Here is a 72089-nt window from a genome sequence, read left to right on the forward strand (position 1 = left end):
AGGTAAATAGATTCGATGATGTTTTACAAACATGTGTTGTCAATTGTTTTAGAATCTTGATAATTTATAATCATTCATGCTCTACACTAATATGACATTGGTAGTTTAGATTGTGGATTTGCCGTACTCGAGGCTAAGCACAATTGGACAATTTCAAATTTATCAATACTACTTAGGCCGATTTGAATTTTCGAACCAATTTTAGTCAGCCGAGCTACTTACAAATCATATATATACAAATAATATATATTTATATTTGCAAGAATATGTCGCCCGAAATACAGGGTGCGATAAAAAAGTCAAACTTCATCATGTTTACATTTTTTTAAATTCTATTGAATGAAAGTAAAAAATGTCGGAAATAGCATCAAATTTTAGAATTGTTCGAATTAGTCACCTTTGGCACGAATTATAGCCTTTAAACGGCAAATGAAACCGTTACACTCTGCCCGAATGTTGATCTGCGGCATTTTGGCCCATTCCCCGCGAAGGGCTTGCTTGAGGTGATCGACACTTTGGTATTTTTTAGTGTCAATCTTGCATTCCAAAATACTCCAGACACAATAGTCCAACGGATTGGTATCCGGAGATTTTGGTGGCCATTGTGCGCTGGAAATGAAGCGAGGAACCTGATTTTGTAACCATTCTTGGGTGGCGCGTGGTGAGTGCGATGGTGCTGAGTCCTGTTGGAATGTCCAAGGTTTGCGTCCAAAATGTTTTCGTGCCCAAGCCTTTTATACACCCTCCAAAATATTTTCGTTGTAATATTCGACATTAATCTGATGGCACTGTCGATTATTATGAGCGGAGAGGAACCATCGGATGTTATGGCGGCCCACACCATCACCATGGCCGACTTGAGGCTTGAGTTCTGGTGGCCAACCGAAGGTGTACATTCGGCAGTTCACCACTTTCAGCAAAGCGAAGCAACTCTTTAGCTCTTTTGAGTCTATTTTCTTTTTGTTGCGGTGTAAGTTCTTGCACTTTTTGGAATTTCAATGGCTTTACCCCGAGCTCATTTTTCAATATTTTCCGAATGGAATATTGCGATATTTTCAGCTCACGAACCCTTTTTCGGCCACTGCGACGTGGGTTTCGATCAAGTCGCTTCTTTACTTTTCGAACCATTTTTGCTGATGGTGCTGTTTTCTTCAATCCATTTCATTGACGTCGGGTAGGCTACCAGTATCACGGCAACGAGCGATGGTACGAGACACAAAAGATCTATCCACATTTAAATGCTGGAGTGCTCTAACGATAGCCACTTGTGGTTTTCCAGCCAAATATAAAGAAATCACACTATCACGTTTGAATTCCATCACGAATAACTTTTTTTTCTGGAAAATTCTCACCAAAATGCTTTCGTACGCTTGTAAACAATATAATGAGCTGTCACTGGAATAATTTTAACAGCTTTCGGACAGCATGACAGCAGGCCGAAGTTGGTTGCAGTTTTTCATCTCACCCTGTTGTTCTAAAATGTTCTTAATATTGTACTCTATGTTTCCAATTTCAGGATTATAGTTCTAATCCTGAAATTGGAAACATAGTTTTGTATGAGAGTATTTTTGGTACTGTCCCTATTGTACTAAATGTGAAGGAATTAAGCAAGATTTCTAAGATTTTGCATGAGGGTCATTGATGGTGTTAAGTGTGAGATAAAGAGGAATTTTTGGAATTTTGTACTTAAGAGGTATGAAATGAACCAAAATGCACTAAATGGCACGTACGGTAAAAACTAGAGCTTTAAAATCTTTTTTGGAAATTTGTACACGAAAAGTACTAAAAGTTACTAAATTGACATTGAGCATTTGGAAAGAGTTAGAATTTTTAAATTTTTGCACGAGAGTAACTTTTGCCGCTAAGTGGTGAAATAAAGTACTAAATATTGTACTAATAGAACAATGTTTATGAAATTTGGAATATAATATTGGATACTACCCGAAAGAATCTCTTTACGCTATGTAGTAAAATAAGGTCTTAAATGTTATACTAGGCACTAAAAAGGTACCAATCGTAATAAATGCTTAGATGTCGAATAGAATTCAACAGCTTTGCGTTTAAGGGTGTGATAGCAAGATATTCGAAATTTGGCACTTAAAGTATAAAAGGGCACTAAATAGTACGAGGAAAGGCGAAAAGATGTTATGGCAAAATAGTACTAAAAGGCACAATATTCACACTGTGCAAACAGTGAGGGCTGATTGTTTGAAATTGAAATTCTTCAGCTAAGGGAGATTCACAATTCCAGCAAACGAAAAGTACTACAGATACGAAAGAGTACGACATTGGGCCGTTAATACAAGCTAGGACTTTAAAAGTTTGCATGATTACATTCCTACTTGAAGGTATAAGAAATACAAAAAGGTACAAAATGGTACAACTTTGAACGACAGATAAAAGATAAAACAAGTAAAATAGTATCAGTCGGTTTTGCCGACACTTGTATACCCTCAGCTTTGAATTATGATTATTTAAACTGTTGACCATTTATGAAGGAGGTTCCGAAGCAATTCGTATCTGACCTTAAGACTGATATAAATATTAAAACGAACCAGATTTGGAATACATCGACTACTTGCTATACTTTATATGAGATATGAGCAAATTTTTGGAAAATGTGGAAATATGCGTGAGCTAACGGATATAGCGGACGGAAGTATTCCATTTTCATACTTCATCCAAAAAAATGCAGCTAAAATATTGGTATCTGCAAAATTTGAAGGAAATCGAACATTCATATCCAATTTTATGCGAAATCAAAAATTCCGATAAATTACATATTCATATCAGATTTCTATTAAAGAGAAATATTTATATATAGGAAGTTGTAAAGAATCGCCGATTTGTTTCGCAAATTACGACAGATATAAGTATCGGAAATTGTGACCCTTTGTGGGTGAGATACCAGAAGGGGTGGCAAAAATATATCATCTTACCTTTATGGAAATATAGACATGGTACATACCATGTCTGAATGGAATCGGATGTTAATGTCGAGTTTTATAAGCTTCATGGACATGGACCAGAAGGATTGAACCGATATACCCCATATTCACAGCATTTTGATCATTCAAAATGTTGACCCTTTTTGGGGGAGTTACCAGAAGCAACGGTCCGATCTCTACCATTTTTATAACAGATCTTGTATTTATGAAAATATTAAAATGTGTCAAGTTTGAATGGAAAAGGATGTTAATTTCATATTTTATGAGCTTCATGGATATTCAAAATGTTGACACTTTGTGGTGGAGGTACCAGAAGGAGTAGACCGATATATTTCATCTTCACATTTGACCATGGATTGGTAAAAATATTGTGTGTAATTTAAAGACATTTGGACACTTACATCACATTTTAAAATAATTATAACTATTCAAAATTATGACCCTTTGTGGGGGAGGTATTTGATGGAGTGGGCCGATATTGTCCATTTTGGCACCTGATCCAGCACTGATGCAAATATTAGGATTCGCAAAATTGGAGCAAAATCGGATTATCCTTTCTCTTTCTGTGCAGAAAATTGTTTTCTTTTAGAATTCTGGCATTTTGTTGGTGAGGTACCAGAAGGAGTGGACCGATATTGCCCATCACCAAACTCGATCTATGTTTGTCAAAAATACATCATCGCTAAATCGACTCTAAACGTCCTGAAACGGATTTGGTCAAAAGTGACTTAGGGTCTTAATCCGTTATTTCGACTAGTATCAAGTCAAGAAAGGCATGTGGCTAGAGAGGGTATAAATCATTTGATACGACCAAAACGTGCCTCATCGAAATAACGGTTTTAGACCCTAGGTCTCTTTGGACCAAATCCGTTTTAGGGCATTTGGCGTTGATTTAGCGGTGTCCGTCTGTCTGTCCGGCTGGTTGGTTGGTGTTCACGATAACTCTCGAAGGAAGTGTCCGATTTAATGCAAAATTGGTACATCGTAATATTTTTGTCAAATTTAGATCGAGTTCGGAGATGTGCAATATCGATCCACTCCGATAATCCGATTTTGCTACAACTTTGCAAATCCTAATATTTGCATCAGTGCTACAGAAGGTGCGAGCGAAGATGGAATGTATCGGTCCACTCCTTTCCATCAATACAAGATCTGTTATAAAGATGGAAGAGATCGGACTATTCCTTCTGGTATCTCTCCCATAAAGGGTCAAAATTTTGAATAAAATTCGAAATAAGCATCCGGTTCTCTTTAAATTACACACATCGCAATATAGAGTAAGATAAAAAACTGCAACAAAGTCAAAGTCGAATTATGTCCTTTAAACGGCAAATGAAACCGTCACGCGCTGCATGAAACGCTTGCTTCCGGTGATTGACACTTTGGTATTTTTTAGTGCCAACCTTGCTTTCCAAAATACTCCAGCCACAATAGTCCAACGGATTGGTAAAAGAGATTTTGGTGACCATTGTGCGCTGGAAATGAAGCGAGGGACGTCATTTTGTAACCATTTTTATGGGTGGCGCGTGCTGAGTGCGATGGTGCTGTTGGAATATCCAAGGTCTGCGACCAAAATGTTTGCGTGCCCAAGGCTCTAGAATATTATGGCAATAATATTCGGCATTTATGCTGATGCCACGGTCGATTAATACGAGCGGAGAGCGGCCATTGGCTGTTATGGGGGCCCACACCATCCCATGACCGGCGCTTGAAGTTGCATATTTTCAGCTATCCTCTTTGGCAAGTAAACGCGATCATATTGTTTGTTTACAAACTGCTGGACAACGAATATTTTATCAATGGTGAAAACAAAATTAGGTAGTTCACCACTTTTGGCCTCGTCCAAGCGCAGCAACTCTTTGTTGCGATATAAGTTCTTGCACTTTTTGGAATTTCGATGGCTCGGGGTAAGCTCATTTTTCAATATTTGCCGAATGGAATATTACCATATATTCAGCTCACGAGGTATTTTTCGACGACTGCGACGCGGGTTTCGATCAAGTCGCTTCTTTACTTTTCGAACCATTTCTGCTAATATTGCTGTAGCCCTTGTTGGGCTACGCTACCAGTATCACGGCAACGCGGTAACGAGCGATGGTACGAGACACAAAAGATTTATTCACATTTAAATACTGGAGTGCTCTAACGATAGTCACTTGTGGCTTTCCAGCCAAATATAAAGAAATCACACTATCACGCTTGAATTCCATCACGAATAACTTTTTTTCTGCAAAATGCTCACCAAAATGCTTTTGTACGCTTGTAAACAATATAATGAACTGTCACTGGAATAATTTTTACAACTGTCGGAACAGTGGTTTAGAAATGACAGCTGTCTGAAGTTGGTTGCAGTTTTTTCATGTCAGCCTGTAATACCTATATTTGATTTCACGCTTCCATGTTTGATTCCACATTCCCATTGAACGCTATTTTCCCCCGATTGCCATAAAATTTTCCCCATGTCGCAGAGTACATTCAATTCGACCACTTCCAATTCATTTACCTTTTCTAATTAATCTTGCATGTTGGAAATGAATGTGATGTGAATGTTCCAATTAAGCACAATTAATCGGAACCAACAACGATCAAACATCAACAGCCATATAAATAATCATGTTCGGACTGTATTTGAAATATGAAAATGTTTTCAATATTTATTATCGCCTATCTCCTCCTGTTGGCATTCGGAAATGCCGCTCGATATGAATTCATATTTGACAATGAGGAAATTTTCGAAAGCTGCCCTGGAATACCGGGGAACAATGGTGTGCACGACTTGTTCGATCTCAGTGACATGATATTTGAGTTGAGTGAAGGACGGTTGGAAGTCAGTGGGAACTCAACATCGGTATGGGAGGGGGTTGAGCCAACGGATCGTATACAAGTAAGTAGGAAAGGCATTACAAGTTATTAAATTTTATTTTTATGTAATAATATTCTCCCAAATAGGGACGCGGAGACCTTTATAAGTTTCAACGTGGAGCATGGCAGGTGACACCGCTGACATTTGCGGTAAATGATTTTTGTAGTGTGCAATATAGCAATAGCTCAGCTTGGTATCAAATGTGGACCAAACGAATAGCTCCGGAAGATCGTAAATGCATAAATGTTTATGGGGTGAGTCTCAAATTGGGTGATTGCATATGTATTGGTGTAAGCACCAAATTTTTTTTCTCTTTGCCAGCACGTCTACCATTACATGCACCTTCCGGTGGATACTGTCTTCGAATATCCCGTCAATATAGAAGGTCGCCATAAACTTGTTGTCAATTTGAGGGCATTCGATGAGTCGAATAAGGAACGACCGAAAATAATTTGCACTCAGATAGTCGGTGAAGTAATTAAAGTCAAATAGGTTTTCAGGTAAACCTGTGGCATACAACTGATTTACAAATAAAGAAAATGAATTGCAATTTAAACCGTGAATCGATGAAATTACAGGAAATTGGAGGAAACGCCGAGTAGTTCATGAAATTGGAGCTAAAAACATGAGAACCATGTTCATGTGTTTTAAAAGTCTAGATCAGGAGTTATGCCAATTTTAACATTTTTGGGACATATTAGAGATAAGACTACTTAGAATCCATATAAAGTCTTCGACAAATTTACTGACATAAGTCTTTCAAATTTTCTCTTCTCCGAGTCAATAAAGGAGACTCTTTGGTCCTTTTCTTTAAAAAGCTGAAAATGGCGCATACGCCAAATAATTGCTTTCTCCATCAATCAAGAAATCTGGGCTTCGACTAGATTACAGCATTTTCTATAAGAACAGGAAAATTCCAGCAGATTACGAAAGTAGAGCTAAGATAAAGGAAATATCCGTATCGGTGTTTTGAAAGTTTACACCGCAAAGTAACCTATTCCATTTTTTCCCTACACAATAAAATTAAGTTTATCATTCCGTTTGTAACACCTCGAAATATACAGCGAAATATAAAACCAGTAAAGAAAGTCCTAAAGTCGGGCGGGGCCGATTTTTTGATACCCTACACCACTTTGTTAATTTAGTAGAGCTCCACATAACAATAAAAAGTTTTTATGGGAGAATGCAATCATACACGCCATGATTATAACTAAAATTTAAAGTTCAAAGGACTAAATATGCCGAAGCATTTGTATCTTTTAAATTCGTACATGTATTGCACATTTGGTGCAAAATTAATTTGAAATCAGATAAAGATATATATGGGAGCTATATCCAAATCTGAGCCGATCTCGATAAAATTTAGCAAATGTATTTCTGAGCTGCATTTGATATATTTGCCCAAATATTGTTGTTACAGAGTGCATATTACGGCTGCGGAGGACAAAAATAACAAATCGGATGAACAATATATATGGGAGCTATAGCTATATCTGAACCGATTTCGATCAAATTTGGCATATTTATTTTAAGGCCTAATTTAGTACTATTCGGGCTGATATTACACGTTTGGTGCAAAATAAAAGGTAAATCGGACAAAGTTATATATGGGAGGTATATCTAAATTTTGACCGATTATCTCCAATTTCAATAGGGTTCGTCCTTGGGCCAACCAAATGGTATGTGCAAAATTTCATCTCAATCGGATAATAAATGCGACCTGCATTTTGTTCACAAGAATACATGGGCAGACGGACGGACTGACATGCATGAATCAACTCAGAAAGTGATTCTATGGAGATCCTCAAAAGTAACTATGGATCTATCTCGCTCCTTCTTCATGTTACAAACAAATGCACAAAGACATAATACCCTTACCACTACGTGGTGTAGGGTATAAAAACTGCAACAAATTTTTTAATTTTATTGGATGAAAGCTAAAAAAAAGTCGGAAATAGCATCAAGCGCTTGCTTGAGGTGATCGACACTTTGGTACTTTTTAGTGCCAACCTTGCTTTCAAAAATACTTCAACACAATAATCCAACGGATTGGTATCCAGCGATTTTGGTAGCCATTGTGCGCTTGAAATGAAGCGAGGAACCTCATTTTGTAACCATTCTTGGGTGACGCGTGCTGAGTGCGATGGTGCTGAATCCGGTCGAAATGTCCAAGGTCAGCGGCCAAAATGTTTGCCTTCCCAAGGCTTAATACACCCTCCAGAATATTTTCGCGATAATATTCGGCATTTATTCTGATGCCACGGTCGGTTAATCGGAGAAAACCAAATTCGGCAGTTCACCACTTTCGGCCAAGCGAAGCAACTCTTTAGCTCCTTTGAGTCCATTTTCTTTCTGTTTGCGGTGTAAGTTCTGGCACTTTTTGGAATTTCAATGGCTTTATCCCGAGCTCATTTTTCAATATTTGCCGAATGGAATATTGAGATATGTTCAGCTCACGAGGCATTTTTCGGTCACTGCGACGCGGGTTTCGATCAAGTCGCTTCGTTTACTTTTCGAACCATTTCTGCTGATGTTGCCGTTTTCTTCCGTTCAATTCCTTGACGTCTGGCTACGCTACCAGTATCACGGTAACGAGCGGTGATACGAGACACAAAAAATTTATTCACATTTAAATGCTGGAGTGCTCTAACGATAGCCACTTCCAGCCAAAGATAAAGAAATCACACTATCACGCTTGAATTCTATGACGAATAAGTTTTTTTTCTGGAAAATTCTCACCAAAATGCTTTTGTGCGCTTGTAAACAACATAATGAGCTGTCACTGGAATAATGTTAACAGCTGTCGGGCGATAGGCTTGGAAATGACAGCAGTCTGAAGTTGGTTGCAGTTTTTTCATCTCACCCTGTATATACCTAAAATGAACGGAAATTTTAATCCAACATATTCAAAAAATTGTGGAAGAGGGGCGAAACGCCGATACACGTGTCTTCTATTCTTGCACTATTTTCATAATCTGCTGAGGTTTTCCTGTAGTTATTATTTATTTATTTTTTTTAACAGTGTTGTTCATCCCGTAGTGAGTTGTCCATTTTTGAAATATTTGACCTTAGAATAAACCTTTGCTGCGTATAAGTAATGTCAATACTTATACGACTCCCTAAATAAATATAAATATTCATTTCAATTCAATCTTCTAAACATTTGGAAAATAAAATTTTTCATTAACTATTCATCAACTCTTAATATCAAATTTAGTCTAGAAAACTTAATTATTTCATCACCTGAAAGGAAAAATATTTGCACGTTGTTCCATTCCTGTGGCCATCTACAACGCACATCAATGCATCTCCATCTCTATCATCGTCGTCGTTGTATCGGCATCAATATGGGATTCCATTATCGTCTCTTCCGTTGCTTGCTGCTGCGTCTTCTCTTGATGCAGTAAGGTAATTAAATTCTCATATTGTAAATCGTTTGAATTCTGCATTGTTTGAATTTCATGTCATTTCCAGATATCACACACAAAAATACATTCACACACACAACACGTGCACAGTAGCATAATATGGATGCATGTATCTAGCAAGGTATTTAGGCATTCTCTTTTGCTTTCGTGGTATAGGTGTGTTCAATACATATTCAGGTATGTGTGTATTGTATATGTGTATATTGATTTGGTTCTCACCTTATAATCAGTATATTTTATGTTGTGTGAACAATACAGTAGCTCTAATAATTATGTATCCAACAAAAATTCGGAACCCATATGTGAGCCAAATAACCCGTTATAAAGCAGTGGAAACAGATCATCCTTTGCATTACCTGTGGAATTAAAATAATTTGTTATTCACCAAAAAAGAAAAGCAAATAACTTATTTCCTTCAACATGTCCGTATGTAAATCCTAGAAACCAACAGTGACCTTAATATCACATTTCAGAAATTTCGAATAATTTTTGTAATTATTTGCAAAATTGCATATCTAAACTAACAGTTGTCGCAATATAAAATGGCATGGTTTCAGTTCCATTTAGTACAATTTTAGTACATATATCCAAACCAGCTCCTTCTCTTAACCACAGACACCAAAAATGGCATATATATCAAATTTAAGTATTCCAGCTCAGTCTCTTCAACCAATATCAAATATAATACTATTTAGTAATTTTCGTACTATTTTATTACACATTTCCAAAATCACCTCCATATCTCAATATCAGATACTAACAGAAAACACGTTATCAAATTTCAATTCCAGCTCTATCCCTTCGCCCAATACCCATTTTAGTACATTTCTAATAAATATATGACGCGTTTCCAAGACACAAGTCAAATATTAAACAGTAACCTAAATATCAAATTTGGGATTTTATTTCTATCTCTTCACACAATACCAAATTTAGTACTTTTCTTACAGTTGTAATGCACACTTCCGTAACAACCTCCATACGGCCAGGCTACACATGAACAGCGACCCTAACACAAATTTCAGATTTCAAGTACTATCTTTTTACCCAATACCAAATTGTACTATTTAGTACTTTTCGTGCACATGTAGTACACATTTCCAAAACCCACATTTTGTACACATTCCCAAAATCACCTTCATATATCAAACTTTCCATACTTTGTTTCAAGTTTTTAGCTCTACCCCTTCATAATAATAGCATATGGTACCATTTTAAAAGTTTAGAACACTTCACAAGCTTAACCCTTTGGTGACTGCCATCCATCATTGACTCTAATTCCTCTAGCCTAGCAGAAATCTAGCCGATTCTATTTATCCAGTACAAAGTATTCAAATTTAATAAGTTTTAGTACTTTTCGTAACCTTTTAGCACGTATTTCCAAAAAAAATCAGCCTTATCACTCGCTAACGCAACAAGACTGACCCTAGAACAAATTTCAAGATTTTAGCTTCATGGGCGTTGATTCTCTGTCAGTCAGCTTCTATTCTGTTCAAAACTGTAACCCTGTATTAAAATCTACATCTGTACCTGTGGAGTGAGTACAAAGTAGAAATATTTTTTCTTCACGCATTTCATCCTCTAAATATTTTGTGAACATTTGCAAGAACTATAGGCTTTCATTCCAAATTTCGTAAGTATTACAAAGAAGCATGGCCGGACGAGAACTAAATCGACTCAGCTCGACGAGATTGTGTGTGACATAATATGGTGGGTCTGGGACTAATATTTCGAGTTGTTGCAAACTTTTTTGGCCCAAGCAAATATAACACATTTTACACATGGTGTTAAATGGATACTAAGAAAACTGAGCGAAAATTTAAGAATAACATACCGGAAAATCTTAGAATTCCCATATATCTCACAAAGAAAACAACAATTACATATGGAACATATGGAACTTAAGCATGAGTAAATTTTTAAATTCATATTTAGTAATTTAAAGCATACTTTTAGGTGCTCTCCACATTATAACCTATAACAAGTCAACAATCAGTTTTGTTCGTCCGGTCCGAACTTATATCTATAAGTGCTGAGATCTAGAGTTCGAGTTCGATATTCTTCGATACTTTTTATACCCTCCGTTAATTCCGTTTGTGACACCTCGAAATATACATTTTAGACCCCCACAAATTCTATATCGATTTAGCGATGTCAGTCCGTCTATTCGTCTGTGGAAATCACTCTAGCTTCCGAACGAAATGAAGTAGGTTGATAAAATTTTGCTCAAATGTGTATTATGGCTGCAGGACTTTTGTAATTGAAAATGGGTGATGTAGGTCCACGTTTTGGTATAGCCCCCATATGACGGTACCTCACTTTTGTCGGTATTTTGGTGATTTAGGCGACATTATTCACCGGAATTCTTTCAAATTTGGTATTTGAAGTTCGTAATGTTTACTACAGCCTATGACAGAAAATTTTCTGTGCAGGTCGACGTTTTCGTATAGCCCTCATATAACGGTACCTCCCTATTTTCGGTTTTTTTTTTTTCAAAATTTAAGCGACATTTTTAACCGGAAATGTTTCAAATTTGGTATTTGAAGTTCGTAGTAGATACTACAGCCTGAGACAGAAAATTAATATTCGGTATTTTGATGATTATAGCTACATTATTCACCGCCATTGTTTCAAATTAGGTATTTGAAGTTCATAATGGATACTACAGCCTATATCAGAAAATTGTCTGTGCAAGTCCATGTTTTGGTATAGCCAACATATAATGGTATATCTTTGTATTCTGTATTTTGATAATTATAGCTACATTGTTCGCCGAATTTTTTTCAAGTTTCGCATTTGAATATTGTAATGGCTTATGACAAAAGTCGTCATATAGACCATAATGCAAACGCCACATTCGGCATTTTTAAGATTTTAACAGAATTTTTAACGAATTTTATTTTTTGAAAAGTGTCAAATTCGCTCCAAATAGTGGAGGGTAGTAAAAGTTCTGCTCGGCCGAACTTACAGCTTTTTTACTTGTTTTAACAGGCAAGAGAATTAATAAGCAAACGACAAAATTCCGTTTAAAAACATGACTAAAACCCTTTAAAAAACAAAAATCTGTTAGTACCTTTTTGGGCCTAAAAACGAGCTCCTAAATATTCAAATTTTAAAAACTAGAAATTTTTTAGACCTAAAATACATTCCGGTAACATTTTTCCGTTAGTTAGCTAGAGTAAATTTCGCAGAACGACGGACACGGCTAGATCGGCCTTTTAAGCTGATCAAAAATGCTGATTCCATTCAGGTTTTAAATGAACGAATAAAAGAGGGGGGAGATAAAAATGTTTATAAGTGCGGTGTAAGATTTAGAAATTTCCAGAATCAGAAATACTCGAAAATGTAACTACTGACCGTTACATTGATGCTGATATTCAAGATATCGCATATATAGCAAAGTATATAATATCTCATATATCAAAGAAGGGGACATTAGTTAGGCCGCTCTTAACTCAAGTACAGCTGGACAGACTTTGACAATGTTAATAAAAATGTGAATATTTTTCAGAAATATTTTGTGATATTTCTTATCGCTTGAGATTTGTTCAATATGACTTTCAATATTGAATTGGACGGACAGAACTTTAAATACCATCCACCATTAAGTAAAGAACACATTTTTGAAAAAAAAAACACTGTCTGGAAAAATAAACAAAATATATGTGAGATCAGTTGGAGAATCTATCAAAGTTCTAAAAACATTCCGTGGAAAAATGTAGCTGGGTCATTTAAATACCAAAATTCAGTGTTAATGTTATATGGGAACGAGACTTAAATCGTCAAAATATGAAAAAAGGTAGACTTATACAGACTATGTTCTGCCACCAAAGGTAGAACCTGTTACAAACTCCTTATATAAAATGTAGTTAAATTCCGTGGAAAATTTGACTAAAATCATAAAAATGCCGATGAAATGTGGACTGTAACTTGATATCAACAGACAGTATGACGGACATCGTCAAATCGATTTAGAATGTTATGCTGATCATGAATATACAGGGTGTGGTGAAAAAACTGCAACCAACTTCAGACTGCTGTCATTTCTAAGCCAATCGTCCGACAGCTGTTAAAATTATTCCAGTGACAGCTCATTATATTGTTTACAAGCGTACAAAATCATTTTGGTGAGAATTTTCCAGAAAAAAAGTTATTCGTGATGGAATTTAAGCGTGATAGTGTGATTTCTTTATATTTGGCTGGAAAACCACTAGTGGCTATCGTTAGAGCATTCCAGCATTTAAATATGAATAAATCTTTTGTGTCTCTTACCATCGCTCCGCTCGTTACCGTGAACTGGTAGCGTAGCCCGACGTCAAGGAAGTGAACGGAAAAAAACGGCAACATCAGCAGAAATGGTTCGAAAAGTAAAGAAGCGATGTGATCGAAACCCGCGTCGCAGTGGCCGAAAAATAGATCGTGAGCTGAACATATCGCAATATCCCATTCGGCAAATATTGAAAAATGAGCTTGGGGTAAAGCCATTGAAATGCCAAAAAGTGCAAGAACTTACACTGCAACAGAAAGAAAATAAACTCAAAAGAGCTAAGGAGTTGCATCGCTTGGCCGAAAGTGGTGAACTGCCGAATTTGTTTTTTTTTTTTTTCGATGAGAAAACATTCGTTGTCCAGCAGTTTGTAAACATTCATTTACAGCCCACAATGGCCACAAAAATCTCCGGATACCAATCCGTTAGTCTATTGTGTCTGGAGTATTATGGAAAGTAAGGTTGGCACTAAAATAAACCAAAGTGTCGATCACCTCAAGCAAGCGCTTCGCTGGGAATGGGCCAAAATACCGCAGAGCAACATTCGGGAAGCGTGTGACGGTTTCGTTGGCCGTTTGAAGGCCATAATTCGTGCCAAAGGTGATCAATTCGAACAAATCTAAACTTATTCTAAAATTTGATGCTATTTTCACATTTTTTGCTTTCATTCAATAAAATTAAAAAAAAAATGTAAAAATTATGGCGTTTGACTTTGTTGGAGGTATCGATATATGGGAGCTATACGAAGACGTGGACCTGCATACACAATTTTTTCGCACGCTGTATTGCCCATTAAGAACTTCAAATTCGAAATTTGAAATAATTTCGGTGGATAATGTCGCTAAAATTGTCAAAATACCCAATACGAACTAAACCTGCCTACTCACAAAATACACAAGAGCGCAAAAATGCTAGCCTTCTATCTTAATTCGTTCGAAATATAGCGTTATTACAACAGACACACTTTGCATTTAAGGCTGATACAGAAAATATATATTTTGAGTATTTCCACAGAATTGTGGTAAGGTATACAAATCACTTGACGTATATCTCTAACATAATGTGTAAACAATGATTTAATAGAGAAAAAGCATCATGCCTAACTTCTGTACGTATGACGTCCGCCATAACGTATACGCTCTCGAGTACCCTATCAATCGTCCGGGGTCTGTATACTTTTACCCTCCACTGTATTTCGCTTGCTTTGCCCGAAATGTTTGCAGAATTTACTTGAGCATACTTGTCGTCGCTTTTATATTTGTCACATAATATTTTGCCCAATAAACCCAATACCCGAACGCACACAAAACGTTCACACCTAGCGTTGTATTGTGTTGTATGTTTTGAACGTAGTACATCATTGGCAAACACATCCACACACTCACACCCTGACTCTTCCCCCCTTCCCTCCCCTCCACTCCGTTCCATTGTATTTACACAGTTGTTGTGTGATGTCTTTTATGAATTTGATTGACAGAACTAATTTAGCATCACAGTCAAATGCTATTTTCTCCAATGGGATTTTTTCTTTGTGTTGTTGTAGTTGTTGCTACTGTTGTTGTGGGCATTGCTTCTGGTACTGGCTGACTGCCTGCTGTAGTTGTTACTGCTACTCCATAGGTTTGGTTATTGAATGTTATTGAATTGAATTTCATGCAGAAATTTGTAAATTAACACATATTGTCGAACAGAGGTTTTTGTGTGTGTGTGTGTATGTGTGTATTCCTGTGGGGTTTCATTCAAGTGTCAGAAAAATATGCGGTTAATAAATAATCAAAATTTCGAAAATTGTATATTTAACAATAATGGACATATGTTCGAAAGAAAAACACACACACACGACACATCTGTTTGCCTAAAATCAATTGTTTAGTTTTGTTTTACAGCCATGGTTTGATGGGAAGAGTAGTAGGTTTATGTGCAAGCTAATGGGAATAGTGTGGTTGCGAACCAATGCGATCAATTGTTGAATGTTGGTGAGAATTTGAATAATTCACCACTTGTAGGGATACCAGGCATTATGTAGTTCTCTACTTCGGACGCAAAATCTATGAATTTGAAATTCAAAAAAAGATCAAAAAACCTTATAAAATATGTTGTTCTTTTAAAACCAAACTATCAATCGGTTTACCGAGAGATACATACCCTCAGCATATGAACATTTATATATAGCTTGTACAAGAATGAGGGATCCTTTATATCTGCATCTGATAACTAGATTATTAACCAAAGATTATTTTTGTGGAGTGCATATTACGCATGTGAGGGACTTAAAACCACAAATCGAATGAAACATATATGTGGGAGCTATAGCTATATCGGAAACGATCATTCAGGTCATTTGGACTGATATTGGAAATTTGGTGATATTAGCCGAAATCGGTTGAAGATATATATGCGAGCTATATTTGGAGAGACGGACGGACGGACAGACTGGCATGCATATATCGACTCAGAAAGTGATTCTATGAATATCCTCATAAGTAATTATGGGTCTATCTCGCTTCCTTCTCCTTGTTACAAACAAATGCACAAAGACATAATACCCTTACCACTGTGTGGTGCAGGGTATAAACAATTCTCAGTCTTTTTCAATAATTACTAGAAAAATTAAAAAGTATCAGTCGGTTTTGCCAACACATACATATATTCGATTATTTATATATATTTTGACTTCTGTTATGATTATTCAAATGTTTGACCCCATCTACATATATACTTTCTGGGGTCTTAAATATTCGTGGTTTTATAAACGGAATGATAAACTTAATATACCCTCCATACTCTGGAGGAGGATATTTTTTTGAACACAATCTATGAATGTCGATTACTCTTCGTACATTCTTACATTCATATTTACCGGCGTTGAAAACATAAAGATTGACCTTAGGTTTTTTTAAACGAAAGTACACTCTCCTTATCGCCTTTATTCATTACTTGGTAAGATAAAAATAAAATATTATATCTTACATATTTTCATTACCTTGGCTTGCCTGGTAATGCAAGAAATATACGGTTGTCACTATTTTAGGCCACTTGTTTCGCAGAGGGTACGTAGTTAGTTTTACTAGAAATTCTGAAAGTGCCACATACAGGGTGAGATGAAAAACTGCAACCAACTTCAGACTGCTGTCATTTCTAAGCCACTCGTCTGACAGCTTTTAAATTTATTCCAGTGACAGCTCATTATATTGTTTACAAGCGTACGAAAGCATATTGGTGAGAATTTTCCAGAAAAAGTTATTCGCAATGGAATTCAAGAGTGATAATGTGATTTCTTTATATTTGGCTGGAAACCACAAGTGGCTATCGTTATAGCACTCCAGCATTGATCGAAACCCGCGTCGACGAATAATGACTCGTGAGCTGAACATATCGCAATATTCCATTCGGCAAATATTAAAACATGACTCAAAAGAGCTAAAGAGTTTCTTCGCTTGGCCGAATGTGATGAACCGCCGAATTTGGTTTTCTCCGATGAGAAAACAATCGTTGTCCAGCAGTTTGTAAACAAACAAAATGATCTTGTTTACTTGCCAAAGGGGTCAGCTGAAAATGTGCACCTTCGGTTGGCCACCAGAACTCAAGCGCCGGCCATGGTGATGGTGTGGGCCGCCATAACAGCCGATGGTCGCTCTCCGCTCGTTTTAATCGACCATGGCAGTAGAATAAATGCCGAATATTATCGCGAAAATATTCTACAGGGTGTATTAAAGCTTTGGGCACGCAAACATTTTGGCCGCAGACTTTGGACACTAAAACAAGACTCAGCACCATCGCACACAGAACGCGTGGCGCGTGCATGAATGGTTACAAAGTGAGATTCCTTGCTTCATTCCCAGCGCACAATGAGCACAAAAATCTCCGGATACCAATTCGTTGGACTATTGTGTCTGGAGTTCTTTGGAAACCAAGGTTGGCACTAAAAAATACCAAAGTGTCGATCATACCGCAGAGCAACATTCGGGCAGCGTGTGACGGTTTCCTTTCCGTTTACGTTCGAAGGCCATAATTCGAGCCAAAGTTGACCAATTCAAACAAATCTAAACTTATTCTACAATTTGATGTTTTTTCCGACATTTTTTGCTTTCATTCAATAAAATTAAAAAAAATAAAAAAAACAAATAAAAATTATGGCTTTTGACTTTGTTGCAGTATGTTTAGAGTTTTATTTTACGAACCCTGTTGTACAACAATGATAATTGATACGGGCCATCAGATACTGCTCGAAAAAACATCTGCCAAATTTTATCGAGATTGGTTCAGATTTTTATACATATCTCCGATATATATCTTTATATGATTTTATGATTATTGCTCACCATAAATGTAATATCGGCCCAAATTGAATAGATTTTTTCATACTCAACCGAACTTTACTATTGCTGAAACTCGGTCCGGTATATCTATTGCTCCAATAAATATTTGTTTTGATATAATCCGAAGTCATATACACCTTTTGATCTTTCCTTACTGTTATATTTTCGACGAATTTGGAACATTTTCCGAGTTTTCTTCAAATTTTCTTAAAAATTTACTCTGCGAATCTGAGTATGAGGAATTCCAAGTGGATTTGATGGTATTCGATTTTTACATCAAACCCCCCAAGAAAGATTCGGCTGTTCAGGCCGAAAACTTTGGATTACTTCAAGAATCATTGGTTTAAAAAATCGGTTATATCGTTCCATTTTTTGGTATAGTCAAAAAGAAAAACACCGATATCAAGTATTTTCTGAATTACCCCCTGATAAATATGACCATCTTTTTCCACTAACAAATAAAGATTGTTTTTTTTATAAAAACTACAATAATGGAATTAAGCCTAACTATTTTGCAATAACAAAATACTACGATATCCCGAACAAACCTGGAAACATTCATGGCTGAATATGATACGTTCAGCCTAAAATGAAATTTTATGTTACTTTCATTTTTGTAGCAACATTGATGCAAATCTATGTATATGATTTCTAAAAATGTTGAAATGGGGGGAACTTGCTTTTTCTACTTAGGTTACCTTACGATAAAAGCTTTTAGCTCTACTTTTATAATTCACTGAATTTTCCTGTTATTTTTGAAAACAATATTTTTATACCAAATAGAAACATTTTCTATGTATAATTTTAAATTTTTTTATATCTTTGAATAACTTCGAGTTTTTATATAATTGGAGACACTGAATGTAAAAATTATTATTTTTTAATATTTTGAATGATCCTGTGTTGACAGAAATACTGGAATGTGCAAAGTTTGAAGAATATCAGTGACTCAATCCACATTTTATAAGAGTAAATATATTCAATTGTTCCACCCTTTGCGGGAGAGGCATCAGAAGGAGTAGGCCGATATGGTCCAAATATCAATTTAGGTCAGTAAAAATAACGATAAGAATTTGTAACATTTTGCGGAGGTACCGAAAGGAGAAGGAGTTTACGGATATTACCAATATTTAAATGTGATCTATATTTGAAAATATATAAAAATGTTCTAAAAAAAGTTGGGTACTCGACAGGAACTGTGCCGATGGACATTTTGGTAAAGCTGGCAAGCAATCGAGGGCAATATAGAGAGTATCAATACTTTTTTTAAGGGGAGTATATTAGAGGAGGAACGTTAATTCACGTGCCTTTTATACCTTTATGTGTTTTGTTATATAGCCGTAACCGTATCAAAAAATAAGACTGAATGGGGTAATTAGGAGGTACGGTACGTTAGTCCACAGCAATCAATCTAGGTACAATACAAAGGTGGACTCTACCTTGATATCCTGCTATTTATAAATAACATTTAGTTCCGAAAAATGCAATTTAATTCTTTTAAATACAATGCTTGAAACATGCCCATTCTTTAAAAATACCATTGATCTGGCAACATGCATATTTTCATAATTCTCTGGACAATTGCGAACGTTTCGCTCAGAGTAGCTTTAAAAGCAATTATTATGGCATATGTATGTATGGCCACATGAGTTTTCTTATCTCTTACAGCACCTATCGACTGACTAACTGAGTCACTCAATCAGTCAATGCCTTCTCCAATGCACAACAGGTCGCTACTAGCGCTAGCTGCTTAGCTATAGCTGTGGCAAACAACAAACACAATTACGCTCTTCTGACGCTCTGAGTGAGTGACTGACTAAACCCCCCCCACTGAACGCGATTCGCAATGTTATGAAAATACTACAACTAATATCGGCAATCGCAACAGAGCGCTTTTAGATAGTCTTCTTTCTGTCTGTCGGTCGGTTGGTTGGTCTCCCGAAAATAAAAAAACAAGAAAAACCAACAAACCGCCACAGCTCGTCAGTTAGTAAGCGCGAGAGAGTCGTATTGAACGGCTGCCAGCTGTTCATCTGGAAACTCGTAAACTGAATGTGACCAAACCGGGCACCATCATACGTGTTGTTGTTGGTGTTTGTTGTAGTGAACGAAAGAAACGAAACACAAATAAACATTAAATAAAAATAGTAATTAATTAATAATAACTATAAAACGAAACACAAGTAACGCAAAGGCTTTGCAGAAAGCGAAAAAAAAACGGAAAAACGCCAAAACAAAAATAAATTGTTAATTAAGAAATTCTAAAGGTATGCTGTGAGAGTGGGGCTTATAGCCCAAAAGAAAATGCCTCCAAAAAATATTGTAAAATAATATCACTAAAATACCTAACTATATAATAATAGAACAACAAATGGTTTGTAGTGAATAAAAACCACCAACAACAATTGATTGATTAGAAAAAAAATCCGAAGAGAGTGAGGTCGGACGTTTTGATTTTATTTTATTTTTTTTTTCACACATATAAATTGCTATGTACATACCTACGTACATACATATCTGTAGTTATTTTTATAATGTTGTTGCTATATTTGTTTGTCCCCCTTGAAGTGTTCGCCTGAATTGCAATAAAATACCCAATCTAACCTAGTCCGAGTATGAATGTTGGGGGGACGATGGTGCTGTAAAGCTCTATCTCGTGTGGAAGTAGTATTTAATTCATTATCTTGTCTAGCACTGGCATACATACGTACATTCAAACATACATAAAGCAACGTCATTCTCAAGTTATTGTTCGTCAGATGTTCTAATCAATTGATAATATCTGAAAAATATTCTTCTTTACTTGGTGTTTGGACACTAACACCATCTGTAGTACCTTCAACTCTAAGCCCTCCACCCACCATCATCGGAGACATCATCAGACGACGATTTGTTTACATTGCAATGCATTTAAAGAGCATCGGCAGCAATGAGTGCTACTGTTTTTTTAATGGCAACAAGTGGTTCTTCGGTGGTGACAGTGTTGCCATTGTCGAAAGATATAAAATTGGTCTTGAATGCCTTTGAAATAGAAAACTTAAAAATGCTAATTATTGTATAAATAATAAATGTAGTACTAGAATCCTGAAATTTTAAATGAACTTATGTGACGAAGTGTAGGATTGGGATATGGAGGAAGTTGTCGAAACTTGTACTAAGGTGCACGAAAAGTACTAAGTAGTAGTACAATTTCGATTTGGGTGGACCGATAGTGCTGAAATTTGAATTTTGGAAATTCGTACTTATGTATACTAAATGGTACTAAATTTGGTACAATTTAAATTTTGGGAGAATTAGTAGTGTCGAAATACTGACATTTGAAAATAAGATATCTATTGGAACGTATGATGTAGGTAATTATGAAAATTGGTGATTAAGAGTACTAAATGTACTAAATTTGGTACAATTTGAATAAAGGTGGAACATTAAAGCTGGTATCCTGAAAATTGGAAATAAGATTATTGTCGGAATGTAGAATTGGGATATACAGGGTGAGACAAAAAAACTGCAACAAAGTCAAACGACATAATTTTTGCATTTTTTTAATTTTATTGAATGAAAACAAAAAATGTCGGAAATAATATCAAATTTTAGAATAAGTTTAGATTTGTTCGAATTGGTCACCTTTGGCACGAATTATGGCCTTAAAATGGACAATGAAACCGTCACACGCTGTCCGAATGTTGCTCTGCGTTAATTGGCGAAGCGCTTACTTGAGGTGATCGACACTTTGGTATTTTTTAGTGCCAACCTTGTTTTCCAAAATACTCCAGACATAATAGTCTAACGGATTGGTATCCGGAGTTTTTGGTGGCCATTGTTCGCTTGGAGGTGAATCTCATTTTGGTAACCATTCTTGGGTGGCGCGTGCTGAGTGCGATGGTGCTGAGTCCTGCTGGAATGTCCAAGGTCTGCGGCCAAAATGTTTGCGTGCCCAAGGCCTTAATAGACACTCCAGAATATTTTCGCGATAATATTCGGCATTTATTCTGATGCCACGGTCGATTAATACGAGCGGGGAGTGACCATCGGCTGTTATGGCGGCCCACACCACCACCATGGCCGGCGCTTGAATTCTGGTGGTCAACCGAAGGTGCACATTTTCAGCTGACCTCATTGGCAAGTAAACACCATCAATTTGTTTGTTGGACAATTTGCTGCTGGAATACGAATGTTTTCTCATCGGGGAAAACCAAATTCGGCAGTTCACCACTTTCGGCCCGGCGAAGCAACTCTTTAGCTCTTTTGAGTCTATTTTCTTTCTGTTGCGGTGTAAGTTCTTGCACTTTTTGGAATTTCAATGGCTTTACACCGAACTCATTTTTCAATATTTGCCGAATGGAATGTTGCGACATGTTCAGCTCACGAGCCATTTTTCGGCCACTGCGACGCGGGTCTCGATCAAGTCGCTCCGTTTACTTTTCGAACCATTTCTGCTGATGTTGCTGTTTTCTTCCGTTCACTTCCTTGACATCGGGCTACGCTACCAGTATCACGGTAACGAGCGATGGTACAAGACACAAACGATTTATACACATTTAAATGCTGGAGTGCTCTAACAATAGCCAGTTGTGGTTTTCCAGTCAAATATAAAGAAATCACATTACCACGCTTGAATTCCATCACGAATAATTTTTTTTCTGGAAAATTCTCAACAAAATGCTTTTGTACACTTGTAAACAATATAATGAGCTGTCACTGGAATAATTTTAACGGCTGTCGGATGAGTGGCTTAGAAATGACAGCAGTCTGAAGTTGGTTGCAGTTTGTTCATTTCATTTGAAATTGGGATTACTGTGGGTGTGTAAGATTGGAGTATGTAGGTAGTTTTAGAAATTCGTACTTATGTGTGCTAAATGTTACAAAATTTGGTACAAATTGGAATTGTGATGAACCGATGGAGGTAGAATTCGGAAATTTTGAATGAGAGTCTCTGATGGATGTACCAAAGTTTTATTAGAAATTCAAACTTTAAATTTAGGAAATACTCTAAAATGGTACTAACCTTCTTAAACGGTACCATTTGGTATCATGTGAATGGATAGGGGTAAAAAAATTAAATTTGGTATGAAAATCAAGGTTGGAAAGTAGGTTTATATATATGAAGATGGTCTTGGAAATATGTGCTAAGTGTGCGAACTGTACTAAATTAGGAACAGTTTGGTTTAGGGTGATCGGGTGAAGCCGATTTTTTTTAATGTTTAATTGGGTTACCTGTAGGTGGTAGGTGTGTACTACAAGGGCACGAAAAGTACTAAATAGTGTTAGTTGAAGGAACAGAGCTGAAATCCGCAAATTTGATATGGATGTACAATTTAGTATTGGGTGAATAGATAGTGCTTGAAATCTGAAATTTGATGTTTGTGTCGCTGTTCATGTGCAGCCTGGACATTGAGGTCTCTATTGATATTTGGAACTGAGATATGAAGGTGGTTTTGGAAATGTGTACCGTAATTGTTCGAAAGGTACTAAATGGTACAATATTTGGTATTGAGTAAAGCGATAGAGATAAATTTCTGAAATTTGATATTTAGATTACCGATGGTATTTAGTTTTGAGATTTGGCAGTGGTTTGGAAATGAGACCTATATTTGTACGAAAAGTACTAAAAGGTACTAAATTTGATATTGGGTGAAGAAATATAGCTGAAATCCTGATATTTGGTATATGGGATTAAAATATGAAGTTGATTTTAGAAATGTGTACTATAGTTGTTCGAAAAGTACTAAGTGGTACTAAATTGGATATTGGGTGAAGTGATGGAGAATGGAATCCCTAAATTTCATATTGAAGGTATTTGGGATAGAGCTGGAATTGCAAAATTTGAGATTGAGATCCCTGTTGATATCTGGGATTAAGATATGGAGGTTTTTTGGAAACTTGTACCATAATTGTACAAAAAGTACTAAATAGTACAAAATTTGATATTGGGTGAGGAAATAGGGTTGGACGCCTCGAATTTAATCTTGACGTCTCTACCTGGAATCTGGTATTGAGATTTGGAGGTGATTTTGGAAAAGTGTACTATTATAAAGTACTAAATGGTACTAAATTTGGTATTATGCGAGGGAAAAGGGCTGGAATTCTCAAATTTAATGTTGAGATCTCTGTTGGTATCTAGAATGGAGATATGGAGGTTGTTTTGCAAATGCGTACTATAATTGTTTGAAAAGTACTAAATAGTACTAAAGTTGGTATTGGGTGAAAGAAATAGATGTTGAGGTCACTATTTGTCTCTAGGGTTTACATATAGAGACGTTGAAATAGTTTTGGACAGGAAAATTGGATGTGGGTCCATTGTGCAATGGTTTTACTAACATCCTCCTCTGTAAACTTCAAAATGACAGTATTTAAAGACTTTTTGGCGTCAAAGGTAAACATTTTCTTACTTTTCTTTCCGAAAAAGCACATAATTGAATAATAAATAAAACCTTGAAAGTCCGGAAATTTAGGACGATGCATGAAGTTTGATCAAAAAATGCTGGTCAAACTGAACAAATCGTGCATTTTGAGTACTAAAAAAGCGTAAGAAGAACATTTGGAACGAATTTTATAGTGAACTACTTAACATTCAATCAGAGAATTAAATCTACCTCCAGATTTAAAATAAGCTTAGTTCTCATTGGATAAAAATGTTTAATATAAAATTCGAAACCCCCAGATAGTAGATCCGTACGATTTTTGGGGATTTTGAAGGTTCAAAACGGCTGAACTTATTTCCAATGTAACTCGTATGTGGTTCTATATTGTTTCTGATTTAAACTTTTTTCTGGAGTCATGAAAATGAATTAAATAAAAATATCCTCAGGAAGACACAATATCTGCTGAGCCTAAAGTAATATACTCTAGAGACCACTGAAATATTGGTCCTAGAAAAACTTATATTTCTTCTTACATCGATTGGTGCAGGATGCGGAGGAGACTGAGGAGCCATTTCACTTTCCACGTCAAGCTCTCGGCTCTATATTTAGTAGACGAGGAATTCTGTCTACGGTACCGATTTATTTTGAACCTCGCTTCCACAACACCCCTTCACCTCTACCCCATCTACACTGCAATTATGTTTAACGTATGGATTTGTTGCCGGATTCTGCTGAATCATTGATTAAAGTTCCAAAGTTCATAATTGTTTTCCTCTTCCCCTAGAACTTGGCACCGTTACCCCAAAAAAAAAAAAAATCAGCTCACGTTTGAGTGGATTGGGCGCTTCTTATCAATTTCAATTTAATAAACGAAAAAAAAGATGAATTATTTTGTGTTCATGTGTGTTTGTTCTGCCTTTCTTTCATGTTTGACTTTGGCGCTTTAAATGGAATTATGTACATATAGTCAGGGTTTTATTGAAAAATTAACCACAAAGGCAAAAAAAAAAAGACATTTGAGAAATTGTTTACAAAGATGACAATGAAATTGAAATCAAACCTGAATTAGATTGTCTTGATTAGTCGTCTTCTTCTCGAAAGTTATTCATTAATAAATAAATCTATGGTATTCTCGTTGTATTCGGTGTACTGGAAATTTACCAAGATAATAGATGGTATGATGTATAATACAGTTAGTGTGTTTGTATGTTTGGGTAGTATGCACCCACTTCGAGATCAGATGATTTACTCGGGCTTAAGAGTCACGTAGACAGTTGCGGCCTCACTACAGCAACCGATTCAAGTATCTTGATGATGTCGCAGAAATATGCTTGGATTGCGCTGTAAAAGCTATGTAAGCTTCCAGGAATAAACCAAGTTTATTTTTCGTCGAAGGCGCGTAAAGAAAAAAACAGAAATTAAGTTCTCCGTGGTTCTCTCGTTTCGTCCATGTTTCTATACAAGGGATCAATTCCAATGTATGTCTTCCTTTTGGGTAGTTTTCCAATTTTCTTGTATTTTTTCGCTTAATATGGGTATAGCTTCAATCTTTGTTTGCTGCAGCTCTTGGTTTCTATGAATACATGGGAGGTATTGCCGATGATCGTAAACATATGTCCTCTCCTCACATTGATGGATTATTGGTGGTATTTTAGATAATACCGACAGTCCTGTGGTCATATTAGTGAGTAATGGCAATAGAAGCTGCGTACAACATTTGCACATAAGCAACCGTTATTATCAATCATCTAACCAGTTGTCCTGGATGTTTCAAATTGGGCATTCGTCGTATGAGTTTGCTTGTCGATAAAATCTTTTCGGCAATTCCTTTAACATGGGTTTCAAAAGACAGTTTGGAGTCCAAAAATGCTCCTAGATATTTCAGACTTTGCTTAAATTCGGTAAATTCAAATTTAGCAGATCGTCGTAATTGGCCATAGAAATTGGCCAAGAATAGAGCCTTGAGGCACGCCTGATGATATTTGGACTCCTAAAATGGTATCAAACAGCAGAATTCTATCTTCTAGGTAACTGATATTTAGTCGGGAGTTTGCCTGCCCTCTTAGGAAGGCTGGGGTATTTCCTCTGTTAAGGACTATTAGTCCCAGTGATGCAATCATCTCACTAACAGCTACTCCTCTTCTATCCGTTGTTCTTGACCACCACTCCGATGACTTACTACTAAAATCGCCTGCAATAAGTACTGGTGTGTCATTACTTCTAACGTGTTGTACAAGTTTATCTATTTTATTAAGGAATTCCGTTACTTCTATATATGCGGAGAATAGCAGCTGTATATTCGAATGCCGTTCCTGTGAACAACAACGAAACTTTCTTCACTTTCCTCTACTTTTGAAATATTCAGGAGCGGGTTTCTCATGTACACAGATGCTGTGCCCTGCTTATCTTGGTAGCAATTCTTTGATTCACATTTTCGGTATTGTTCGCTGATAAGAACAATGTCGATAATGTTTTCGTCCGCGTTTCGTTTCCATAAAGTCCTGGGCTTGCGTCCTCTGCCCAGGTTTATTTAGAGTATCTTAGGTGACATATATGCAGGTAATGACTGTACCCATAATGGTGTATGTCACGTTGACCAGCCTCTAGACATATAACATATCGTGGTTGGCTTGTGCATATATTCGATTTATGTCCGTTTATTCCACACCTCCAGCACATTTGACTTCTGCCTTTTCCTTCGCAGAATCCGGTCAATTAACCTTGTTGTAGGCATCTGAAGCATCGTTTGGGATAAATCTATCTTCGGACTCGACATATTAATAGTCCCATTTTGATTTTACTGAGTTTTAAAGCCTTTGCAGCTATAAGCCTGGAACTTGAACTATCGAACCATCGCAATTAGTTGCACATCTTGTTTCCAGTATGCTTGGGATAATTTCATTGTCCTCCGTTGTTTCCCTATAAATCACGGATTTCCAGCAGAAATATTTCTTTTTGGCTTTCAACATTGATGTCTTCTCCCAGCGATGTCTTGATTTCGTATTCAAGTTTCTTTCCGTCCTTTGTTTTGAGGATTTTTTATGCCAACTCCAATTTTTTCTGGTTTTATAGAGGCTTTCATTTTTCTGAGAATAGTTGCATAACTGCAGTTTCCAAGCTTTCCCTTTGGTCTAACTGCGCTTTTTCTACGATAAACCTTATCGTGGGTATTGTTTCGCCTTCTCGTCACTATGACCATTGTGGTGCACTTTCTAAAGTTATTTCCATTTCGAGTCCGGAAGTTCGCAGCTTTTTGTTTGACCTATTCTTTGCTGGGGATAAGGATGCAGTTCTTTTTTGGTTGCAACTGAGGGTTATTTTCTCGAACTCGATTTACACTTGTTTATCCACATATTTCGTGAAATTGTTTCCTATGAAATCTCCCACGACTCCGTTTAATGCTATTGCTTTTCTGTTTTCACGCAGCTGCTGGTATAGTGCTACTGCCTGCATGAGGTTATTCCGTATGGTCTTATGAATATTCTTAGATTCGCTTATTATGTAATTCATCGCGCTTTGTTTGTTGCCAAGTCTGACGAAGACAGTCTCTTCCTCATGTTTGGGGCGGGTAATATAGTTTTCGCCATATTCTCCATTTTTATCAACCATGCTGATGTTTCTTTGCAAAATGTTGGAAATTGTAGCCATTGTTTGGGTGGTGTTCTTATCGTAACTCTTGTGGGTTTGAATGGGTTATTTAATCTGATATCTTCTGGTGCGTTATTATTGTTCATGCTTCGCTAGATCCTAACTCAAAGCCGTTAACTCAGATTGTTGCATAATACTGTTTGCGGTATCATGGTTGGCTATGCATGCAGGGAGGGCATGCGAGGGTTGACGAAGAATCCTTATGAGTTTCCATCACCATTAGGTTGTGGCTCTGGACGCCACAACCGTACGAACGAGAACAAAATCAACTGGACCTTTACCACCGACCTATAGATTCGTCACCATGAATCTGAAAGTGTTCTTTTAGACTTCCCAAATTTTTATAGGATGGGGACAGTTGCCCAGAATCCGTTCAATTCACTTACTCGGGTTTCAGAATACTGCAACCGTCAGGCCAAGAGTCAATGTGTTACGTATCGATCTTAAGGCCTAAAAGGACAAAAGATGAGAGTTGCTGTCGCCCCTACTGGGGTCTGACGCAGACCAGCAAGCCGCCCACCATCTTGGTCAGACGCTGCTGGATTTATTTGCTAGGTAAATGCCTGCCCACTGGGGTCCGCGGTGTCGTTAAGCCCGTTTTCTCTTATGAGAGTACTTTTCGGTTAGTATAAGTATTAATATAAGTATAGGTATAAGTATAAGTATAAAAGTATAGGTATGAATAAAATTAAAGCGTTCGAATATAACGCCCATCTTTCGCATTGCCTTAATTCATAGACACAAAAATTACTTTCTTCCAAAATGCTAACTGTGTTACTTAGACAATGTGGGAGAGTATTTCTTTCTATGACATGGCCAGAATAATAAGTATTTAACTAACACACACCGCGACATAGATATTTTACCAAATAAGTAGTTGTTTATGTTTTCTTTTTGGTGTTATAGGCGTAAAGGGCTGACTATGTTATGGAAAGCAAAGTTTTTGGATGTGCGTTTGAATATGATATGTCTGGAATTTGAAATGAGGTGTTACGACGATTTTTTGAAAATACAACACTAAGCAACAATATTTAGAGCTGGTAGGAACTACAGGGAGAGATAAAAAATTGGAAGTCAAACGCAATAATTTTTAATTTTTTTTTTTTTTTTTTTTTTTTTTTGTAAATTTTATTGAATGAAAGCAAAAAATGTCGGAAATAGCATTAAATTTTAGAATAAGTTTAGATTTTTTCGAATTGGTCAACTTTGGCGCGAATTATGGCCTTCAAACGGCCATTGAAACCGTCACACGCTGCCCGAATGTTGCTCTGCGGTATTTAGGCCCATTCCCGGCTAAGCGCTTGCTTGAAGTGATCGACACTTTTGTATTTTTAGTGCTAACCTTGCTTTCCAAAATACTCCAGACACCATAGTCCAACGGATTGGTATCCGGAGATTTTGGTGGCCATTGTGCGCTGGAAATGAAGCGAGGAACCTCATTATGTAACCATTCTTGGGAGGCGCGTGCTGAGTGCGATGGTGCTGAGTCCTGTTGGAATGTCGAAGGTCTGCAGCCAAAATGTTTGCGCGCCCAAGGCTTTCATACGCCCTCCAGAATTTTTCGCGATAATATTTGGCATTTATTCTGATGACACGGTCGATTAATACAAGCGGAGAGCGACCATCGGCTGTTATGGCGGCCCATACCATCACCATGACCTGCGCCTGAGTTCTGATGGCCAACCGAATGTGCACATTTTCAGCTGATCTCTTTGGCTTACTTGCCAACACGATCATTGTGTATGTTTACGAACTGCTGGACAACGAATGTTTTCTCATCGCAGAAAACCAAATTCGGCAGTTCACCACTATCGGCCAAGTGAAGCAACTCTTTAGCTCTTTTGAGTCTATTTTGTTTCTGTTGCGGTGTAAGTTCTTGCACTTTTTGGAATTTCAATGGCTTTACCCCGAGCTCATTTTTCAATATTTTACGAATGGAATATTGCGTTATGTCCAGCTCACGAACCATTTTTCGGCCACTGCGACGCGGGTATCAATCAAGTCGCTCTTTTACTTTTCGAATCATTTCTGCTGATGTTGCTGATGTTGCTGTTTTCTTCCGTCCACTTCCTTGACGTCGGGCTACGCTAGCAGTATCACTGTAACGAGCGATGTTACGAGACACAAAAGATTTATTCACATTTAATTGCTGGAGGTCTCTAACTATAGCTTTTGTGGTTTTCCAGCCAAATATAAAGAAATCACACTATCACGCTTGAATTCCATCACGAATAACTTTTTTTCAGGAAAATTCGCACCAAAATGCTTTTGTACGCTTGTTAACAATAGAATGAGCTGTAAATGGAATAATATTAACAGCTGTCGGACGAGTGGCTTGGAAATGACAGCAGTCTGAAGTTGGTTGCTGTTTTTTCATCTCACCCTGTATTTGTTAAAAAAACACACTCAAATACCAAAATTAAGAAGTATCATTATATAATAGTGGACCCAAAATTTAGAATTACCGTTATATATTAGCATAATAGGGGTAATATAAAAGTCTGAGCAAAGCATTCTATCGATCTGAAATTTTGCTCAGACTTTTATATTACCCCTATTATGCTTGGTATTAAAAATGGGACATATTGGTCCACGTTTCGGTAAGGCCCCTATAGCGTTGCTTCCTGATTTTCGGTATTTTGAATGTTTCGACCACAATTCTAAAACAAATCATGTGTAACTTGACATTTAGAGTTCTGAACAGGTATAATCACTTCATGCGTAAGCTTTTGAAGATTGCTCCAGTAATGGGTATACGCCCCGTATTACTGTACCTCCTAAGTTTCGGTATTTTGAAGGTTTCGGCCAAAATTTCAAACCCAATCATTAGTAACTTGACAATTTGAGCTCTGAGCTGACCAAATCTCTCCCAGCTACATTTTGCACTACATTTTGTGTGCGACGTAGACAGAAATAAGTTTCAACACTGCCTAAATTAAGGAATTTCAATGAAAATCCCATTCTATACAAAGGTGATAAGAAGTAAGAAAATGCATTTGTTTCATTTATTGAACACCTTATTAACAAGATCCCTTTATCACCTTCGATCAGGCACAGTTTAATGTGTCCAACAAATGGCAAATAATTTAACATACCATTTGATGGAACAACTGCAAACAAATAAATAATTGATTTGAGCATGTCTCTCGTCATTCCCAATTTGCAATTAAACATTTATACATATTATGCAATATTATTCTGGCAGACGACTTTCCCATTAAAGGGGTCATTGAATCCATCGATTTTACCCAGCGAATGTATTCGCCTGTTTCCATTTATATATTCACCCAATTAAGTTTACTCATTATCTTGACAATATAAAATGTATTAACTGATGATAGCACCGTCATGCCGATCACTCTCTCTTGCATTATCAACAACTAGACTTTGACTGATGATAATGAGGATGATTCTAAATAATACGCATAGAATTAATCGACTATAAATGGGACAAGAACAATAAAAAACCAGGAAAACAGTTTTTGCAATACTATATTAAATTCAAATTAGTCATAATTTATTATGACAGATGATACACATCTTTGCAGTAGCTTTTGCAATTCAAATCGGAAAATATAGACATCTTGAGAGGGACTTGAAGTAATTACAATATCATTACGTACATATATTTTATTACAACGATTTACTGGCAGATGCAATAGTTAATATGGGCATTACTTAAGAGTAAACACAGAGATGTGAATCGTTAAACAACTACAGTACCTTAAAATCGCCCAGTGAGAAATAAGATCCAATATAAATATGTCATAATGAGCAATAAGATATTGGGTATTCAACCATTCATGTTCATGGCATTCTTTCCATTGCAAAATTATAGAAGTACAGGGTTGCCCATATTCCACGGACCTTTGGGCCCATTCCAAACAACGAGGCTTGTCCGCAGGCAACATTCTTTGCGTCAATTGAATTTTGTACGGGAACAAATGCAAATCAATGCGAATAATCCGTTGTAAAGTGGACCGAGCCATGCCCAACTGCTGAGAACGGCGTTTTTGGGATATTCTTGGGGACCTCTCAACACTGGCTCGTACGACAGCGATATTCTCGGCCGATCGCCTTGGTCGACTTTTATATGGCCTCTTCGGATTAGAAAGAGCCTTACCAATCAAAAATTTTTCGTTTAAACGCTTAATGGTGTTCTTAGAAGGCGCACTTCTCACATTTTTTTTTTTCACAATTGACTTCTTCTTTTGAATGTAAATTTCAACTATTTCAGAGCGCTCGCGTGGCGTGTATTGGTTCATGGTAAAAATCTGCTTGGACTGACGCTTCAAACGCGGTATGTCATTAAGCGATGAGACATCTCTGTCAAAAGTTATGGCGTTGCAGGTGGGTCCGTCGAATATGGACAACCCTGTATATAATGTATACTGCCCCCCACCCCCTGTTATTCCGTTTTCAGCACTTCGAAATTCACCTCCTGATTTTCAAACCAAATCCCCTGTAATTCGATACAACAAATCAAGTTTTAAAATGGTGGAGGAATGAACACATTTTGGACCTGAAATAAATTCGACTCGAAATGTTGGATTCGCGGAAAAATAAACACATACATGTATACACTGAAGTGGCAGCTGCTGTCTGAAACTGAAACTGAGATGTTGCTATTTCGGGTCAATCCGTTGTTGTAGAACTCAGTGCCATGCGATTGATCTGCCACCAATGGATAGTCCGGGCTATTGACTTAACAAAAAAGTCGACTTTTCGATTTTATCCGGTCAGCTACAAAATTTATTTTTATACCATCCAGTATACATAGTATGGGGGGTATGACATTTCATTCCATTTTTAACTCATCGAAATAATAATTTTAGACCTAACAAAGTATATAACAGGGTAAGATGAAAAAATTGCAACCAACTTAAGACTGCTGTCATTCCTAAGCCACTCGTCCGACAGCTGTTGAAATTATTCCAGTGACAGTTCATTATATTGTTTACAAGCGTACAAAAGCATTTTGGTGATAATTTTCCAGAAAAAAAGTCATTCGTGATGGAATTCAAGCGTGAAAGTGTGATTTCTTTATATTTGGCTGAAAACCACAAGTAGCTATCGTTATAGACCTCCAGCATTCAAATGTGAATAAATCTTTTGTGTCTCGCTCGTTACCGTGATACTGGTAGCGTAGCCCGACGTCAAGGAAGTGGACGGAAGAAAGCAGCAACATCAGCAGAATTGGTTCGAAAAGTAAAGAAATTAATTAAAATTGCATATTCATTTGAGGTAATTTTTCAAACGATACCATTTTGTAGTGGTTAGGGCTTTCCTAGTTTTCCTCATTTGTTCGATATTTTGTTTGGAAAGCTGGGATAGAAATATTGAGTGCCTTGTATGTAATACCAGCATCGAATTATAATTTCCGGCTTAAAGAAAAGTCGAACGAAGAGACGATCGAAAACAACTCTCTTTTTAAGCTCTCAGCCTTAAGTGTCTTTAAAAACAGTCCTCCGAAAAAATTCACTCGTGTTCGAGTAAAGTGTGAAACTCGCTCGAAAAAGAGGGGGCACTCCTGGGAGTAGAAACAAGTAACAAAAAACCACAAGTAGCTATCGTTATAGACCTCCAGCATTCAAATATGAATAAATCTTTTGTGTCTCGCTCGTTGCCGTGATACTGGTAGCGTAGCCCGACGTCAAGGAAGTGGACGGAAGAAAGCAGCAACATCAGCAGAAATGGTTCGAAAAGTAAAGAAGCAACTTGATCGAAACCCGCGTCGCAGTGGCCGAAAAATGGGTCGTGAGCTGAACATATCGCAATATTCCATTCGGCAAATATTGAAAAATGAGCTCGGGGTAAAGCCATTGAAATTCCGAAAAGTGCAAGAACTTCCAACGCAACAAAAAGAAAATAGACTCAAAAGAGCTAAAGAGTTGCTTCGTCGTTGCTTGGCCGAAAGTGGTGAACCGCCGAATTTGGTTTTCTCCGATGAGAAAACATTCGTTGTCCAGCAGTTTATAAACAAACAAAATGATCCGCTCGTGTTAACTTGCCAAAGAGGTCAGCTGAAAATGTGCACCTTCGGCTGGCCACCAGAACTCAAGCGCCGGCCATGGTGATGGTGTGGGCCGCCATAAAAGGCGATGGCAAATAATATTCATTGACAATTTTTGACTTGTTGTAGGGGATGTACTTAAAAGAGTAGCTGATACTGCCCATGTCCGAACTGGATCTAAGTTTGATAATAGTATTACGACGCACCAAGTTTGGACCAAATCGGATACACCAGCTTCGAGAGTTAGGGCATCGCTAGATCGACTCCAAATGGCGTGAAACAGATTTGGTCCAAAGAGACCTAGGGTATAAAACCGCTATTTCGATGAGGCACGATGGTATAATGACAATTATAGTACACATTTCTATCCCCTCGCCCAATACCAAATTTATCGCTTTTCGAAAAATTATAGTACAAGTTTCCAAAACCACTTCCATATTTCAATTTCAGATAACAACAGAGAGCTCAATATCAAATTTGAGGATTCCAGCCCTATTCCTTTACCCAATTTTGTACTTTTCTTAAAAATATAGAGCGCATTTCCAAACCACCGGTAAATCTCAAACCATTAGTAATCTAAAGAACAAATTTCAAAATTTTATCTCTATTCCTTCACCCATTTCCAAATATAGTACCATTCAGTACTTTTTATACGATTATAGTACACATTTTCGAAACCACCTCCATATGCCCAGGTTAACGTGAACATCGACCGCTAATACCAAATTTTAGATTTCAAGCACTTTTTGTTCACCCAATACCAAATTGTACCAATTTATGTACTATATGGTACTTTTTTTGCACTTGTGGTAAAAATTTTCAAAACCACCTCTGTTTCAAATATGGTACCATTTTCAAATGTCAAACTTACTTTGCAACCTTGAGTCTCATATCGAATTTCACAAAATACCAAAAGGTACCTTTTTCGAAGTTTCTTACCATTTTTGAACTTTTCGTAACCGTAAAGTTTGAATTTCCAAAAACCATTTTGTATATGTATCCTGCACTCCATCAGTGACTCTCATTCAAAATTTTAGAATTCTATCTTATACCGTTTGTCCAATACAAATGTAATTCAATTTAGTATTCAATTTTTAGTACATTTTAGTACTTATTGTATATTTTAGTATGAATTTCCAAAAACCCAGCCTTATCACACGCCTACGCAAGAAGACTGACACTCGTGCAAAATTCCAGCTTCAGGCGTTTCTTTTATGATATACATCTGTCGGTAGAACCGCCTGATACTTTTTAAATTACTTTTCGTTTACTTTTTCCTCTACACAACATTTAAATCTCGGAATAAATCGTGTATCAAATTTTAAAGGTTTTTAAGAAAATTGCCTCGAAGTATATATTTTAGAAGTAACAAGTTAAATAGCAGTAAGTTCGGCCGGGCCGAACTTTTAATACCCTCCACCATTTTCAACGAATTTGGAAATTTTTAAAAAATAAAATCCTTAAAAAATTCTGTTAAAATTTTAAAAATACCGAACATAGCCGTTATATTGGGGTCTATACGACGTGGACATACATATGCATTTTTTGTCATAAGCCATTAAGCAAATTCGAAACTTGAATTAACGGCGAATAATGTAGCTAAAATCATCAAAATATCGTATAAAAGGAGGTGTCGTTAAATTGGAGCTGTGCGAAGACCTGGACCAGCATAGACAATTTTCTGCCACAGGCTGTAGCATCTATTACGAACTTCACATACCACATCTCAAACAACTTCAGTGGGTATTGTACCTAAAATCGTCAAAATACCGAATATAGGGAGGTACTGATATATGGGGCCTATACGAAGACCTGGACCCGCACAGACAATTTTCTGTCACAGACTGTAGTTCCTATAACGAACTTCAAATACCAATTTTGAAACAATTCCGGTGAATAATGTCGCTAAAATCATCAAAATACCGAATATAGGGAGGTACCGTTATATGGGGGCTATATGAAGACGTGGACCTCCACAGACAATTTTCTGTCTTAGGGTGTAGTATCCATTTTGAACTTCAAATACCAAATTTGAAACAATTCCCGTGAATAATGACGCTACAATCATCGAAAACCCGAATATCGGGAGGTACCGTTATATCGGGGCTAAACGAAGACGTGGATCTGCACAGACAATTTTCCGTCTTAGGGTGTAGTATCCATTTTGAACTTCAAATACCAAATTTGAAACAATTCCCGTGAATAATATCGCTAAAATCATCAAAATATCGAATATAGGGAGGTACCGTTATATGGGGGCTATATGAAAACGTGAACCTACATGGCCCATTTACGAACTTAACCTGCCTACTGGAAAAATAAACATGTGTGCAAAATTTTAGCCATCTATCTCAATTCATTCGAAAGATAGCGTGATTACAACAGACAGACAGACAGACGGACAGACGGACAGACAGACAGACAGACGGACATCGCTAAATCGACTTAGAATTTTACGCTGATCAATAATATATATACTTTGTTGGGTCTGATATGAGTATTTCGAGGAGTTACAAACGGAATGACAAAGTTAATATACCCTCCATAGTATGGTGGAGGGTATAACAAGTTAAAAAGCTGTAAGTTCGGCCGGGCCGAACTTTTAATACCCTCCACCATTTGGTACAAATTTGGCAATTTCCAAAAAATAAAACCCGTTAAAAATTCTGTTAAAATCTTAAAAATACCGAATGCTTATACGACGACGTGGGCCTGCATAGGCAACTTTTGTCATAAATTATTACAATATTTAAATGCGAAACTTGAAGAAAAATCTGTTTATAATGTAGCTAAAATCAAAATACCGAATATGGGGGGTACCGTTATATGGGGGCTATACGAAGACGTGGACCTGCACAGACAATTTTCTGGCATGGGCTGAAGTATCCATTACGAACTTCACATACGAAATTTGAAACAATCCCTGTAAATAACGTCGCTAAAATCATTAAAATACCGAATATCGGGGGGTACCGTTATATGGGGGCTATATGAAGACGTGGACCTACATGGCTCATTTTTTGATTTAGGATGTAGTATCCATTACGAACTTCAAATACCAAATTTGAAACGATTCCGGTAAACAATGTCGCTAAAATCATGGAAAAACCGAATATCGGGGGGTACCGTTATATGGGGGCTACAGGAAGACGTGGACCTACACAGATAATTTTCTGTCTTAGGCTGTAGCATCCATTACAAACTTCAAATGCCAAATTTGAAATAATTCCGGTGAATAATGTCGCTAAAATCATCAAAATACCGAATATCGGGAGGTACCGTTATATGGGGGCTATATGATTACTTGGACCTACATGGCCCATTTACGAACTTAACCTGCCTACTGGTAAAAAATACATGTGTGCAAAATTTTAGCCTTCTATCTCAATTTGTTCGAAAGATAGCGTGATTACAACAGACAGACAGACAGACAGACGGATAGACAGACAGACAGACAGACACACAGACAGACAGACGGACATGGTTAAATCGTCTTAGAATTTTACGCTGATCAAGAATATATATACTTTGTTGGGTCTGACATGAATATTTCGAGGAGTTACAAACGGAATGACAAAATTAATATACCCTCCATAGTATGGTGGAGGGTATAAAAATATCTACACCCACCACCTTAATGTAATCCAGCCCATATTTAGATTGAGTTCAAAAGCATAAACTGGAAAAATTCAATAAACAATGTTAAGGTCGACCTACAAACGAAACCTCCTGCCCACAACGGTGTTTTGATACGAAAAAAAATAATCTCTTGATAATACCGTTAACTCAAATTGATAGCGATTAGGGTGACATTATCGCATAGCATTATTTTTAGAGTGTTTGTTGCTTCATTCGCTGTTCCGATTCCCCCTATTGGAATTTCTAATTATTGATTAAATTCGTATCGTTTGCGATAGTCTAATAATTATCGTTGCAAATGCAAATCGACTTACTATATTTAATGGAAAGAAGGCAAACAAAGTGATGGGGTGATAAAAGTTATAGGAAAATAAAATAAGAAGATGGACATGTGTACTTAAGGCTGTTATACACATTATGTTAGAGTCACATGTAAAGCTACTTTTCTACATTCATGTTAAACATTTTACAACATAGTTTTAGGCGCTTCACACAATTAGCATATAAATATCTTTAATATTTTTCGCCCGACTATAGAATTTTTGGAAAACTTTTATTTAAAAATCGGCTAAGTTTTTATCACTAATTTTTTTCCTAACGAAATTATATCTCTTTTTATTTCCAAAAATTATCACACCACCCTCCTCCTTCAGCACAATATGTTAGCCCGTATTGTTACAAATGTCCCAAACACATGTAAACGCTGATGATGATAATGATGACGACGATGATGCATTCATTCATTCATGTACAAGGTATCAGGTAGGCTAGCTGGCTGGCTGGCAAGTTGGCGGCCAGTGACGTGCGTGTTGCCTCAAAACTTAATGTTAATGTATGCACGCGCAATTACGAATTATCATTTGACAACTTTGTACGACCAAAAACAACAAAACATTACAACAGCAATTAACCATGTAATCAAGTTCATGTCCAATATCATTTGCACACCGACAAGCGATCGATTTTGAATAAATAATTCCGATGAATAAAATGTTCGAAATTAATTAAAATTGCATATTCATTTGAGGTAATTTTTCAAGCGATACCATTTTGTAGTGGTTAGGGCTTTCCTAGTTTTCCTTATTTATTCGATATTTTGGTAGGATAGTCTAGCCTGATATCCATGAAATATTGAGTGTTTTGTAATACCGGCATCGAATTATAATTTCCGGCTTAAAAAAAAGTCGAACGAAGAGACGATCGAGAACAACTCTCTTTTTAAGCTCTCAGCCTTATGTCCTCCGAAAAAAAACTCACTCGAGTTCGAGTAAAGTGTGAAACTCTCTCGCAAAAAGAGGGGCACTCCTGGGAGTAAAAACAAGTAAAAAAACTATAAATTCGGCCGGTCAGAACTTTGAATACCCTCCACCAATTGGAACGAATTTGGCAAATTTCAAAAAAAAATCCGTTAAAAATTCTGTCAAAATCTTAAAAATGCCGAATGTACCCATTATATTATAGTCTATACGACGCACTGGACCTGTATAGGCTACTTTTGTCATAAGCAATTACAATATTCATATGTGAAACTTGAAAAAATCGGTAAATAATTTAGCTAAAATCATCAAAATATCGAATATCGGGAGGTACCGTTATATGGGGGCGTGGACCTGCACGGACAATTTTCTGTCGTAGGCTGTAGTATCCATTACGAACTTCAAATGCCAAATTTAAAACAATTCCGGTGTATAATGGCGCTAAAATCATCAAAATACCGATTATCGTGAGGTACCGTTATATGGGGGCTAAACGAAGTTATATGGGGGCGTGTACCTGCACAGATAATTTTCTGTCTTAGGGTGTAGTATCCATATCGAACTTCATATACCAAATTTGAAACAATTCCGGTGAATAATGTCGCTAAACTCATCAAAATACCGAATATCGGAAGGTGCCGTTATGTGGGGCTATACGAATGCGTGGACCTTCACACACAATTTTCTGCCTTAGGCTGTAGTATCCATTACGAACTTCAAATACTAAATTTTAAACAATTCCGGTGAATAATGTCGCTAAAATCATCAAAATACCAAATATCGGGAGGTGAGGTTATATAAGTTCGCACACACAAATCAGCAAACAAAATGTTGTTTCCATTCGATTTCACTTTTAGAGCAGAATTCTTACTCAATTTCGAGCGATTTTAATTCCACTCTAATTTTTCAAACAGTAGTGACCTGGGAGTGCTTCCCCACACAAAACAAAAGAGTGAAGAGTAATCTCGCGAGCAAGTATCGCTCCCGAGTGAAAACGAGCAAATCGATGCTCTGATTTAGAGTATATATTCACAATACATTTTTCGATCTATTGTCTTTTGCGAATACTACTTAGAGTAGTATTTGCAAAGAAATAATTAAATTAATTTTGAATTTCCCGATTATTGATCTAAAAACTTTTTATACAGATAACGGTATCTATATACATATAGATACCCCATTTATACAACCCAATGCCTTTAAAAACCCACTGGAACAGATGTCATGCCATCCACAAATGATTTGCTTTTCATTCATTTATATTATCAGTTGTTAACATAATTATTTTTTTTTTTTTGTTTTTTTTTACGCATTCGTTTTGTGTGTCGGCGTGTAAAAATATCAATATGGAAGCCCGCGTTCTCATAGACAATGACTGATTATTGGAGTAATTTTCCAGTCCAAAGTTTAACAGTGCTAAGTAAATCGTGTTTAGTTGCAGGTCTCTGAATCATGGGCATTAACAGCGTACATGTATATGTGTAAATATGTATATACGTACATGTATGGAAACATATTATGATAATGTGTAAAAATTGATAATAGCCCTATAAAAATTTACAACCGACTTTATCGGGATTGACCGTCAACAGGAAAATATTGTTGGAAAATGGCGCTATAAAAAATTGTGAATAAAAGCGGTGGCTTTTTGATTATTCCGTCGGGCTCTCCGCAAAATTTCAGAATTTTTGAAACACTTTTAATTAATAAATTAGTTTTGCGAAACAGATGTATACCGTCACAGCCTCATATGCACACCCTACCCAACGCAACATGACTGACCCTCGTGCAAAATTTCAAGATTCTAGCTTCACCCGTTTCGTTTGAGCGTTATTGTTCGTACTTGGAATTCGTACTAAAAAGGGTACGAAAAGTACTTAAATATACTAAAAATTGAATTCTTTGAAGAATTTAATTGAATAATTGAAAAATTCTAAAATTTGTAATGAGAGTCAGTGATGTAGTCCAGGATATATATCCGTATATTCGTACTTGGAATTCGTAAAAAAAAAAAAAACAAAAATTTAATGTTTTGAAGAATTGAAATCGCTCTGAAATCTGTAAGGAGTATCAGCTATTGAGTAGAGGAAAGATGTACCAAATGATTTTTGGAAATTAAAACTTTAAGGTTACGAAAAGATCTAAAATGGCAGGAATTTTGAAATTTTATATTGGGATCCCTGTTGGAGCTTTGGTTGTGCTAAAGATGTGATTTTGGAAATGTGCACGAATATTAATAAATAGTACTATATATGGTGCAATTCGGTATTGGGTGAACATATAGTGCCTAAAATCTGTAATTTGGTATTAGTATCATTTGTAGCTAAATGAATGTAAAGGGGTTTCGGAAATGGGAACTATAATTGCACGTAAAGTAGTAAATGGTACTATATTTGGTATTGGGAGAAGGAGTGGTACTGGAATTCCGATTGATATATGCGATTGAGACATAAAGTTGGTTTTGGAAATGTGCACTGCAATTCAACGAAAAGTACCCAAAAAGTATTCAATTTGATATTAGGTGAAGGAAAAGTTCTGAAATCCTCAAATTTGATATAGATGTTACTACTGGTGTCGGTCGATAAGTTATGGAGGTGGTCCAATATTTGTACGAAAAGTACTAAATTTGGTATTGGGAGAAGGGATAGGGCTGGAATCCTCAAATGTGATATTGAGGTCTGTCTCTTGGTATCTAGGATTGAAATATGGAGGGTTTGGAATGTGTTCCAAAATTGTATAGTGATTGTAAATTCCAAAGTTGAATAGTGGTTAAAAGTTTGTATTTGGGTCGCTGTTCATGTATAGTCTGAACATATGGAGGTGGTTTAACAAATATGTACTATAATTGTAGGAATAGTACTAAATAGTACAAAATTTGGTATTGATTGAAGGGATAGAGATGGAATCCTGAAATTTGATATTGAGGGCTCTGTTAGTATCTGAGATTGAGAAATGGAGGTGTTGTTGGAAATGTGTAGGAAAAGGAAGGAAAAAATCTGAAATCTGGAAATTGGATGTAGATTTCACTACTGGTTTCAGTGGATAAGATATGGATATATTGAGATGGTTTCAGAAATGTGTACTATAATTGTACGAAAAGTACTGAATGGTACAATATTTGGTACAATGGGTGAAAGAATAGAGATACAATTCTGAAACTTGATTTTTATATTACTGATGGCATCAGTGTTTGTGATTTGCGGTGGTTTGGAAATGCGTCATACATCTGTACAAAAATACTAAATGGTACTAAATTTGGTATTGGGTGAAGGGATAGGCTAAAATTTTGAAATTTTGTGCTGAGGTCACTGTTTGTATGTGGGATTGAGATATGGAGGTTGTTTTGGAAATGTGTATTATAATTGTACAAAAAATACTAAATAGTATTTAAATTTGATATTGAGTGAATGTATAGAACTAGAATCCCACAATTTGCCATTGGGGTCTCTGTTTGTATCTGGTGTTGAGATCTGATGGTTTTGTAAAAGCGTACTATAATTTGGCGAAAAGTTCTAAATAGCACTAAATTCGGTATTAATGGAAAGGATAGAATGCTGAAATTTCGTATGTATGTCACTGTTAGTGTCTGTGGTTGAGAGATGGAGCTGGTTTTGGATATGCGTACTATCAGTGCTCGAAAAGTACTAAGTGATACTAAATTGGGTATTGGATAAAGGGATTGAGTTGAATCTGTGAAATTTTATATTACGGTAACTTTCGGCGTCTAGGATTGATATATGGAACGGTTTTGCAAATAGGTACTAAAATTATACGAAAAGCACTAAATGTTACTAAATTTGGTATTGAGAGAATATATAGAGCTTGAATATTGAAAGATACTGAGGTCTCTGTTGGTATCTGGTGTTGAGATCTAGTGGTGATTTTGCTAATGCGAACTGTAATTGTTCGAAATGGTACTAATTTTGGATCACTCGGGTGTCGAGGATGGATATATTGGGTATGCATACTAAATGCTCCAAATTTTGTATTGAAGCTGGAATTCTGAATGTTGATATTGAGGTCACTGTAGGTTTCTGGGGTTCACATATGGAGACGTTGAAATAGCTTTGGACAGGAAAATTGGGCAATGGTTTTATTATCCTCGTCGTTAAACTTCAAAATGAAAGATTTTTCTTTCCCCTCCAGTCTAATTGAAAAATCGAGAAAACCTAAAAATTTATTACGTTATATAAAGGTTGGATTCAAAAATGTTGTAAAATTGAAGAAATTGTATATTTTGAGTACTTAACAGACCTACCGCGAACTGTTGGAACGAATCTAAAGTGATAATATAAAATTTTTCGTTGACGAAGTATCGACAGTTAAAATATATATTAACTTGCGTTACAGGAAATATGTAGCAGGTTATGAAAGTAGAGCTCAAAATAAAAGACACGCTTATCGGGGTTTTGAAAGTTTAGATCACAAAATAACCTAAATAGACCTCTACTTCCATAATCAGCTGGATTTTTTCCTAAAATTAAATTTTGTGTTACACAATGTTATCGTACACACCTATAACTTCATATTTTTCTTTATCAGTATTTTATGCGCCTAGAAGTATGCTCATCGAATTGTTTATCACGGACCTTGGGTCACGTTGTAGCAAAACCAAGTTCTAATTTATAGTGACACTCCAGTCTAATTTTAATGCAGCAGCTTTAGACGTTTCGACCGATCCTTGATGAACTTTAATTAGATCGGAGAGACAACTTTTACCCACATTTTATTTTAAAGCATCTTTAATGTAACCATTGATCTTAGATAACCCCCCTTGATTTTAAAGGTTTCTAATTTTCACTCGAAACCATGTTTATATCCTCCGCCATACTATGGACGACATATTAGCTTTGTCATTCCGTTTGTAACTTCTCGAAATTCTCATGAGCTCAATGCGTTTTTTCTTGTTTATTTATTTATTTTTCCCCTTCCTTTCTATATTTCCAGAAACAACCACAACCGACAGCCATGAATTTACTCCTAGAATTAAATTTCAAACAGAAAAATGCCACTCGGTTTTTCACAGCTCTTGGAGGTTTCCTGGTGTTCCTGCTAATCAAGGACAATGCCAAATTAAGTTTGGGCTTAGGCGCAATACTGGCGCTGATGTTAAGGAATCCAACATTTGTCTATGCTTTAGTGAATACAGTACCACGGGATACAGTGTAAGTTGCACCTATGAGTTTCTTGAAAACTTACAACATATAATCCATCGTTTCTAATTTCCCCTCAGGGCTGGCTATCGTTTTGCAAAAATGAACATTTTCATATTGTTAATGGAATGGAAGAAATGGTCAATAGCCAGAATATTCCAGGAGAACTGTCGAAAACATCCGGAGAAGGCTTGTTTCCTTATCAATGATCGCCGCATGACGTTCCAGGATGTTGAGGATTACAGCAATCAAATTGGCGGTTATTTTAAGGACAAGGGATTGCGAAAGGGTGACTGTGTCGCCCTGTTGATGGAGGGACGGCCCGAATACCCGGCCATATGGTTGGGTTTGTCAAAAATTGGTGTGGTCACTGCCTTAATAAATTCCAATTTGAGAAGAGATACGCTGATACATTCCCTAAAAGTAGCCGAGGCCAAGGCAATCATTGTCGGGACCGAGTTGGTGGAAGTTTTGCAGGAAGTCATTGATAGCGAAGGTCTTCGCACGCTGCCCATATATCAGTTTAGTGATGAGGAACAGAGGACCAATGATAATTTGGTCTTGATGAAAGGTAAGTTGGGGAGAGGAGATATATGATTGTAATATGTAATTTGTTGTTTTGTAATAATTTCAGGTGCTGTCGATCTGACGGGAGATTTAAAATATCAGAAACCTGAAAATCTTTGCATTTACATCAATGAATGTAGTCCAAAGGATAAACTCTTGTACATTTATACATCGGGAACGACAGGTCTGCCCAAAGCCGCTGTTATAACAAACCAAAGGTATGTGGGTTTATACGAATCATATGTAAGGGGTCTAAGTCCAACGGGGAGGAATATATGTATGTCTTTTATAAATTGGATATATTCATGAGTTCTGCAACTACAAACAAAAGATATAATTTGGGTTTAGACATGTCTTATATAGGCTTCTTCAGGTCTTCTGAGAAAGACATATTTTCGAGGTTATCTGTGGGTAGAATACCGTCTCCAGATTTCAAAAAGTTTCAGTGAGGAAATAACTTCTTCCAGTCTTCAATGGATAAACATCTTTTCCTGTCTTTTATTGATGGGAAACACTTCATAACTCTTCTATGGCTAGAAGGCCATCTCTCAGTCCTATACAAATAAAACCCTGAATTTTTAAACTCCACCTTCTATAAACAGAGACCCCTATCCTGCTTTCAATTAATCAAAGACCTTTTTCCCAAGCAACAGATAGAAGATATAATTCAGCTTTGAAAATACCTTTTATAGGCTACTGTAGGTCTTCTGAGAAAGACCCATTTACGAAGTATTTTGTGGGTAGAATACCTTCTCCAAATTCTCTTAGAATAAAAGGGATTTTCAAGAAGTTGCAGTGAGAGAATAGCTTCATAGATAGCTATCATGGTTGGAAGACACTTCTTAAGTCTTTTATGGCAAGAAGACCATCTGTCGGTCCTCTACAGATTAAACCCTTCTATGTATTGTAATCCCTGGGTCTTCTACAAAAAAATCTTTCCTGTTTCTATGACTCGAAGTCATTTTCTCTCCAATCTTCTATGGATATAAGATTTTCTCCCGATCTTCTATGAGTTGAAGGTTTTTTCTCGGTTTATTTTATGAGAGACCTCCACATGATCTTCCATGAATAGAAGACCTCATCCCAGTCTTCTATGGATAAAATAGCTTTTTCAGGACTTCTTTTTTATAGAATTCCTTTCCTGGTCTTCTTTTGATAGAAGACATTCTATTCATCTTCTAAGGGGAGAAAACCCTATAAGGCCATTTTTATAGCATACTTTTAGGCGAATAAAAACTGAACACAATCTTTGATGAATAGAAGATATTCTCTAGGCCCTCATATGAAATGTTAAGGTATTTTTTGGTATTGGCTAAACATAAAGTGCTTGAAATCTGAAATGTGGAGGTGGTTCCGGAAATGTGTGCTATATTTGTACGAAAAGTACTAAATGGTACTAAATTTGGTCTCAGTTAAAGGGATAGAAATAAAATTCTGAAATTTGATATTTAGATTACGGATGGTAAAAGTGTTCGAGATTTAGTGGTGTTTTGTAAATGCGTCCAATATTTGTACGAAAAATACTATATTGGGTGAAAGGATAGAGTTGGAATCCTCAAATTTAATATTGAGGTCTGTGTTGGTATATGGAGTTGAGATATGAAGGTGGTTTTGAAAATGTGTACTATAATTTTACGAAAAGTACTTAATAGTACTAAATTTGGTATTGAGTGAAAGAAATAAGGCTGAAATCCTGAAATTTGAAGTCACTTTTGGTTTCTGTGGTAGGGAGAAGGAGCTGGTTTTAGATATTCGTACTATAATTGTAGTAAATGGTACTAAATTTGGTAATGGGGAAAATTACAGAAATCCCTGAATTTGATATTAAGGTCACTGCTGGTATCTGAAATTGAAATATGGAGGTGGATTTGGAAATGTGTACCATAATTGTACGAAATGTACTAAATTTAGTATTGGGCTAAGGAATAGATCTGATATCCTGAAATTTGGGCGTCACTTTTAGTGTCTGAGGTCGAGAGAAGGAGCTGATTTTGTATATTCCTACTATAATTGTACTAAATGGTACCATATTTGTATTCTGTTTCTGTTGTTCGAAAAGTACTGAATGCAATAAATTTGGCATTGGATGAGTGGATAGAGCTGAAATCCTGAAATTTGATATGGATGTCACTCTTGGGTTCTAGGGTTTATTTTCAGTTTTTTTTTTTTTCTTGGGAAGCACCTTAGAACCTGCTATGAAAAGGTAAAGGTGGAAAAGGCTATTAGAGTGATATTTAAAATTATTTTATCCATAATTGTCTGTAGAATTTTATAGCATACTTTTAGACGCTCCTCAAAATTTTTAATTTAAAAAAATGCTTAACTAATCTCCACTTCCTTCTTATTATATTTTATTTTCACAATTTTCAATGATTTCTCTTAAAAATCCAACTATGTTCTCCCTTTCAGATATCTCTTCATGAGCACGGCAACCTATCACATGGTTGCCATCACACCAAATGACATTATCTACGATGCCTTGCCACTTTACCACACTGCTGGCGGTGTGGTCGGGGTGGGTATGGCTCTCATCCACGGCAGTACCATAGCTTTGCGTAAGAAATTTTCCGTATCTCAATTTTGGAAGGATTGTATCAAATATAAGGCCACATGTGCCCAGTATATTGGAGAATTGTGTAGATACCTGTTGACGGCACCATCGAAGCCAGAGGACACGCAACACAATTTGCGTCTTATGTATGGCAATGGTTTGAGGGAACAAATATGGTCGCAGTTCACCACACGCTTTAATATACCAAATATTGCGGAACTCTATGGTTCCACAGAGGGAAATTCGAATTTGGGTAAGAGTAGCATGGAATTGCTGTTTACACTTCATATTGAAGTGGTATATGATTTGTTCACATTTTTAAATAATTAGCATTTTTATAGCATACTTTTGAGCGCTCCCAAAAATATGAATTTAATATATACAGAACATTATATAATATATTCAAAATTTAAATAACACATAAAGCTTCCCTTTTAGTTAATGGATTGTGTGAGCGCCTCAAAATATGCTATGATATTGCTGTAGATAATTGAAGAAATAATGACTCTATGAATGACTTAAGGGAAACTTGTTTGATTTACTACTCCTTATGTTGTAATTGTACTTTCAGCAAATGTTAGCAATCAGGTGGGAGCAGTGGGTTTCATCCCCATGCCAATTCGCCATTTAACTCACCTCCAAGTCATACGCGTAGACGAAGAAACGGGAGAGCCCATACGCAATGCCAAAGGTTTCTGTATACGTTGTAATCCAGGAGAAACTGGTCTTCTAATTGGTAGAATTGATGCCCGCAATGCCCTTACCACCTATAACGGCTATGCCGATCGGGGAGCATCGGAAAAGAAACTGCTACACAATGTTTTCCGCAAGGGAGATGTCTTCTTCAATTCTGGTGATATGTTGGTTGGTGATCTACTGAATTATTACTATTTCAAAGATCGCACGGGTGATACATTCCGTTGGCGTGGTGAAAATGTCTCAACGCAGGAGGTTGAGGGTATTATAACAAGTGTGATAGGTCTACAAGACTGTGTGGTGTATGGGGTGGAGGTAAGCACACTTGGGCACCATTTATTTTCCACAAACTTGAATATTTTTTCTTTGTCTTACAGATACCCCATGTGGAAGGTAAGGCCGGCATGGCGGCCATTGAAGATCCAGATCGTAAAATCGATTTCCAACATTTATCCGTGGGCATACGGGCCAGCTTGCCCACCTATGCCCGGCCATTATTTGTTCGTGTCATGGATCAAATACCTCGCACCTCCACCTTTAAAATGAAGAAACGTGACCTCATGTTGGAAGGATTCAATATAGAGAAATTCAAGGACCCGCTCTACTACCTCAATAGCGATGGTATCTATCGCCCAATAACACAGCAACAATTTGAAGCTTTAAAAACTGGCACAGCCGGATTATGAGATGATAACCAAGACTACTTTACGTGGTGTTTTTGTACATTCAAACCTTATCCTTCACTTCATAGACATTTGCCATTAAGTAGGAACAAACAAAATGTGTTAACGTGAATTAATTTTGTAGAACAAAGTACTATTTTGTACCATTTTGTGTATATTGTTATTAGCCATAGCAGAGTGATTTAAAAGTTTTGGCGTTGCCATATGTTTTGTTATGTTTTCAAAGATTTTCATTTTTGTTATTTATACATTAAAAGTTAATTATAGTTGCACCAAAAAAAGACAATAAATTATATACTATTTTAAAATAAAACATTTGTCGCAATCTTAAGGTTTACACATGATGTTAGAGTCATATGTAAAGTGTCTTTTTACATATTGTTAGCATACTTTGAAGAGCTTGAAATATTTTTAAACTAAACAAGTAAAAAAGCAACTAACTTCGGCCGGGACGAACTTTCAATATCCTCCACCATTTTCAAAAAACTTTCGGAAACTATCACTTAAATGAAAACTGTTGTATGAAGACTATACGAAGACGTGTTCATGATTACGAAATTTTTTGTCATAGGCCGTAGTACCCATTACGAACTTCAAATACCAAATTCGAAACAATTCCGGTAAATAATGTCGTTAAAATCATCAAAATACCGAATATCGGGATGGGGGACATACGAAAACGTGAACCTACACACGATTTTTTGTTGTCATAGCCTGTAGTACCCATTACTAACTTTAAATACGAAATTTGTTACAATTCCGGTGAATAATGTCGCACAAACCATAAAAATACCGAATTTCGGGGGGTACCCTTATTTAGGGGCTATACGAAGACGTAGACCTGCACAGGATGAGATGGAAAAACTGCAACCAACTTCAGACTGCTGTCATTTCTAAGCCGCTCGTCCGGCAGCTGTTAAAATTATTCCAGTGACAGTTCATTATATTGTTTACAAGCGTACAAAAGCATTTTGGTGAGCATTTTGCAGAAAAAAGTTATTCGTGATAGAATTCAAGCGTGATAGTGTGATTTCTCTGTATTTGGCTGGAAAACCACAAGTGGCTATCGTTGGAGCACTCCAGCATTTAAATGTGAATAAATCTTTTGTGTCTCGTACCACCGCTTGTTACCGTGATACTGGTAGCGTTACCCGACGTCAAAGAAGTGAACGAAAGAAAACAGCAACATCAGCAGAAATGGTTCGAAAAGTAAGGAAGCGACTTGATCGAAATCGCGTCGCAGTGGCCGAAAAATGGCTCGTGAGCTGAATATATCGTGATATTCCATTCGGCAAATATTGAAAAATGACCTCGGGGTAAAGCCATTGAAATTCTAAAAAATTGCAAGAACTTACACCGCAACAGAAAGAAAATAGACTCAAAAGACCTAAAGAGTTGCTTCGTCGTTGCTTGGCCGAATGTGCTGAACTGCCGAATTTGGTTTTCTCCGATGAGAAAACATTCGTTGTCCAGCAGTTTGTAAACAAACAAAATGATCGTGTTTACTTGTCAAAGTGGTCAGCTGAAAATGTGCACCTTCGGTTGGTGTGGGCCAGCCGATGGTCGACCTCCGCTCGTATTAATCGACCGTGGCATCAGAATAAATGCCGAATATTATCGCAAAAATATTCTGAAGAGTGTATTAAAGCCTTGGGCATGCAAACATTTTGGCCGCAGACCTTGGCCATTCCAACAGGACTCAGGACCATCGCAATCAGCACGCGCCACCCAAGAATGGTTACAAAATGAGGTTCCTCGCTTCATTTCCAGCGCACAATGACCACCAAAATCTCCGGATACCAATCCATTGGACTATTGCGTCTCGAGTATTTTGGTAAGCAAGATTGGCACTAAAAAATACCCAAGCGTCGATCACTTCAAGCAAGCGCTTCGCCGGGAGTGGGCCAAATTACGGCAGAGCTACATTCGGGTAGGGTGTGACGGTTTCATTGCCCGTTTGAAGGCCATAATTCGTGCCAAATGTGACCAATTCGAACAAATCTAAACTTATTCTAAAATTTGATCCTATTTCCGACATTTTTTTTCATTCAATAAAATTTAAAAAAAAATAATAAATAAAATTATGGCATTTAACTTTTTTGCAGTTTTTTTTTAACTCACCCTGTACATCCATTCTTATGCGAAATCATAAATTCCTTATTCATCTCAGGTTTCTGGTTGAGAGAAATATTTACAAAGATATAGAAAGTTATAAAGAATCACTGACTTGTTTCGCTATTTATGCCAGATAAGAGTACTGAAAATTGTGACCCTTTGTGGGTGAGGTATCATCTTCACAACAGATCATGTATTAGCAAATATGTTTGTAGGTGTGAAGTTTGAAAAGAGTTGGATGTTTATTTCGCTTTTTTTGAGCTTTTTGTTATTCAAAATCTTGAATCCTGTGTGAGGGAGCTACCAGAAGGAATGGTTCGATCTCTACCATCTTTATAATAGTTCTTGTGCTGACGGAAATATTGAGATGTACCAAGTCTGAATGGAATCGGATATTAATTTCGCGTTTTATGAGCTTCATGGCTATTTGTGGAGGAGGTACTAGAAGGAGTAGGCCGATATATCCCATCTTCACAGCAGATCTTGTGTTAAGGATGTGTGAAATATAAAGAGAACCGGATGTGTGAAATATAAAGAGAAAAATGTGACCTTTTGTGAGGGAGGTGCTAGAAGGAACAGTCAGGTCTCTACCTTTTTTATAACAGATCTTGTATTGATAAAAATATTGAGATGTGCCAAATCTGAATGGAATCGGATGTTAATTTCACGTTTTATGAGCTTCATAGATGTTCAAATTTTTGACCCTTAGTAGGGGAGGAACCAGAAGGAGAAGACCGATATGTTCCATCTTCGACCTTGGATAAATAAAAATATTGTGATGTGTGTAATTTAAAGACAATCGGACTCTTACATCACATTTTCTAAGAGTTATTATTATTCAAAATTTTGACCCTTTGTGGCCTTTGTGACCCTTTGACCCACCTCCGAACTCGACCTAAGTTTAATGTACCAATATTGGACCAAATCGGGTACTCTCTTCGAGAGTTATCGTGCACAACAGCCAGACAGACACATGGACGGACAGCGCTAGACCGACCCCAAATGTCCTGAAACGGATTTGGTCCAAAGAGACCTAAGTTCTAAAACCGTTATTTCGATGATGCACGTTTTGGTATAAAAATACTATCAGCATAAAATTCTAAGTCGACTTAATGATTTACGTCTTTTTGTCCGTCCGTTGAAATCGTGCTATCTTTCGGAATATAGCCGTTTTATTGGGGTCTATACGACGTGGACCTACAAAGGTATTGTTTGTCATAAGCCGTTACCATATTCAAATTCGATAACTTGAAATATACGGTGAATAATGTAGCTAAATACGAAATCTCAAACAATATCGGTGGGTATTGTACTTTAACTCGTCAAAATACCGAATATAGGGAGGTACTGATATATGGGGGCTACACGAAGACGTAGACCTGCACAGATAATTTTCTGTCATAGGCTGTAGTATCCATTACGAACTTCAAATACCAAATTTGAAATAATTCCGGTGAATAATATCGCTAAAATCATCAAAATACCGAACATCGGAAGGTAACGTTATATGGGGGCTATACGAAGACGTGGACCTGGACAGTAATTTTTCTATCTTAGGCTGTACTATCCTTTTGGAACTTCTAATATCAAATTTGAAACAATTCCGGAGAATAATGACGCTAAAATCATCAAAATACCGAATATTGGGACGTACCGTTATATGGGGGCTACACAAAGACGTAGACCTGCACAGACAATTTTCCGTCATAGGCTGTAGTATCCATTTCGAACTTCAAATACCTAATTTGAATCAATTCCGGTGAATAATGTCGCTAAAATCATCCAAATACCGAATATCGGGAGGTACCGTTATATGGGGGCTATATAAAAACGTGGACCTACATGGCCCATTTACGAACTTAAACTGCCTACTGGAAAAATAAACATGTGTGCAAAATTTTATCCTTCTATCTCAATTCGTTCGAAAGTTAGCGTGATTACAACAGACAGAAAGACAGACAAACAGACAGACGGACTCGATAAATCGACTTAGAATTTTACGCTGATCAAGAATATATATACTTTGTTGGGTCTAAGATCATTATTTCGATGAGTTACAAACGGAATGACAAAATGAATATACCCTCCATAGTATGGTAGAGGTTATAATTATATGGAAGTTTTCATTTTAGTGATTTTTTCGGAATCTTTTAAAATTTGTTAAATGCCTTCCAAATGGTGGAGGGTATTAAATGTTCAGCCAAACTTCGCTGCTTTTTCACTTGTTCTTAATTCCTTTGATGTCAAGCTGCCTTTCCGTTTGTTCCATAAAAGGATCCATTGTATATTAAAGACAAGGTATAACCTGCATGGATTGTAATGTCAGAAGGCCCTAAAAGATTCACCGTCTACGTTTTTTGTATAGCACAGCAAAGAACAATATGGCCTTAAACCAAAAATGTGTAAAAACGGCCCAAAAAGAAAAAGTAAATGTGACTTTTCGAACCTATCTCCTGTTAATTCATTTTTCTATCTGACAAATTTTACACATTTTCAAACATACATATTACGGGGCACATTTCCCAATAAAAACTAATGCAATAATTTAATTACCTGGTACGTTTAAGTTGATAAATTTTGACTCTTGTTGAAAGGCTCGATTTGATGGCAAAGCGTATTTCTACGTGGGGTTTTCATAAGCGGCCAAATACATATTAAAAATCACTTTTGTCCATGTTTTTTCCTCTAACTACAAATATATTCAGATTGATTAACAAATTCGACCGATTGCCATACCACCTAATCAGCTGTTATGCGTTGTTGTCATTTCCTTCATTCGTAACAAATTGAATATTCGTCGATTATGCCTCTTCTTTGATTCGCACAACAAAGGGTGTCATTTGTTGTGTATTTCTGAGTCGTAGACATTCCGGAATAGTTACCTCCATTATTGAACTTGAACGCCTTGAACAACAGAACTCCTTCAATTCCATCAGGCAAATCTAATTGGTATTCGGTATGGAGAAGTTAGAGGCATTGAAAATGTCCTCAATGAGGAGGACAAATATTCTCGATAGACCGCTATCCAAAGGAAAATCGGAAGTCTCTCAAAGGTAATCAGAATAAGTGACCACCATCAATTTGTTTATCCATTAAGAATTCCCGTCAAGAAAATAAAAAAAAAAATACAAATATTTTTTTCTTTTTACATTTATTTTCTTGCTTCTGTGTTCTAATTGGAAAGTATTGTGGCTTTGTTGTTCAGTGAAATTGTCCAATATTGCCAAAGTAAAGTGTATACTGTGCCGGAACTACAAAATCGGTAAGCAACATTTACGTTTCCAAAACTATTGGTCCATAATGGGTTTAAATAATTGTATAGCCTCCATGAAATGGGCCAAGATGTCGGCACCCGAGTCATTGATCTCTATTTTATGAGGGAACGCAGTTCGAAACGTGAAACCAAGCTGACACAAATGCTTTTGTTTGTCAAGACAACGGTGTGGAAGAATCTGTTTGGCAAAGAAGCGGAAAAATTGGAACATGCCAATGACGATGAGAGGACCTATTATATTATTGAAAAACAACCCTTGGTAAACACATATATTAGTGTGCCAAAGGATAAGGGGACACTGAATTGTGCAAATTTCACAGCTGGAATAGTGGAAGCAGTTTTAACACATTGCGGCTTTGTAAGAAAAAAACCATAAAACTTAATATAATTTATTTTAAATTTTGTTTATATTTATTTTAGCCTTGTAAAGTGACAGCCCATTGGCATAAGGGTACCACCTATATGATCAAATTCGAGGATTTTGTTATAGCCCGTGACAAGCAATTAGAGGAAAAATAAATTGTTAAAAGCAAACACATTCTTAAAATTTCCTTTAGAAATACATAATTACACTAATGCACTTAGTTTTTTGTTTATTTACTCGGATGGCTTCACACTTCAATATCAACAAAAAATTAGCTTCTTAAATGAATTTGAATAGACGATCCTTGTAGGCTACTTCTCCATTGCGATATTGTTGCTCTCTTCCGTCGCGCTCTTTCTTCATGGCCCAAGCGTACAGAATGATTGGCAGTACCACAACACCCATTCCAACACGGAATGCATGACCAGTGGGCTTGAAATGTTCAAAATTGCTGACCCTCATGGCTTGGTAGCGGGCCAAACCGGCATCAAACTGAAAAAATAGGGAAAATACAACAACATTATCCAAATCTTCCCCAAGAGCTTCCCTCGGCTCGATTCTTTTTATAACATAAACATATGACATAACAAGTCGTCAACTTACGATGGTGCCGCCTTCACCTGTGGCATGACGGAAGGGATTTGTTGAATTCTTAAGGTATTCAGCACGCAATTTCATTGTCTGCTCATGTTTCCTGAGCAAGAAATCTTTTTCAGCTTTGGACATATCACCCATTTTTGTGAAAATCGATTAAACCTACTGCACTGCTGCTTGGCCAAATAGTCGTGCTTCTGCTGCAAATGATGCGAAATGTCAAATCCAATTGTCAAAACAGACGGAAAAGTGTCGATAAAACTGTTCATATGCCTTCAGTCTTGCCACCTGCCTTGATACGTCAACCATTTACGGTGCATGACAATTTGTTTTCTTTGATTCTCCTTCTCTCATGCTATTCGTTGTAGCTAGTCAGTCAGTCGAAAGTCGACTTCTATATCCCTAGTTGAAAACAATCGAAGTTCGAAGTAATTATGGAATAAAAAAGGACTCGTTAATGGATTTAATAACAATCAATTATTCTGCGGAAAATAAACAAATTTCGGTGAAGCCAATGAGTTATTCCAGAGGTAAGCGCGTTGAGCCCAAAGTTTACCCCTCCAAGTCCAAAAAGAAATACAATATATCCCAAGAAAAAGTTGCATGCATGTTCAGTTCTCCTCTCTGTATTATATCAAAAAGTTCCCGTATCTCGTTCCTGCCTGCCTGCCTGATTGCTTGCTTGCCTAGCTAGCTCTGCCTATCCACCATTCGTTTCGTACGTACACCCGTCGTCGTCGTCTGCCTGCGCGCCTTTATTCCTGTGTGCGATGACTTTTTATCAACGTCTGTACTTGTACTTACTTGCGCCTCTGCGAGCGATGATGTACACATGCATAGTGTTGAGTTGCATTGGATGTGCGCTTTTCTGGGTGGGGGTGTAAGGAAAGTGCTCTATTGTTTCCTAGCTGGCGTTCCCCAGATACAGGATATTTTTTAGTTGATTAAATGCGACTAACCAAAAAATACAATAATTTCGAAATTGATGGACTTTTGATAAATTATGTACGGAGTTAAGTGCAATTAATGTGCGGTTGTCGGTTGTGAATATTGAAACAAGCCCAGGCCAAGAAGCAAAAAGAGAATATGAGCCAATGGGAGGAAGGTATGTGTGAAAAATAAAGAAAAATAATATGGTCCTGTGGCCATACATTTATAACCTAAAATTAAACAAAACCAAATCTAGTGATTGAATAAATAGTGTGCCAAAACCAAAATTAATTTAATCTGCAAAAGTAAGAAAGCAAATTTGTGAAACAAAACTGTGTTCATTCGTGCGAAAACAAGTGTTTTCAACAACTCTTTAAAGGAATTGTAAACATTGCATACCCACATTACATGTCCTGGCGCCCACCCACCCTACTGGAGGTCATTTACAGCGGGAAAAACTCTGCATATATAAATTATCAATCAGCCCTGAAACAAATGCGCCGTGTTCCCTCGTCGTTAATTAAAAAAGGAAAACAATGTTGGTCGGTCACCCTTATCTCACAGTGCCGCCACCACCACCACGCCACATTGCTTGCCACCCATTTACCAATCCACCAATCAACCAACCAACCAACCAGTCAACCCACCCACCCAATAAACCACTGCCAGTCAGTCAGCCAGCCAGCCACCCATCAACAACCCACCCACCCAATGCATTAAACTACGGGAATAAATTGCGACATGTGCTAGTGTTAGTTTACCAAAACATTCATTCTACTGTTGAAAGTAACCATCATCATCGAGCATCTTTTCTCTCGGAATGCACCCCATGATATACATATTTAAAATAATCCATCCACCGCGCCTACAATTGTTTGCCTAGTGCTTATCGTAAATATTTGGTATATTAGAGTCGTTTTTTTTTTCTCATCTTTTCTTCTATCACTCTTCAAGCCGTTTCTAAGCATCTCCTCTTTATTCAGATTTTAATTTTTTTCTAATGAATTTAATTAAAAACTTTAATAAGTGATAAGTAAAGGCTAGCAATGTTGGTAACACAAACCCAAGTGGAAGATACCGGCAAATAGAGAATACAACACATTAAAAAAATGGAATAGATGTGCATTAAACAGATTTTATAGATGCGATACACATGTTTACTACATACATATTGAATACTCAGACTATATCTATGATTTGATGAATAGTTTTTCGAATAGACCATAGATATTATGTTAATTATTGCTGAGCTGCCTACTTTAAGACTCGACCACCATATTGACTGTCTTTTCATCCATTTGAAATATGTCAAATTTGTCTTCATGATCAGCATAAAACTTAACTTGGATTATTGTTATTTTGCCCGTTTATGTTCTAAAAATTTACAGAAAATACGAGAAATGTCGACGTGAAGTAGGTCTGCTCTGGTATAGATACCCTTGAAGTCTTAGTTAATTCGGATTTCGGCTTGGACCGGTTAAGCCTTAAGTAGTTTTTACATTCTATTGCATAACATTTTGTTCAGGGACATTTCTCAAAAGCAATCCAAATTCTAAAATCTCCATCGAAGTCAGACCTTACCATAACTGTATGGTTAAATTATGCTTCTGCCCATAAATTAATGTTTTGTATATGGAAGTACACGGGGTGGCAGACTTATGCCCGAGCGACCTACGAAATTATTACTTTTCATTTTAAATTCGAAAAAGTATTTTCACGAGGGAACTCGCTCTCTAGGATGCTTGGTATTGAAATCAGTCAATGGCTATGCATAGCCCCAATTTAACCCAATTTCGATATTTCTTAACCCAATTTTCGGTATTTTAAAGGTTATGACCCTAATCACATCAATTGTAATTTGACATTTCGGGTTCTCAGTGAAAGGATTTCCCCCTCGCAAAAAAACATTCAATGTAGATCTACTTTTTGATTTAGACCCCATATAATGATACCATCTGATTTTCGGTAATTTTCATATGATCGGGCTTTCATAAGACAGTTCAACTAGTGGCAAAAAAATTCAATGCAGGTCCACTTTTTGCTATAGAACCGATATGGCTTTACGTCTTGTTTTTCCTATTCTTCTGCTTCGCTCACAATTTCCAACAAAATCAGCTGCTAGATTTACTTCTGATAAAAAATATTCACCATAGGGCCATTTTTTTATAGACCCCATATGACCCAAAATGCAATTTTTATGTTTCTTCGAAGGCATTTAATGTTTAATTCAATATTGCAATGCGCTTTCTTCTCAAAAGCCAGAGGAGATCAATGCTCCTGAACAGTACAGTGTCAATACCGGTCGAGGCTGCCAATACCTCCAAAAACTTACTGAGCTCAATATATCATCTGCCAATCAATATAATTGTTTGTCTAGTCTAATAATTCCCCACTATCTCCCCAGCATCTTTAAGCCTACCTGGTAAGATTCCTTAAGGTACCTTTCAACTGGTTTTCAACTGAGACCTTCGTCCAAGTCGTATTGAGACAGGCCTAAGCATAAAGATACAGAGACCCAGGATATATTGGGGGAGAATTTCTAAGAGCTTCGGTTCTACAGGTCCCTTTGCACAGCAGTTAGTTTGGTCAGCAGTGTTTTGCTTTCAAGCGCAAGTTACCAAGACAGACATCCGTAGGCCATGTTGGGCAAGAACGCCGCAGCATACACCCTTGCTGCAGGAGTAGGTAGCAATAGGACTATTTGGCATGCTCCCCAACGTCCCATTTCCAATATGATCATACCGCTTTTCCGCGAACGAAATATTTTTGCAGCGCTTTTGGTATTATTTTTAGAAAAATTCCAAATGATTTATGATCGGTTGTTAATTTTATAAACAGAGGAAGAAATGCGGTTAATAGTGGAAAATAATGTAAAAAAATTTTCACCACGAGCTCCCCATCTATTTCATGAAATATTGCATAACCAAAGTCCTCGTTATTCTCATGTGCTGGTTTAGATCTTTTATTTCACAAGGTGTCCAATTGTGATGAACTCTTCAAGAGATAATGCAGTCCGGAAACTTTTCCCGTACAAGAGCAAACAATTCGTTGCTTGTGTGGCAAGTTACTGTTAATCGTTGTCCAGATCAATATCATCTAACTCCGACCATTAAAAATCATCAGTAATCTCTCGAGGATGTAGAGGCTTCTCAACAATAACTCTTGTGTTTTCCGAGACCCAGATGTTCAAATTTTACTTGCTCTCCTAGCGAAGATTATTTTTCGATAACCGGATCATTTTCATGCATTTCTAGGACCCGACCAGCAAAGACACTGCGTTGTTGTCGCAACATTTGAAAATTTCTGTATTGCAGTACGCCAATCCAAAAATATTTTTTTTTTTTGGAGTAGTTTCTACATGAAGTCGGTGATCTCGTGTAAATCAGTTCGAACCGTATTTCCTTTGACAGCAAGTACAGGACATTCGATCCGTAGTATTTAAAAATATGTGGCTTGGTTCTCCAGATTTAATACTATACCTTATTTTTAAGACAAGACAGGCGTTATTTGACCTAGTCAATACTATGCCATATGATCAAGGAGATTTAAAACCTTAATGGGTTCTCGATTGACGTCTTAATATCCGGGTTAATGGATGCTCAGTAGTTACAACTTTTAATAGGTGCCGTTGGGTTCGTCTTAACCTACATATTGAGAAATAAATGAAAATGTTCTCATGTTCCTTGAAGCAATGAATCCACCTAACTACTATATCGATGCTATACTACAATGTTTGTTACCCCTCTGAATCCGTGGGCATAAAATGCAGACAACTCTATTGAAAACCCTTTATGAAAATATTAAATGTGGAATATTCAATTAAATCATCAAAATATCGTTGAAATATATAGGACCTTCCATTAAAGATATAATTAAAAAAATACCCTGATCGTTTACAGGGTGAGATGACAAAACTGTAACAAAAACGCCATAGTTTTTAAATTTTTTTTTTAAATTTTATTGAATGAAAACAAAATTGTCTGAAATAGCATCTCATTTTAGAATAAGTTTAGATTTGTTCGAATTGGTCACCTTTGGCGCGAGTTAAGGCCTTCAAACGGCTAATGAAACCGTCACACGCTACCCGAATATTGCTCTGTGGTATTTTGGCCCATTCCCGGCAAATTCCTAACTTCAGATTTGGTATTTGAGATTTTTGGTATTTTTTAGTGCCAACCTTGCTTTCCAAAATACTCCAGACACAATAGTCCAACGGATTGGTATCCGGAGATTTTGGTGGCCATTTTCTTCCGTCCACTGTTGCTGTTTTCTTCCGTCCACTTCCTTTACGTCCGCCTACACCACCAGCATCACGGTAACGAGCGATAAAACGAGACACAAAAGGTTTATTCACATTTAAATGCTAGAGTGCTCTAACGATAGCCATTTGTGGTTTTCCTGTCAAATATAAAGAAATCACACTATCACGCTTGAATTCCATCACGAATGCTTTTGTACGCTTGTAAAGAATATAATGAGCAGTCACCGGAATAATTTTAACAGCTGTCGGACGAGTGGCTTAGAAATGACAGCAGTCTGAAGTTGGTTGCAGTTTTTCATCTCACCCTTTATATAATCCTTTGTTTCCTCCCGAATTTAACAGCTCTCTGCTTTTTCCTTTGTTTTGAGGCATAAGTGGTCAAATTGTAATCCACATGAAGCACAAATAATCATTTTCTTATGAAACAAAATTTGAATTTTAAGCTTAATATGTGGCGTAGACTGCATCCAGATATACTTTCTAGGAAGCTGAAGGGAATACTACACATATTCGGAAAAATTACCCAGTCCAGGTGATTCAATGATTTTGAGAAAATACGATACCAAACTATTCCAAACAAATGGGAAATTACATAACAAATTAGATGATTTTGACTAAAGTACTCTTTAATTTGATAAACCCTGTAATTTGTAAACAAAAATGAAACCTTTACCATAACTACTTAGATTTTATTCTTATATCTCTTAAAATAAATAAGTAAATAGAAATTATATATAAACATTGAAAAATGCTACCACCACCCTCTTGGTCCCGAAATGTGGACAAAAAACAAATTAAACTTTTTACCCTATTAACACACCAATTAAGTATTTTCGTACACCCATTAACTTGCATTTCCAGTTTCGAATCGGCACAGTGCCTTGATACACTACTCGCCGGCAAGGTCATCGCGCAGAAGTAACGATCGTGACTCCCAACAACGGGATCGCAGCAGTTCACCCGAGCTATACGAACGTAGGAGCCGTGATAGAAATTTGACTGGTGTTTCAAAGAAACAAATGCGCCGATGGCCATGTATGATATGCAAGAAAGATCACCGTTTGGCCACATGTGATAAGTACCGAGAGCTGAGCACCCACGAACGTTTGGAGTTTGTGCGAAAGCTACAATATTGTGTCAATTGTTTGGCTGTATCGCATACCATTGCGTTGTGTAATTCGGTGAAGACATGTATTAAGTGTCACAAACGTCATCATAGCTCATTGCATCATATGGGTGAAATTAAAACGCCCCTTGAGAAACCCATTGAAAAGCCAAAGGCAACCCTCTTAACTCCGGCAACGGCCAACATATTTCGCAGGCAAGTTATAATACCAACAGTGCGTTTGGCATTGATTTACAACGGCATAAGGCGTATAGTGCGAGCCCTCATAAATCCATCACAGCCATATACGACAATATCGGAAACCATTGTAAAGCAGTGTAAACTAGCGACAACAAAAGTCGACGATGAGAAGAGTATGTGCGCCATACAATTGGGTACTGTGCAAAATGTCAATTGGATACTCGATGTCCAGGCCCTGATGACGGATGTATTGCCGTTGCGTCCATATCCCCGGGATTTAAAGATATCATCACCATTTGATGGCTTGGTGCTAGCCGATCCCGACTTCTATGTCTCCGATGAGGTGCACATAGTAATGGCAGCTGATGTATTTCCGAAAATAATAACCGATGGGTTTTTACACGACGATAACGGCGATATTGTTGCACAGGGTTCCGTTTTTGGCTGGACCTTGACTGGATCTGTGTCTGTTTAAGTGCCAAATAAATAAAAACACAACCAAGCAATTTTGAGTGAAATATCCAACATATCGGCAGTGATTGGACTAATCAAATACATTTTCAATAATAGAAACAATAGATTAGGATAACAAAAACGAAAAACATTCAGTCTTCAATGCAACGATATATAAATTATATATTTTATATACACACATTTTAAAATAACAAAAATATATACTTATTAGGTAGGAATCGTCGTCTTGCTTATATCTAGACGTTTTAGAACCCGCTGTAACCTCTTTATTCTTCCACTAATCTTAACTTATAAATGATCTCGGCAAAACAAAAAGTATTTATCTCGATTAGAAAACTGTGAGTTTAAAAAGAAAGAAAACATTTTAAATCCAAAATCAAGGCATTACAACCAAGTTGTAATGCATTACTTCACTTTTATTCAATCTTAACCTATGGTTATAAAAACAAAATTTCTTAGTTGTAGAACATATATATTTTCGATTTCTAATGATCTTTCTCTCAGTTCTCTGATCATGTTACACTTTAATTTATATTTAAATCGAACCCATTATTTTAAATGGTATTGGGTGTGTAATCAATACAACACTTTTACTCTTTTTACACTTTTACTCTTAGAATTATAGGCCTAGCCTAACGAAGTATGGCCATACATGACTATTTATGTATGGCCTTGTAGAATTTATTTTTAATCCTTAGATTACAACGAATTTAATATACACACATAATTATGAATATTTAATCATAAAAGAAAACTTGTTTGTTTTTATTTATGTGTGAGGTAAGTTTTAATTACATAGGTTAACTTCACCAGGGAATTGTGGCAGTATTACAATTCAAAATTAAGAAATCAATCGACAAAAATTAGGAATATTACATTGAATAACACCCAAAATTCTGGAAACAAATAAAATAGTCAAATCATATTGAGAGTGGACCTTAGTATTGATAGCCTGAGTTAAAGAAAAAAAATGAGTCTTAAAATACAAGGTGAGATAAAAAATTTTAAATTTTATTGAATGAAAGCAAAAAATGTCGGAAATAGCATCAAATTTTAGAATAAGTTTAGATTAATTCGAATTGGTCACCTTTGGCAAGAAGTATGGCCTTCAAACGGAGATTTTGGTGGTCATTGTGCGCTGGAAATGAATAGAGGAACCTCATTTTGTAACCATTCTTGGGTGGCGCGTGCTGAGTGCGATGGTGCTGAGTCCTGTTGGAATGTTCAAGGTCTGCGGCCAAAATGTTTGCATATCCAAGTCTTTAATACACCCTCTAGAATATTTTCGCGATAATATTCGGCATTTATTCTGATGCCACTGTCAATTAATACGAGCGGAGAGCGACCATCTTCTATTATGACGGCCCATCGGAGAAAACCAAATTCGGCAGTTCACCACTTTCGGCCAAACGAAGCAACTCTAACTCTTTTGAGTCTATTTTCTTTCCGTTGCGGTATAAGTTCTTGCAGTTTTTGGAATTTCAATGGCTCGGGGTAAGCTCATTTTTCGTGCAACAATATTTCGTATTGCGATGTGTTCAGCTCACGAGCCATTTGCGACGCGGGTTTCGATTAAGTGTCTTCTTTACTTTTCGAATCATTTCTGCTGATGTTTCTGTTTTCTTCCGTCCACTTCCTTGACGTCGGGACACGGTAACAAGCGATGGTACGAGACACAAGAGATTTATTCACATTTAGATGCTGGAGTGCTCTAACGATAGCCACTTGTTGTTTTCCAGCCAAATATAAAGATATCACACTATCACGCTGGAATTCCATCGCGATTAAAATTCTCACCAAAATGCTTTTGTACGCTTGTAAACAATATAATGAGCTGTCAATGGAATAATTTTAATAGCTGTCGGATGAGTGGCTTAGAAATTTGGTTGCAGTTTTTTCATCTCACCCTGTAGTTTTGAAAACTGCATCGAGACATAATTTGTCATTTACAACGGCCATCCGCACGAGTATAAATTCGATCAGACCTTTTAAAAGATACTGTCCCTGTTTAAGATATTAAATATTATTTTATTATTCACCAGAACTATTTTGTCAGCATGCATGGCTGGGTATTTCGTCTATAATCCGAAGATACAGACTAACTCCCGAATATATACGTGATAGGTTGATGCCGCTATCGAGTATATCCTTTATGAATGTTGAAAGTCCCCTCGATATTCAGTTAATCTACCATTTTTCTAGGCATTTATTGATACTCTAAAATTGATTCGGGTGTACTGGTGGCATCAATAATTAAATCTTAAAGTTCAAGAGGCACTAGACTTATATTGGGATCGAAGATGTCATATGGATATTATATTCTAGAGCACATTTTTGACAGTTATAACTATGACTCTATTATATTTTGAGATTCTTTGAAATCGAAATGGAGTTGCTCGCAACTTCCCATACAAAATTTATTCGATTTGAACTGTATTAAATAAATATTACTAAATAATCTCCCCAAATAAAAATAATAAATTTATTTCATTTTTTTGTTATAACAAATGTTTGGCATGATTGTTTCCTTTCCCCTTCCAAGATTGGCTATGTAAAAATAAATGTGAAATTATTTTTAAAATTTCCCCCCTCTTTCAATAATACTCTACAGAGCAGTGTAACTTCCCGTACATAAACAATGTTATTTATGGTGTATTTATGTGTATGTATATTAGTTTAAATGTTCATTATATACTCAATGTTAATGTTATAAATTACAATAAAATATCATATGAAAATCAAATTTTATATACTCCACATAAAATCAACAACAACAACCAAAAGTTAATCACATCATGGCCAATATGCGTCGCACAAGTTCGCCCAGCGATGATTTAGGCAGTACCGATGAGGTGAAAATTTTCAAAGATGAAGGTGGCCGTGAAGATGAAAACATATCATCGGAGAATCTCTTCGAAGAGAAGTCCAGTTTAATTGACTTAACCGAAAGTGAGGAAAAAAGTGTAGAGATCTCAACACCGTGTGGTCCGAATCGCATGGACCACGATCCGTCGGTGTTCAATATGGGCTATTTGGTGGCACCATATTCATATCCGAATGCGACAATCGGCGGCTTGCCGGCCACAATAGCAAATCGAATTACCTTATACGATAGTCTTCCCCCTCCCGCGCACTGTGGCATACCGCCTTATCAATTGGATTCGAAAGCCATGGGCTTGACGAAACAAGCTATGTACTCCCTTCACCCCACCCAGTATCCTCATCCCATGTTGGGACCACCGGACTTGTCTCAAATCGGCTCGTGGCACCCGCCCTCTGTATATTCACCACCATCTAGTTTTTCCATACCCAATATTTTGAATTCAGTACACCACCGAGCACCTTCCAACATGATTGGCCCCCATCATCTGCCGTTGGCGCCCAGCCTGAAAGAGGAGTACGATCAGGAGACCAAAGCGCCAACAGTCAATCACCGGTATTCGAAAAATCCCTACAACAAGCCGGCATCAAAAAATAGTCAACGAGGAAACGACGAGAAGAAACCGCATATCAAGAAACCGCTGAACGCCTTCATGTTGTACATGAAGGAGATGCGTGCCAAGGTAGTGGCCGAGTGCACGCTAAAGGAGTCGGCAGCAATTAATCAAATTTTGGGTCGACGCTGGCACGAACTTTCCCGCGAAGAACAGAGTGTCTACTACGAGAAGTCACGGAGGGAGCGTCAATTGCACATGGAAATGTATCCGGGCTATGTCCTCAAGAACAACAAACGAAAGCGAGAGCGAACGGCCAAGAATGCCGCCAGTACAACGAAATCTATTGAGTCTGAATCGTCGTCGTCAGTCTATGGCGAAATGAAAAAGTAGTGTTCGAGCATAGCGTACCACAGACTTCACGTAAGTTGGAACGGGAGCAGTTATGCCATACGGCTGTCATTGGCACAAATGAAGTACAATATTGTAAACATGGCGGCAGAAGAGACGAATGGGAAGAAGATGAAGAAGAAACAGGTGGTGATGGCGATGATGTGGGTGTGGATGATACAAAGAAAGAGGAGTGAGATGTGGATGGCGATGGCGATGGAGGAGACGACAAGACTATTGGCAACCACAAGAAATCATCATCATCATCATCGTCCTCGTCGTCGTCAGCGTCAGCATACAATCGAATTTGAAATCATAGTGTATCCAGTCCAAGTGATTTCCCCCCTAGATGTTCTAGTACTCGTATATCAATTGATTGATGGTTCAGCAATATTGGCAATATTAAAGCAAAAACAACAACAACAACGTTCTTATGCTGTTATGTTATGTTCTACAACAAGTGCTTCTGATTTTATACAACAACAACAAGAAAACATGCATTATACACATATAATTCTACAAAAGGATCCACTTGCATCACAATAAAATGGGATATTCAGGATTCACTTGTGTTTAACCAGGTAAAGGATATACAATTCTATAATGATGTTTTACATTTTTTGTTGTTGGATTCTTATGTTCGGATTAATCATGTTATATGAACACTCATTATACTATATTCGAAATAAACACAATGGTTCTACACACAACAACATTTTTAACATTTATTATTATTTTTTTATTTGTTTAATATTTACGCATTAATATACGTGTTTTAATTAATACATTTTCTAATAACGAACTATATTGGATATATTTTAAAAACACTTTTTGGTTTTGTGGTCCGTTGTAATTATTGTAATTGGTTAAGGTTTCAAGGCTAGGAAACAAGGGTGTGTGGATAACGAATATTTATTACAAAGACGCTCCTGAAATGGTTTAATTTCTTTTAGAACTTTTCATACCTTTGTCCAATATTTTAAACCATAAACGAACCGAATTATAATTGTTTTGGCAGTATGTGGGACTTTTCCGGAGTAATATTCTTCAATAAGCGTAGTTTAATATAAATGACTTCACGGATAATTCAATGTTTAGATTTTTTGGCTCACATCAGCTGAGTTTCCTAATACATTGTGATCAATTCACTCATTTATGTCGCTACAGCCACATTAGTAGCCCAATAGGATACCGCAATTGCTAGCAAGACTCCTCTCAACTCCACATCATACGACATGGTGGTTTGAGTTTCTCATGTAGTATCTAGACCGACGCTAGTACTAAAGTCATTTTGTGGCCTTCTTCTAGACTTACTAGCCGTACAAACCTTTTTGGGCCTGCCAGCTTTTTGCAATTGGCTGGTTGCCCTTTGAAGACCGAATCCTATTCACGCCGTCCGGTGCAGGGACGTAGGCAGGGTTGGGCCACCACCGGCTATCTTTCCGCATTTTTGCATATTTTACATGGAATTTTTTTGTAGGTGAGCACCCCTGAAATTGTTTCAGAATGCATTTCTATGTGCGTCTGTGGTCTGGTGCAAACCACCTTTAGATTTCTATGGGCTCCCTGCCTGCTTGGCGGTTGAAGGACCACTAAGTGGCCCCTTGCTATGGTTTCCCCTCCAATTTACTCCCCTTTCCACAGGGGATTGAGATTTAAACATTGATTTCATTCTCAAAGGGATTCAACTAAGCCCACCGTATTACCCTTCGCCCCAAAAACCATCGAACGAGACATAAAGTAAAACAGTGGCCTTGTAGATTTTTGCTTCCTGTAATTATGGATAAACCCACAGACGCAGTCTTTCCCTGCCGTGATTTTGGGTTTGCCTTCAAGACCGATGGTTTTTGTAGTCAAAGCCATTTCAGAGATGATTTAGGTGTTTGTTATTGTTCCAATTTCCCTTTCCAGCGGTTTTGAACCGCATCAGCTTGTAGTTGTATTGACCGCAAACGTCTGGTCAATTAGGACCGATCGTTTGAATTCATAAGAACTCATTCTTTTGAACTCCCTTCCATACTTCAGATTCCACCTTATATCGGTAAACGCAGCCTACGTCAGATCATTAGGGTTGCAGTGTTTAAGTCGTCTATCCTTCCAATCTTGGGGCCTTGCTACTCGTTGCGGTTGAGGCGTTGGGGAAAACAATTCGTCTCAACTACATTTTGCACCAGTTGAACATCCGCCTTAAGATGGTTTATTTTAGACATTATCAAAGCCGAAGGCATTCGAAAAAGAAATACTGGTCGAATAACCCAAGAGAGCTAAACGTCTTAATCGAAGAACGGAACTATCGAATGCAGTCCAACCCAACTGATCTTAAAATCAGAGAACTGACATTCGAGGTCAGCGAATTAGTCGATGTACAGTTATAACATTGAATGAAATTGTGGTAGCGGTGAAATCATATCGACTCCTGAAGAAATGTTGATAGGACATATAACTAGAAATCCGAAGATGGTTCGATGGTTCTTTAAATCGTCAGTAAGTCGTACCATATGTCTTCAAATGGTAATGTTTAAGTAGATGAATGAACCAGGCGGAGTACCTTACTAAAATCCTCCACCTCTCTCTGACACTGTTCCGGCCGATATCATTTTGTCTTCAGTAGCTAAAACTCTAGAGTCATGTCAACTACACGCCATAGGAGGACTCAATCAATAAAGGTCGTGCCATAAAAAGATGGTCTAACACTTGGCGTATCAAGGGCATTTGATTTTGTAAATCACGCCACATTCAAAGACACCTTTAGACACCGACAGTCGCTAGTGGAACTCCGATATAAAAAGTCCAAGCCTTGTAGATCTCAGAGTGTGTTTGACATGTACATATATAGAATTCTACGTCTTATCAGGCAGGTCCAAAGAGTGGGAACTCTTCTCAGAGATGGCATTCGATAATTAGGACCACTAACGACCCCACAAGGAACCCCTGACAATGTGTTAGGTAGCATAATTTCGTTACAGTTTCTGATTGGGCGTCAACGTAAAAGTTATCCCATGGAAGCGTCAAAATGGATCTACATGATCTAGAGAGGAAAGTCCTATAGCTGCAGCCTATCGTAGTAATTGACTTTGTTAACTCAGAGCTAGAACCTGAACAGACTGCTAGATTTGGTAGATGTTTCTTTTCATTTTGTTACTTTGGTCTCAGATTTGAGATCTAAGTATGCCAGAGTTAATCTTTGATGGTCTTCTGCTGGTTCCCACTCTGCTGATTTTTGACAGAGATAGTAGCTTAAAAGTCTGTCTCAGAGATGGCTTCTCGAACTGCGGGCAAGGACTTGGTAAAATTCGTGACATCATGCTTGCTTGTGTGCCTGTCATCAAAATTTTTAGAAGGCTTTTAGTTTAAAGCATGCAGAGCAGCGCAGTTTAAACTTCGGGAAGAAAGAACTGTTCAAAACTTTAAAAGGAAGCTAAACTAACCTTTGGTCATTATTAGCATTTGGAGACCAATAGCAATGGGTGCAAAAATGATTCTATGGCATCGACCTGGTGGAATTTAACTGAATCAAAATAATAATCTGGTTTGTAAAAATGGAGATTCTCCAAATTTTATTATATGAATTCAGAGTAAGACAGAGAGAGAGAAAGGATAGAGTAGAAAAAGTCCACCATAGTATAGCTACTGTCGGTCGGTATCCTGACATCTATTTGGATTATTTTTTGTTTATGACCAACGATTTGAAATTGTCTTTCGGTTTAAATTTTGTCTTTCGAATCTGTTCCTCTGTTACTTTATTTTTACACAAATACTGTTTTTATTAAATACATAAAATCATAACACCTGCATATTATCATTTTTAAAATAACACTTTTTCTTTCGTTCTTGTTTTTTTACCCCCGTTCTCAATTCCAGGTGACCAGATTTGAGTCCATGTGCGGACACCCAGTGATGTGTGTGTAAGGAATCATTTAATGAACGATCTTTGTTCTACATAAAACATTATATACAATACAAACTAGTCGATAAGCCATATGTACATGTTATTGAAATGCCAAAAAAACAAAGAAGTAAGAAACAAGAAGACACACAAAACAAAACAAACGAAAACAAAAACAAAAAATAAGTAAAACAATACAAAACAAACAAAAAACAAATAGATTATAATAAATAAATAAATAAAAGATAAATGTTAAATACAAGAACAAATACAATTTCACCAAAAAAAAGAAGTAACATCAACGAAATCATTGCATTCGAATCGAATTGTGGTGTGCAAAAAAAAAAAAACATATATAGATTAATATGAAATAAATTGGCTGTGCTTAATTAAGAATTATAAAAATAATTGAAAAAAGAAAACAAAAATAAATAAAACTAACAATTTGATTCGAATAAGTAAGTCGTACTCATACAATTATTATTTTTATATTGGGACAACAAGGTAAGATACTATTAAAAAGAAATGTGGGATGTTCAAATTATGCAAATGAGATTCCCAAGTACTAATGTGCATTATACACTACCGCTTATTTAAATGGGTTTTAGGGTATTTGCTATATTTGTGAATAGGAATTTTTCTGTTGGCCTTTGACTTAGCTTCTTGTGGAGCAATTTTTATCAAGATATTCTGACTAGAAACCAAAAAAACACAGCATGATGATATAAGGACTAAAACTCCTAAACCTAACGAAACTAAACCTCCTGAAAAGAAAATTCTATTCATTCTATGGACAAAAAACTCTTAGATTAGGTGGACTCTTAGAAGGAGGTTATTCCAAAACCTTGACCTATCAATTAGAATTTGGTTAAGATCTCTAAATGGTCTTGGAAAAAAATTCCAATGAATTGAGAATTGGGACTGAAACCCTCGAATAGCTTACTAATGTTGATCATTTTTAGATTTTATATGCACATATCTATTGATCGATTACAGATAAAGTCTCCAAATTTGGAATGCGTAACGGAATTTGAAACAAAAATGAATTTGCCAAATTATATTAAAATCGGTTCAGATTTGGGTATAGCTTCCATATGTATTTTCGTCCGATTTCACATATTTGATGCACCAAACATGATAAGTATTTCGGATTCCAATGAAATTCGGCATGAGTGACTAAATTTGATACAAAAATAAGTTTGTCAAATTATATTGAAATCGGTTCAGATTTGGATATAGCTCCCATATATATTTTCGGTCGATTTTATATATTTCATACACCCAACGCGATATGTATGTCCGATTCCAATGAAATTCGGACAGAGAGAAATCTAGTACCAAAGAAAATTGCCAAATTTTATTGAAATCGGTTGAGGTTTGGGTATTTATACATATTTCGGCCGATTTCATGTATGTTATACACCAAGCACGATATACAGGGTGAGATAAAAAACTACAACAAAATCAAACGCCACAATTTTATACACTTCTTTTTTAAATTTTATTGAGTGAAAGCAAAAAATGTCGGAAATATTAGAATAAGTTTAGATTTGTTCAAATTAGACACCTTTGGCACGAATTATGGCCTTCAAACGGCCAATGAAACCGTCACACGTTGGCCGAATGTTGCTCTACGTTATTTTGGCCCATTCCCGGCGAAGCACTTGCTTGAGGTGATCGACAATTTGGTATTTTTTAGTTCCAACCTTGCTTTCCAAAATACTCAAGACACAAAAGTCCAACGGATTGGTATTCGGAGATTTTGGTGGCCATTGTGCGCTGGAAATGTAGCGAGAAACCTCATTTTGTTTTCAACTTACCCTGTACATTTTGACTTGCGTTATGATTCATAGGAGAGGTTCCGAAGGTGTGGGCCAATATTTTCCATTTCATAACTGACATAAGTCCGATAAAAATATTAAAATGCATCAGATTTGAATTTTAGACCCATTCCTTGCTTCACTTTATATGACATATTCAATAATATTTCGAAAAGTTCGCGTTTTATGAGAGTATAATTATTAAAATTTTTGACCCATTTTTGGGGAGGTACCAGAAGGAGTAGTCAATATTATCCATTTTCACAACTCATCTTGTGTAGATAGAAGTATTGGGATGTGCCGAGTTTGAATGTAATCGAATGCTCATTTCGCGTTTTATGTGGTTAATGGTTATTCCAAATTTCGAATCTTTATAGGGAAGGCACTAGAAAGAGTGGTTGTGTTAATGGAGATATTAAAATGTGCGAAATTGGAAGAAAATCGGACTCTTAGTGGGGGAGGTACCAGAAAGAGTTGTCCGATATGTCCAATCTTCACACCAGATCTTCCGTAAGTAGAAGTATCGGGATGTGTGAAATTTGGAAAGAATCGGATGCACATTTCGCGTTTTACGAGCTTCATAGTTATTCAAAATGTTGACCCGTTGTGGGGGAAGTACCTAAAGGAGTATACCCATATATCCCATCTTCAAACCAGATCTTTTGTCACCAAAAATTTGTTTGTGTGAAATTTTAAGACAATCGGACTCTTATTTCACATTTTTTAAGAGGTATACTTATTTGTAATTTTGGCCCTTTGTGGGGGAGGTGCAATATGGAGTTGGCCGATCGAATAAACCTTTCACTTTCTATGAGGTAAATTATTTTCTTTGACAATTTTGTCCTATT

The 72089-nt window shown here is 36.8% G+C and overlaps 5 protein-coding genes across 9 annotated transcripts; 4 read left to right on the forward strand and 1 right to left on the reverse strand.

Moving 5' to 3' along the window:
- Window positions 1-5561: 5561 nt before the first annotated feature.
- LOC101896375 (uncharacterized) lies at window positions 5562-6333 on the forward strand. Its single transcript, XM_005175010.4, has 3 exons — window positions 5562-5832; window positions 5898-6065; window positions 6133-6333. Exons 1-3 carry the CDS (start codon window positions 5584-5586, stop codon window positions 6301-6303), a joined length of 588 nt encoding a protein of 195 aa, XP_005175067.3. The 5' UTR covers window positions 5562-5583; the 3' UTR covers window positions 6304-6333.
- Window positions 6334-19629: 13296 nt separating this feature from the next.
- Window positions 19630-48702, forward strand: LOC101898051 (long-chain fatty acid transport protein 4). Its single transcript, XM_059128447.1, has 7 exons — window positions 19630-20092; window positions 43691-43908; window positions 43977-44467; window positions 44531-44681; window positions 46873-47267; window positions 47586-48025; window positions 48088-48702. The coding sequence occupies exons 2-7, from the start codon at window positions 43712-43714 to the stop codon at window positions 48394-48396; spliced, it is 1983 nt and encodes a 660-aa protein (XP_058984430.1). The 5' UTR covers window positions 19630-20092; window positions 43691-43711; the 3' UTR covers window positions 48397-48702.
- Window positions 48703-53249: 4547 nt separating this feature from the next.
- LOC101897715 (trafficking protein particle complex subunit 5) lies at window positions 53250-54366 on the forward strand. The gene is made up of 4 exons (XM_005192111.4): window positions 53250-53561; window positions 53693-53770; window positions 53831-54140; window positions 54203-54366. Exons 1-4 carry the CDS (start codon window positions 53467-53469, stop codon window positions 54299-54301), a joined length of 582 nt encoding a protein of 193 aa, XP_005192168.1. The 5' UTR covers window positions 53250-53466; the 3' UTR covers window positions 54302-54366.
- On the reverse strand, window positions 54330-54969 carry LOC101897885 (uncharacterized). The gene is made up of 2 exons (XM_005192112.4): window positions 54750-54969; window positions 54330-54638 (listed from the first exon to the last, which is right to left on the reverse strand). The coding sequence occupies exons 1-2, from the start codon at window positions 54879-54881 to the stop codon at window positions 54426-54428; spliced, it is 345 nt and encodes a 114-aa protein (XP_005192169.1). The 5' UTR covers window positions 54882-54969; the 3' UTR covers window positions 54330-54425.
- Window positions 54970-55072: 103 nt separating this feature from the next.
- On the forward strand, window positions 55073-69879 carry LOC105262527 (protein pangolin, isoforms A/H/I/S). Of its 5 annotated transcripts, none has more exons than XM_059128420.1 (3): window positions 55073-55270; window positions 64496-66116; window positions 69397-69879. In XM_059128420.1, the coding sequence occupies exons 1-2, from the start codon at window positions 55198-55200 to the stop codon at window positions 65536-65538; spliced, it is 1116 nt and encodes a 371-aa protein (XP_058984403.1). In that variant the 5' UTR covers window positions 55073-55197; the 3' UTR covers window positions 65539-66116; window positions 69397-69879. The 5 variants fall into 5 exon arrangements, 4 of the variants coding, with proteins under 4 accessions (XP_058984403.1, XP_011296098.2, XP_058984404.1 ...); XM_059128421.1 differs by lacking the exon at window positions 55073-55270 and adding an exon at window positions 55277-55845; XM_011297796.3 differs by lacking the exons at window positions 64496-66116; window positions 69397-69879 and adding an exon at window positions 60793-62509.
- The last annotated feature ends 2210 nt before the right edge of the window (window positions 69880-72089 follow it).

Source organism: Musca domestica, unplaced genomic scaffold (genome assembly GCF_030504385.1).
Source record: "Musca domestica strain aabys unplaced genomic scaffold, Musca_domestica.polishedcontigs.V.1.1 50, whole genome shotgun sequence".
In the NCBI taxonomy this organism is placed as follows: Eukaryota; Metazoa; Arthropoda; class Insecta; order Diptera; family Muscidae; genus Musca; species Musca domestica.

What these genes read in the sequence shown, in the direction of transcription:
- LOC101898051 (XM_059128447.1), top strand. Translation starts at nt 43,712, where the DNA reads ATGAATTTACTCCTAGAATTAAATTTCAAACAGAAAAATGCCACTCGG. An exon ending in AGAGGGAAATTCGAATTTGG is followed by an intron (nt 47,268 to 47,585) that starts GTAAGAGTAGCA and finishes TTGTACTTTCAG; the next exon opens with CAAATGTTAGCAATCAGGTG. An exon ending in GTGTGGTGTATGGGGTGGAG is followed by an intron (nt 48,026 to 48,087) that starts GTAAGCACACTT and finishes TTTGTCTTACAG; the next exon opens with ATACCCCATGTGGAAGGTAA.
- LOC101897885 (XM_005192112.4), bottom strand. Translation starts at nt 54,881, where the DNA reads ATGGGTGATATGTCCAAAGCTGAAAAAGATTTCTTGCTCAGGAAACAT. An exon ending in CAGGTGAAGGCGGCACCATC is followed by an intron (nt 54,639 to 54,749) that starts GTAAGTTGACGA and finishes CTATTTTTTCAG; the next exon opens with TTTGATGCCGGTTTGGCCCG.
- LOC101896375 (XM_005175010.4), top strand. Translation starts at nt 5,584, where the DNA reads ATGAAAATGTTTTCAATATTTATTATCGCCTATCTCCTCCTGTTGGCA. An exon ending in AGCCAACGGATCGTATACAA is followed by an intron (nt 5,833 to 5,897) that starts GTAAGTAGGAAA and finishes TCTCCCAAATAG; the next exon opens with GGACGCGGAGACCTTTATAA. An exon ending in AATGCATAAATGTTTATGGG is followed by an intron (nt 6,066 to 6,132) that starts GTGAGTCTCAAA and finishes TCTCTTTGCCAG; the next exon opens with CACGTCTACCATTACATGCA.
- LOC101897715 (XM_005192111.4), top strand. Translation starts at nt 53,467, where the DNA reads ATGGAGAAGTTAGAGGCATTGAAAATGTCCTCAATGAGGAGGACAAAT. An exon ending in GTGCCGGAACTACAAAATCG is followed by an intron (nt 53,771 to 53,830) that starts GTAAGCAACATT and finishes ATAATTGTATAG; the next exon opens with CCTCCATGAAATGGGCCAAG. An exon ending in TTTTAACACATTGCGGCTTT is followed by an intron (nt 54,141 to 54,202) that starts GTAAGAAAAAAA and finishes TATTTATTTTAG; the next exon opens with CCTTGTAAAGTGACAGCCCA.
- LOC105262527 (XM_059128420.1), top strand. Translation starts at nt 55,198, where the DNA reads ATGGATTTAATAACAATCAATTATTCTGCGGAAAATAAACAAATTTCG. An exon ending in GCCAATGAGTTATTCCAGAG is followed by an intron (nt 55,271 to 64,495) that starts GTAAGCGCGTTG and finishes AACAACCAAAAG; the next exon opens with TTAATCACATCATGGCCAAT.